The sequence below is a fragment of the Vulpes lagopus genome, chromosome 24, assembly GCF_018345385.1.
Source record: "Vulpes lagopus strain Blue_001 chromosome 24, ASM1834538v1, whole genome shotgun sequence".
NCBI lineage: Eukaryota > Metazoa > Chordata > Mammalia > Carnivora > Canidae > Vulpes > Vulpes lagopus.
The window spans coordinates 54,045,069-54,107,605 of NC_054847.1; the positions used below are offsets into that span (position 1 = coordinate 54,045,069).

The window sequence follows — 62,537 nt, forward strand, 5'->3', positions numbered from 1 at the left end:
TTTTAAACTTTTTGAAGAACCTCCACACTTTTCCAGAGTGACTGCACCAGCTTGCATTCCCACCAACAGTGTAAGAGTTTCCCCTCTCCGCATAAGAAGCAGCTCACTCTTAAATGGAAAAAAAGGAAAGAGAAAGAAAGAAAGAAAGAAAGAAAGAAAGAAAGAAAGAAAGAAAGAAAGAAAGAAAGAAAGAAAGAAAGAAAGAAAGAAAGAAAGAAAGAAAGAAAGAAAGAAAGAAAGAAAGAAAAAAGAAAGAAAGAAAGAAAGAAAGAAAGAAAGAAAGAAAGAAAGAAAGAAAGAAAAAAGGAAGCTATTCATTAACCACTTGCTAAAAAAATAATGTCAAAAATATCTTTTAGATCACCAAATGTCAGCCCACCTACAAAGTAAGAACAAGCAGTTTGCACCCTCAGGCACTTCAGGAAATCCTAGAAGGAGAAGGCCTGGCCTGTGCCTGGGTGAGAAAGAAGAGAGACAGGAGGTGAGGTCAAGAGCAACGAGCATCATGGGCAGACCTGTACAGGGCAGGGGTGCCTAGTTCCTGAGGGGCGGCTCCAAGAAACACAGGCAGCAGACACGGTGAGCACAGCCCCACCCACACTGCACTGCCTGGGGCTCATGATTGTTATTTCACCCCCCTACTCCGTGCTCCCCCATACTTTTCGGCAAGAAAATACTAAAACAGGGATCCCTGGGTGGCGCAGCAGTTTGGCGCCTGCCTTTGGCCCAGGGCGCGATCCTGGAGACCCGGGATCGAGTCCCACGTCGGGCTCCCGGTGCATGGAGCCTGCTTCTCTCTCTGCCTGTGTCTCTGCCTTTCTCTCTCTCTCTCTGTGTCTATGATGAATAAATAAAATCTTTTAAAAAAATTAAAAATAAAATAAAAGTTTATCAAGGGACAACTGAGTGGCTCAGTGGTTGAGCATCTGCCTTCGGCTCAGGGCATGATCTTGGGGTCGTGAGATGGAGCCCCGGTGTTGGGCTTTGAGCTCAGCAGAGTCTGCTTGAGGATTCTCTCTCTCACTCTCTCTCTCTCTGCCCATCCTCCCACTCTCTCTCTCAAATAAATAAATGAATCCTTTAAAAAAGTTGTATTATAAGAAATATCCACTTTCAGGTATGACCCAGGGAACCAATGGAACCGAATAATTGCCAACTACCCAGTTGCATCCAAATCAATTAGTACAATGTGAGATGCTTCCTTCCTACTTATCCTCTGTTCCTGGACTTTCCAGGAAAGTTGACTGTAAGGTGAGTTGGTCTCGAATCTGCCCCCAAATAACCTACCTCTGAACTATTATTTAAAATAGTTTTGTTGGGATCCCTGGGTGGCGCAGCGGTTTGGCGCCTGCCTTTGGCCCGGGGCGCGATCCTGGAGACCCGGGATCGAATCCCACATCAGGCTCCCGGTGCATGGAGCCTGCTTCTCCCTCTGCCTGTGTCTCTGCCTCTCTCTCTCTCTCTCTGTGACTATCATAAATAAATAAAAAATTAAATTAAAAAAAAATAAATAAAATAAAATAGTTTTGTTATCTATTAGTTGTTTTATTACTGTATGTTTTATTATATTAGTGACTCATGGTGTTTAGGAAATTAGTTTTCAGTTGGCTATTCTAGCCTGCGTGATCTCAGAAACGGTTTGCGGAAGGGCTCCTTGGCAGGCTTCCTCAGAAGAGAGCTCAGTTATTTCCTGAAAGTAAAAGCTGAGAGGTTTAAATCACGTGAAATTATAATAATAATTCGATGGTATCACATGCAAAAGTAGAATATAAATCTTGTCATTTCATTGTTTGGCTGAACTTAAGACCGATACTCAAAGGCAGGCAGAGGTATTAAATTTACCTTATTCCTTTTCTCCTGCCCACACAAGAGTTAAAGGTGCTTGAAGAAGCTTTTACAATGAGAATATACCTTCCTCACCCAAATAGCAAGCCCTGCACCGTTATGAAGTCAAATCCCCACATCATAAAGGCAAATGCCAAGCGGTGTTTGGAATCTGGCCCTCATTTTATGCCCCTTAGAAAGAAGGTGTAGGGATTTTAAAAGCCCTGGCTGTGGACGTGATGACCTTGCTGGCTGGATCAGTTGGGCCACCCTGCACACACTGAGGCTCAGGAAGGAGCACGTACGTCCCCTTCTCTCTGGGGACAGGGTTTGAAACTGACCCAGGCAGGTTGTGTTGCATCAGCCTGGCCTTCTTTGGTGGATGAAGCAGGTGTTGTCCCCCCTGGGGACTAGCTCCTACCCCAGCAGGGGCCGGCCAAGGGGCTGGGAGGGCACATGACCCCACCCCAAGCACAGCCCCCACCTGCCCAGCAGCTCCTGTGGCTCAGAGGAGGCTGAATGTGATACATGAGCAAGCACACACATTTTCTAGAGGGCGAGCACACATGCAACCCGACTTTATATTTCTCTTCCCCCACATGAGCAAATGTCTATCACTTGATGAAACACGATGACTCAGGACTAGTGACTCATGGCTCCTGCTTTAGCCTGCAGTTCGTTAGAGCAATGTTAGCATTCGCAGGAGGGCTCAGTGGTCCACAGAGTACATGTCCTAAGCTAGAAAACCTCCCATAGCCTGCAAACCAATGGGGGGCTGATGTACCCCACCACACACAAATCCCTCTGTTAGTCCCAAATATTCACTCAAAGTTTAAAACAAAAAAAAAACCTCAAACATTTGTGTGCACCATGAGGGATCCTGGGTGCATTCTCAGGATTTAGGAGAAGGCTCCTGTTTGGGCCCATGCTAATGTTTGCAGGAATATGCATGACAGAGATGGGGGTACCCCCTTGACTGCTGATGGTTCCCACCTGAGGGGGGCTCCCAAACACTAACCTGCTCCCTTTTGCTTACCTGAGCTGGGATTTGCTCTGAGTCCTAAGTCTTTCAGGCTGGGGCTGATGGACACAGTGGTCAGTGAAGCCAAGGGTGCCCATACCTGTATCCCGTGGACTGGCCACAGGAGCGTGTCTTTTGAGTAGCAAGTGATAGAAAACTCACCTAAAACTCAGATAATCAAGAGGATTTATGAATTTCAGCTCTCAGGTGGAACTGAAAGAAACTGCCATTCTTATAGGTCAGCAAATTGTCGGCAGTGGTCTATGCTTCCAACTTTATAAAAAGCCCCATGATAGATCAAGCTAGCTTCAGGAGAGACGTGATCCAGCAACTTAGCAAGTGTCTCCAAGGACTCAGATTTCCCCATCTTCCCAGTCTGCCTTCCATGGGGACAGGCTCATCTCAGACATGAGTCCTCATCCCAAGGTATCTCATGATGTCAACATGGCTGCAACACGCCAAAACATACATCTGTACGCCCTATCCTCCAGGAAAGGAGAATCAGTCTCTTCAGAGGCACAGAGGGAAGGAGCTCCACCTCCCCACAAACACTGGCCAACAGCTCGACCTCCTCGGTTCTGACTGAGTGAAATATTTTCTCGCTATGGTCAGGAGGTGGCAAGGTGGCATTTTTTTTTTAGCTCAAGCTAATAAGGGCTCGTGCTGGAGTCAGGATTCGGGTCAATCCCACCCATCACATAGCTGAGTAAGGAAGGCTGGGATCCTGCAGTCAAATCTGGGTACTGCAACCAGATGGGAATGGACACTTGCAGGGGGGTGGGGGGTGGGGGGGAGACGGGGCTGGCACTTCAGTGCTCGTGACCAGAACAAGCCTGTGCTCTCAGTAAGCGCCCTGAGTGTTCACAGCCACCTGAGGGGAGGAGGCCATGTGGGGCCATGTGGGGCCTCCGGGGTCTTTGAGAGGACCTGGATAGTGGCCTATGTGCCTCGCTGGGAACACCAAACCCAGCTGGCGTCCCTGGAGTGCCAGACACCTCCCCTTCCTTTCTCCACACATGCCACATTCTCTCCACCACCTCCCCTCGTGGCTGACGAGAGGCATGGATTCGTTCCCCTTTCACCTCTTCTCTCCAATTCCTCTGGAACATTCTGGCCTCTTTGGCCCTTCCAGCCCAGGGCCCTGCAGCCCGCAGGCAGCCCCCTTGTCCCACAGCCCCTGGGGGCCACCCCACCCGCTGCCCCCATGCCAGCCGGTGTTCTGACGAGGCAGCCTCCCCTGGGAAGGCCACCAGGACTGCTCTGCCACCAGCCCAGGGCAAGTTTTCAGGCTCGAGGCTAGCACAGGGGTGCCGAGCCAGCCCTGCAGGAGCTGGGGCCCGGGTGACACTTGTGGGTGACCTCGGGTGAGTTGTCTGTGCCCCTCTGTGCCTCCGCTACCTCCCCCTCCACACCGTGATTAGAGCAGCTTCCCGCCTCAGCATGTGGTGGGGAGGAGGCGGCCGTGCCACCCTTCCAGGAGGCTGCCGGGGCGAGCCTGCTGTGACCCGCTGCAGGGACACCTCTGGGGCAGCGTCTTCTCCCTCTGGCTCTGAGCCTGCACGCCCCTGGCCTCCCACTGCCTCGGTGTTCAGCCTCCTCCCAGGCCACCCAGGCCCCTCGATCTAGAGCTCACGCCTCTGAGCCTGGTCTCCAACCTGGACTAAAGGGCACGCCAACTCCCAGATACCCACGCCGGTCCCCCAAAACCTTCTCCAACTTGCTCAGCTTCCTGACTGTAGGTCAAGGGCTTTCTGTAAACACAGACGTATGAAAACTTCCCCCTGTGTTGAATGGTGGCTGGAAGGTGTCCGACTGGGGGATTCGGAAGGAGAGTAGGGAGTCACAGGGTCACACCTGAGGTCCTTCCTGCAGGTGGTATGATAGAGGGCAGCCCTAGGTAACAACCCATTCCGGGCTGGAGGGCTGTTCCTCCAAAGGCCTCCTGATTAACACCGCTGAGCTCACTGCTTCTCCATCTTTCTGGTGGGGCCCCAGATGCTTCACTGAACGAACTCACTGAGGCAGCTGGTGTGCAGAATGTTCGTGGAGGAGCCAGGGTGGAAGCCTTGCTAATTTCCTTTAAAAGCGATGGCGTGACTATTTTACTACGATGAAAACAGTAACAGTGCATAATGGACTACATTCAGCCATGACACAGCCTTTTGCTTTTCAATCTGGACAGATTTCTATTTATTGTACAGTGAAAAACAATCTTGCCAACATGATTACACATTTCTAAAGGAATACGGGAAGTAATTCTGGAAGAATATTTATTTATTTATTTATTTATTTATTTATTTATTTATTTATGTGTGTATATATATATAAATGCTAATTGTAAGTTATTTTTATGTGGCCACCAATTTAAATTTTATTTTCATGTATTTATGATTTATATCCCTTGGTTTTCTTTCTATAAATCTGTACAAAAGTAATAACAGTAATTTAAAAATTCCCACTTTGAAAAATCTAAATACAGAAAAACATATTTACAAATAAATATATTTATTCCTAGGTTTGGGTACTTGCTCTTGGCCATCCATAGTCTATAATCTGCAGGTAGCTTCCTCAAAATGCAAATTGGATGATGGCCGTTGAAGGCAGACTGACCTCCTTGTTCCTCTTCAAATATGCAGGTGCACCACTGCCACAGGTCCTTTGCACTTGCTGTACCCACTCAGGGAATGCTTTCCAACACACCTGCATGACTCATTCCCCCACCTCATGCTGACCTGCACTCTGAGGTCCTCAATTCAGATTTCCTAATTCCCCTAGAATCACACCCCATTCCCTTTCTGCTGCCTCCCCCACTTCATAACACTGTTCACTAGTGTTCCATGCATGTATCTTTTATTTTCCCATGGGTTGCAGGTCCCGTGGATGCAGGATCCTGGGGGTAGGGACTATGATATCCTGTTCAGACCTGTGTCTCAGGCCAAGATGGTTCCAGACTCCACGCATAGTTGAGGGGTAAATTTTAGGGACAGTTATGACCTGAAGAGAGATGATTTTTCCTTCATTTTTACACTTAACAACTAGTGGTTCTTGATCTTTGGGGAATAACAGGCCCCCTAAGAATTTAAGGAAAGTTACTAATACCTGTCTCGGAAAACCATGCATACGAACAAAATGTTTCATGTATTTTGTGGGGCTCTAATGACCTCCTGGGGCTGCTTCATGAAGCTTAAATCTGCCTCCCTAACTATAGATGCCACTCTTTTAAGTCTAATTTGTTATTCAGCTGCACCAGAAGTTACCAGAAAGATCTTTCCTCCGGGTTTCTCTGAGAGGTAAGCACTGCTGTCAGAGAGGCAGTTGTTTATGAGAGAACGCACGAACATTAACACAAAGCATAAGTTTCCATTTACAACATGAGCTTGAGATGGGTGAGAACAAATAAGTCAGCAGTATAAATTAAATTACAGTAGGAGCTCAATCGTCCATCTCTAATCTCATCATGGGATTAGCTGTCTCTCTCCAGGGCCTCTGAAATACGTGACACCCAATGCCCGCAACACACTGATACACTCTGTTATCACTCCGTGATATGCCCTCATACACTCCGTGTATGCCCTCCTGAGTGCCTACACACCCCACTCTATCTAGTGGGGTGTTTATCAGCTCTATCTGTTCCTACTCGGCTTATTTATATTAGCTGTATCTGTAGGTGCAATTACACTGTTTAAGTGAATATGAAGTAATCTGGAAAAAAACACGGTGCAAAAGAAGAGAGGTTCCTATAAAGACTGCAGAGACTAAGTTGAATGCGCTTGAAAGCTTTGGTCAAAGGGTTGTTTTCAAAAGGCTGGTTAGAAGCAGACAAGATACTGTAAAGACCAGGTAGGAAATTCTAAAACTCCAGAAATAGGGGATCCCTGGGTGGCGCAGCGGTTTGGCGCCTGCCTTTGGCCCAGGGCGCGATCCTGGAGACCCGGGATCGAATCCCACGTCGGGCTCCCGGTGCATGGAGCCTGCTTCTCCCTCTGCCTGTGTCTCTGGCTCTGTCTCTGCCTGTGTCTCTGGCTCTGTCTCTCCTTCTATCTCTCAAGAATAAATAAATAAAATCTTTAAAAAAAAATTAACGATATTAAAAAAAAAAAAAAAAACTCCAGAAATACTGTGGCCATAAGAGCAAGGGAGATCTAAATGATGCGTTACTGATGCAATCGGTGGACCCACACTTAAAAGCTCTGAACAAAATAAATGAACACTTGAGTAAACTTAAAATAAGTTAAAATGATTTCCCAGTTTACCTGACTTTGAGGAATCAACCGTCCACACATAGTTAAAGGGGCTTCAACCACAATCTGAAGATAAGGAGGCAGCCAACCTGAAATCTAAACCAATCCTGTAAGCATTATGGAATCAATTTCTACACAGACGGAATGCACTAGAACAGTTTTTCTTCTCCCGGCCTTAATCAAGCTGACCTGGAATCCTTGAGGAGAGTAAGCCGGGCACTGCAGAGGGCACAGAAGACAGCCACAAGCTAAGAAGCATTTGTTCTGGTGAGAAGAGCCTTAAAAAGAGAATTGGTGAGAAGAGAATTGAAAGGGCTATGGAATCCGGTTTGGATCTGAAAAACACAGGGAACCAGCCAAGAATAGGCATAATGCTCAGCACAGATGATCCTGAAAGACAATCAACAGTCAAGAGTTCTGGAGACTAGAGCAAAGACCTACTCCATGATTTCCCTGAAAGGATTTTCTCTAATATATGAAAACTTCAACCAAAAACACAGAGTTGCTTTAAGTCGTATTCAGTGTCTGGGGGCAAATCAGTGACCAAGATCACACCAAGAGGAAAGAGAAAAAATGTTTTCTCTAGTTACTGCTAAGCCACAGTAGTAGGTCTTGAATGCTGAAATAATCAGTTTTCTGAGAAGATCGTCACTTGGGGCCCTCCAAACCAGTAGGTTTTAGTTAAAAGGAAGGCTTTTGGGTCCTGGGCTTGCTGTCAAGTAAACTTTACTAGCCTGTTAGACTGCAGACTCAGGTTGGGGGCAGGTTTTGCTGAAGTCATGAGATACCACAGCTTGGCAGAGATAAAGGGGACTTTAGCATAAGCTAATCAAGAGCACAGAACTTCCCTGACCCTCAGATACGCGGCCAGCCTGGCCCTCCCTTGTGTTTGCTACTGATAACCTTCTACCCTCCCTCATCCTTCATCTTTTGGACAGGCTCCAAGATCGAGGCACTAACGTGGCCTTTCCTAGGGTTTAATCAGCCAACAGGATCCAGCGAGTTAATAACATCAGAGCTCTGTCAACTAACATCTTTCTCCACCTCATGCTATGCTGAAGGAGTGCTGGAGTCTAAATGTGCCTGTGCTCCAACCTACAACACTCAGCCTTCTGGCCGCAGTTCTTGAAAATCACTATCTTTAAAGGCTGAGGAGGAGTTTGTCAAGTGCCTTCAGCACTACCAGACTTGGTGATATTGCCAAGGCTTTTGGGCAAGGGTGACATCAAAGTGGTATCTTTGGACGAATCATCTGATGGTGATGGGGATTGGAGGTTAGAAGTAGAGATGGTGAGTGGGGGAGCAGCTAAGGGACTTCACCTTAGTTTAGTTCTTCAGTCAACAAATACCTCTGTTCCAGGAATTGGAAAAGACTCTGAGGACACAGCATGAAACAAAATAATAGCATGACCAGATCCAGGTGGGAGGAGCCAGGGAGCACTTGCAGCAACAATTCAGGAGAGAAGACCTGAAGGTGTAAACTCAGCGGTGGCATGGGAGGTGCAGAAAGAAAATGGGTATTAGAGTCATCAATCATTCCAGCTATTTCTTACTATCAATTGCAGAAGTCAAACATTTTCATTCAAACTATATAACAGGGCAAAAAATAAAGAGCCCCTCCTCTAGTTTTGCATCCCACACCTTACGGGACACCACATTTAGCAGATGGCTGATTTTAGGAGGCGATCCTGAGGGGAGGCAGGACGTCACCCCCATTCCTGGCATGACCTGGGTAGATGTTTCTGAGATAGGCAACCAGAGGAGAACAATTTCTTAGAGGATGAGTTTACTTGGATCATGTTGAATTTCTTAACAGCTGTACTGAAACGTAATTCCCACTCTATACAGCTCACCCACTTAAACTGTACAATACCATGGCTTTTTAGTACATTCACAGATACATGCAACCATCACCACAAGCCAACTTTAGGACAGTTTCATCACTCCATAAAGAAACCCAGCACACATTAGCCACCACTCTCCATTTCCCCAGACCTAACCAACCACTTGTCTCTATAGATTTCTATTCTGAATACTTCATATAAATGGAATCATAACGATATCTGGCCTTTCGTGGCTCGTTTCTCTCACTTACCATCCCATTTTCAGGGTTCAGCCATGCTGTAACCCTATCATATAGCACTTTTTGCTGTTAAATAGTATTCCACTACAAAAATCAATCAATCAATCAATACTTCTTGTTAATCCATTCGTTTGTTAATGGATGTTTGGGTTGTTTCTACTTTTTGGCAATTATAATGCCATGAACATCCATGCACACATTTTTGAACATCTGTTTTCAATTTTCTTAAGCATATATCTGTCAGTGGAATTGTTGGGTCACATGTTTAACTTTTGAAGGAACTGTGATACTGTTTTCTGTAAAATGGTGGCTACACCATTTTACTTTCCCACCAAGAATACATAGGAGTTCCAATTTCTCCACCTCTTTGTCAACACTTATCATCTGAATTTTTGATTACAGCCTTCCAAGTGGGTATGAAGTGGCATCTTGTGATTTTAACTTGCATTTCCCTAATGATAGTAAACTTCAATTCACCTGCTCATTGGCCATTTGTATATCTTCTTTGGAGAAGCGTATAATCAGATATTTTGCCCATTTTTTAATTGAGTTATGTTAGATTGAGTCGTAAGAGTTCTTTACAGGTCCCTTATTAAATACCAGATTTGCAAATGTTTTCTCCCATTCTGTGTGTTGTCTTTGCACTTACTTGCTGGTGTCTTTTTTTTTTTTTTTTTAAGAGTTTATTTACTTATTCATGAGAGACACAGAGAGAGGCAGAGACATAGGCAGAGGGAGAAGCAGGCTCCATGCAGGGATCCTGATGCGGGACTCGATCCTGGGTCTCCAGGATCACGCCCAGGGCCGAAGGCAGGTGCCAAACCACTGAGCCACCTAGCAGGCGCCCCTGCTGGTGTCTTTTGAAGTACAAAAGTTGTTAATTTTGGTGAAGTTCAATTTATTTATTCTTTTGTAGCTTGGGCTTCTGGTATTATCAAGAAACCATTGCTTAAATCCGAATCATAAAGATTTAGACCTGTTTTCTTCCAAGATAATTATAGATCTTTTACCGTGTTCTTGAACTGGTAAACTAAGAAATGAATGTGAAGGTAATTCCACTCCTCTTTGTAACAATATTAATTTTTTCCATGACCATTCTCAACTGATTCCTTCCTAAAGAGCTATTGACATGACAAGTATAATCATGAAGTGGAAATTCAGTTCAGAAAAATATTAGGATAATAAAACAAGAGTTTTAAAAAATTATTGAGTGTTCACCACAGGATACACATCACTTAAAATTATGGGAATTTCAAATTCTTTCTACTAGAACTTCTCATTGTTCAGTTATTTCCAGAATTCCCCATGGCTCCAAGAATATTAAATCAAATTTCTCATCTAAAGTGACAACATACCATTTCAATGATTCCTTACATTACATGGACTGGATATGAAATGTTTGAAGTTGCATATTCTGCATTTTTTTTTCCTGAGGGACCTAAGCTGTCCACACAAGAAAATTTGTTTCACTTGCTTCTTTCTTCTTTAAAGGCAATATGATGATGGAGTACACAACGGCCTCATGCCAGGAGCTACGGGTGCTTCTAGTAAACTCAGCCTGGCCCTAGAGAGACTCCAAATATCATCAGATGCAGAAACCACGTGTGGGATTGAGAAGACCTGCTGCCCACTTACCCTCCTTAAAACAACTCCCCTTGATATGTCAGAAATTTTACTTTCACAGTGTAGGCTTTGGTTCATAGTGAATTTCATGACTCACTGGATTCTTTGCAGTTACTAACTAGCCTCAGTAGGAAAAGGGTTGTGAGCAGGCTGAGGCAAGAGTAGAGAGAAGCAGGAAAACAAACACTGCTCATTTCCTCATTTTTAGGACTTTCCCTGACAGATGCATTGTTCCCACCACCTACAATTTGGGATTTGTTTTCAATCTTGATGGAAATGTTCACATGACAATCAAAAAACAAGTGATAATGACTTAGGTTTCAGATTTTATGTAATGATTTCACCACTCTCAAATTCTCAAACGTGTGTGTATTGCAGAATATGCCTCCTGACAGAACCATCCCCCTCCTCATCCATCATGATGGAAACACCGTACACCTCCTATCCTTTCCTATTGTTTCTGAGATGGACATCCAGGTTTCCTGCAGGAACATCCTCACCTGTTGTTGCCCCTCCCCGTTTGCCCAGAGAGCGTGGACCGTCTCATTCCCCTTCACCTCATATGCAAGCCCATGTTGCAAATGCTGATGGCACAGGAGTGGACCCTGATCTCTCAAGGGGGCCTCTGTACTATTCTGAGTATGAGTGTTCCCCACCCTGGGGCCAAACCAAAATGTACCTCCAGATGAGGTGAACACAAATACAGTCAGAGAGGAGCAGAAAGAGTTTACACTGGGTCAGTCCAGCCTCACAGATTCTGTACATGGACCTGATGTCGCTGTTCATTGTAAATAATTTGTTTTGCTCAAATTTCACATACCAAATACCTTATTCTATATTAAAACAGTATTTTCTCTAAAGCAATCCAAAGGCAAAAACAAAGCACTGGATGTTCTGGCTATAAAAGTCAGAGTCTGTGGCTTCTAAGGAGCGGGGGGCGGGGGTGGGGTGGGGAATCAACTGTAGTTTATGGTGACATTGGGAATAGAAGAGAAATTGATCCAGGGAAGACCAGGGGGCTCCAGGATCATGGAGAGATCAGAGTTTTTGATGACAAATCCAGAGTCTCCTGCACTCTGTCTTAGCAATGGCCTGAGAGATACACAGTGGTGTCATCTTTCCAGGCCAATGCTGGAGTGAAGGGAAGAGAGAGGAGAGGGTTTCGTTTAGGTAAAGTATGAAGTCTTGATCTGGCATCTTGTGTGGAAGCAGTCTACTTTGATGTTGACTATTTCTTTTGTCAATTTGATTTTGAAGTCTCTGGAGTTTGCACAGGACCAGATGTCTGGTGGGGCCTTCTTCAGTTGTGACATATGCAACCACATATTGACACTCTGTAATTTGGCAGCAGTGTCAGTGATCAAGAGTTCTTAGTAGGGTCCTTTCCATCAGTCTCACTTTTGTAAAAGCATCAGTGTAAAATTGTAACTAAATGACAAAAGATTGTACAATGTCCAGCGTTAAATCTGATGAGAGTTCATTTAAAAAGAAAATATAGTTATTTCTGTGATACACATTTTAAGATAACTGAAATTATGACTAATAACATTATAGCAGGACATATCAAATTTCTAGGATTTTATGCAATTTCTGGAATACTTATTATATCTATACAACACAAAAAAGGCTTGGTATGACTTATTTGACAATACTTCTCATGTAACCTATTGATAAGACTAATTACTTTAACATCTTCCTAAAAAGATAAGGAGAGATAACAAATCTTCTGGGATGCGACAAGGACTTTTTGGAAAATCCCAAAGTTATCTCCAGCTCAGAAAGACATCAATTAGAATCTGGTTTGGGGAAAGTTTATCAAAAATATCAAAAGGTTTTAAAACACTTGGTCAAGGGACACCTGGGTGGCTCAGCAGTGGAGATCTGCCTTCAGCTCAGGGCATGATCCCAGAGTCCTGGTATTGAGTCCTGTGGGGAGACTGCTTCTCCCTCTGCCTATGTCTCTGCCTCTCTTTATCTCTCATAAATAAATAAAATCTTTTAAAATAAATAAATAAAACACTTGGTCAAATAGGATTATGGGCCACTGTGAAACAATACTTAGTTATCCATTCAATCATAATGACAAAGACTTTAGGTAAATACAAAAAGTTAAATAGTTATGTAAAAAACCTTAGCTTTTTCAACAGAGAAGACTCCGTTTTCTTTAGTAATCAAAGACCTGATAAACCTATCATGGAACACAGTAAATTATTTTGATAAACCATATAATCTTTGTTTTCTAGATTACTTAAAAAGTAAAGTCCTTTTACAACCTATCAAAAGCAGACCAAAAGTTCAAGAACACTTTGCCCTTTTAACAGAACACCCAATTCCAATTTTGCAGATTATGTTTTTTTGTTTTGTTTTCAGAGATCATACATGCATGGCAGGAGGAGAGGCAGAGGCAGAGAATCTTTTTTTAAAAGATTTATCTATTTATTTTGAGAGATGGAGGGAGAATCTCAAATAGACTCCATGCTAAGCATGGATCCCAATGCAGGGCTGGATTTCACAACTCTGAGACCATAACCTGAGCCATTGGATGCTCAACTGACTGAATCACCCAGGTGCCCTAGCAGATTACTTTTGACATTAAATTAAAAAAAAAATCATTAAAAAAATCATTTTTAAAGATTTTTAAAAAATCTTAATTTTGTTCCAATCTTAGCCAGCTTGATCACGCATAAAAACCTTTTGTAAAGGTTTCTTTTCCACAAATTTTGACTTTTTAAATATCCCCTCAAATTTTGTCTTATTTTTCCTGTTTCTCATTCTGAAATAACCACTCACTTAAGTGCAAAATCACTCTTTTCCCTCAACAAAAGTGGATCTTCATTCCTCACATCATCTCTTACCAAAAGCACACATTTTCCTTTCCTTGCATACAGAAATACGTCGTCCCTTATTATTTCTAGTACCTTACATATGTTACAATTTTTAATGCTTAAAAAAACCTTAATTTCTGATGAAAACCAGGAAGTTAACAATTGTGAGCTTTTACTTTAGCCTGCTCTGGCTTGGCAAATTCATAAATACATTTTATATTTTCTAGAAACACATGCTTTCTCACTGTGGCACAAAACATATTTACTCATAGATTCAAATAGCTTTAGTTGTTTTTAGAAGCCAAAAAGTAGAAAAGGGTATCCATATTCAGTAAATTAATTTCAATATTTTATTTAAGTAATGATCTAGGCATTCAATGACTAATTTAACTTAACAAAACTTCAAGGTTTCAGGTTACCAAAAAGATTTGGGGAAACTATTTAAAAAGTTCAACTAAAAACTTCTGACCCACTTAACAGTTATTCTATTTAGTTCTATTTGGTTCACTTGTTCTCTCAACAATTATGTTTACTTATGAAAATTTAAATATCATACCCAGTCATTTTTCCTGATGAAAGATTTTATAAACTGAGATAACATGAACTTAATTAATAAATCCAGATAGAAGAAAAAATGTGTGTGTTATTTTAATGTTGATAATTCTACAGACATGTCTATTTCAATTAAACTAATTAATTTTAATCAGCTTTAATACTGAGTGTTTTCCTAGATCACATGATCTCAAAAAGCATTTAGGTCTCTATATTTTTGAGAATTTTATGAATACTTTATTCATATAACCATCTAATTTTCTTTATGTCAATTGAATAGAGCTTTTTTTACAAATTAATTTTGGCAATATCATATGGAGGTGGAAAATACCACACATGTACAATACGTGTATATATAAACATATGTATACATATAGACAGAAGAAAACAGAGACCTAATAGCTTTTGTTTTACGACTTTAGCCATGAGATAGGTAGGATAATGCAGAACTCACTAGATGGATCCAAATCGCGTGTCTGGAAGATGAAAAAGTAAAGGTTACGTGTTCAGGAGACTAAAGCTCTTTATAGAGAAGACACTTATTCATTTGCCTACGTTTCCAATCACCTTCCCTCCCCCCACCCCCACCCCTTTTGCTTTTCTTCTGGTAAGAATTACCTCCCTGAAGTTTGTATTTCAAAGACATGGCCTAATTAGGATTGCCAGGAGAAGACCCGTTAGAACATTTACATCCCAAAGGCACAGGGGAAAAAAAAAGCAGGTTCCTCCCAGAAGAAACTTTGTTTCTTAAGGTCAGAATTTTTTACAATACTTACAAGCCTTTTGAGAGCAATCAAAGCAGTTTCAGGACTGGTAACAATAGATGAAATTTCAATTGTTCCCAGAGCTGCATTTCTAGCTTTACTAAGATTTGTAAGATAAGGACAGTTGTTTTTAATTCCTCTAAGAATTGGATTACTGCCTAATTCTACCGAAGGGTTGATGTGTCCATCTAACCACACTATCTTCAATTTGTTTCATATCAGGAAGAGGATTTCCAACTAAGATGAAAATCAAAGATGTTTATGTTCTGTATTTAGACCTGTTTGTCTTTGGGATGTTTTAGTAAATCTTTTACAAAGCCTTCAGAAGGTTTTTCTTTCCTTCTGGATGCATAGTTTTATTTTAGCTTAGGGGAGAAGGCCTAAAATAAAATTCTATCAGACACTGAATATCAGCTTCCAGTTTGGCCATCTTTTGACCACAGAGGTACTTTACAAAAATCCTTCAAATATTTTATTAGTTTTCAGCTAGGACAAACAAGAAGTATTTTTGGCAGTATTGAACATCCCCTCTCAGATTAAGAGGGGTCCCCCCAAAAAGCATGAAAAGATGACTAACTTCCCTAGATCCAGAGAGTCACTCCCAAAGACAGCCCAAAGGAAGAAATGACAACTGTTGTGTCCAAGGCAGGTTGAAACCAAAGCCAGGTAGGTTCTTAGGACGCAAAATGAGGCAAGGGAGAAGGGAAGACCTATCACTGGGGGAGAGAGAGAGAAGGAGAGGGAGTCAATAACCAGTGGGTTGGACTTGGAAAGACAACTCAAGGACTTTATTTTCCCCTCTCAACTAGGTACTGCAGACAGAGATCCAGGAGAGCTGACTCTGGTAAGGACCCTCACCCTTAGCCAGCCTCTGCCAGTTTTCCCAAGACCTCATCCACAGGATCCAAGTGGTCTTAGAGTGTAGCTTCAGTTATCCACCAGAATCTGGCAAGGTTTTCCGTTCATTTTCAGTTTTCCTTGGCTGTTTAAGGGAGTAACAGCCATTTACCAAAAAAATCTCCCAGAGTCCTGTCAACTCTGGGGGGACCCATATGGGAACTCTCTTTTGAGAGTAGATGAGGGATCCATAAGGCCACTAATGGCCAACTTTGTTTATGGTCTTGTTTCCAAATCCCATTCAAAATACTCAGCTGCAGTCATAAGTTCTGTCAGACTTATGGGAGCTCAGTTCCACCCTGGTTATTATTATTTTTAATCAGTCTCCTAGTCTCAAGAACAGATCCATTTACAAATAGGGCAGCAGAGCATGTTGGGTGACCTTGTTTACAGTATGTAATGGGAATGCCATAGGAAGAGTGCTTCCAGACAGGCTTTAAAGTCTGCCACAGATTCACCTTTTATCTTTGAATAATAAACCAAATAAGGCAGGCAGGGAAAATTCCTTCTGAGAATGGCTTTTAAAAGGTCAATCACCATTTTATAAACTTTTTCTGGTCCATGAGGTAAGTGTGTTTAAGAGCGAGGATCCTTAATATCTTCAGGTTTACACCAATCTGCTTCCTAAATATCTTCGGGTTTATGCCAATCTGCTTCCTGCATCCATTTTTGGGCTTCCTCAGCGTTGACCAGCATGTGCCTAAGCTCACAGAGATCTGGAAGCCTGGGCTCACTGGCCCTGGTAATGACTAAATTCTTCAGGAAACTTTTGGGGGATCCTCCCTGGGTATAGGAAATTCTTCGACTATGGCCCCTTAGTTCACACTTTGACCAAGGAGTTTAAGACATCTGAGGAGGATATCCCATAACCTGAAGTAACCCATTCTGTTTGGTTTGTGAGCCCTTGTTTTCAGAATCTTGTCTACTGGGAATGTTCTTCATAATGGCCATTATAATTCCAGATCCTATTTAGTAAAACTTTGTTGTAAATATCTACAGCTTCCAGGACAGCAGTTCTTAGACATCAAATAAGCAATTGTATCAAAAGGTGGCGTGCTCAACTCTGAACTAAGGCTTTGTGTCTTTTGGAGCCAAACTAATATATAAGGGGATGTGTCCGTGGATTGCAGATTGTGTGGGTTTTACAGTGTACCTTACTGCATGGAGACTTTCTTGTGGTTGGCGGGTGACCTAATGTCAATCTGACCTGTTGTGTGACCAACTTATGGATAAAGCTGGGTGGCAAGCATTCTAACAGCTTTTAAATGTTCAACCTATACTCAATAATCAAGCAGCTTTTGGCTTCCAAGACTCCCAGTAGCAATAGCCTTTAACTACACAAAACACGCTGGATCCAGGCCAGCTTAAGTCACACCCAGTTTGACCCCAGGTGGCGACCACCAGCAATTCCCAGCATGGGACTGGGGACAGAACTAAACCAAACAAATGGAGAACTGTGGACTAAACCAGGGGCAACATGGAATTGGAGACTTAACCAACAGCTAAGCATTCCGATCAGATGGAAAACTGCAGACTAGACTGCCAGCAGTTCTCAATATGAAATCAGGGACTGAAATCAAATGAGTCCTTGTAAAGCCAATTAGGTCAGGAGCTTGACACAAAGAAAGCAGAGCTCAGAGCTGAGAGGAACTTGCCCATGGCCCTCGGAAACGTGAGAAACACAGAGAATGCAGTTAGTGGGGTACCATGCCTGTGTTTCTCGTTACCCCCCAAGGCTGTCAGAAGCTTCCTTCAGATCTCATCACTGCCACCCAATCTGTTAAAGTCCAAAATTCATCTGAATAAAATTTAAAGATCTTATCAGTTTTATTCAACAATTCATAGATCGGGCAATATCCTATCTGGCAAAGAGAAAGAAGTTCCAAAGAGCTGTACAAAATGGAAAACTTCTATGGGCAGAAAGAAGCGGGACAAGGAAATTATTTTAGCAGAGCTGATTGTTACAGGCAGAATCACCTTCCTTTGAGGGGTCATGGGTTGGGGAGGATGTCTCCTGCTGATTATTCCACTAGTGCTAGATCATTCGAGACTGACTGGCTTAAGATTCCACTCCTGGGAGAGACTGAAACTGTAATCAGTCTTGGTTTGGTGACATGGGCTTAGCACAAGTGACTCAATTTTGAGTTTGTTGCCTCTTTTTAAACAATACTCTGTAATTTAAAAATTCCTTTCCAATGTGTTTTAGTTATTTCTGAAGAACTCTATTGCTTATCAGGTGGTTAGAAGGCCAATGGAAACTTGCATAGTCATACAGTAACTGCAAAGTACTTAGAATCTAATTCATCCTTTAAGTTTCCACATTTAGAAGAAAAAAAAGCATGGGGCAGAGAATAACAAACAAAAACGACAGAATTAACCTACTGGAACTCCAAAGAAAAAATGAGCAGAGTCATACTAGAATTCCTCATGGTTCATTACCAGCTAAATTTCTTCAAAAATCAGATTCCAAATGTCCTGTTATCTCTCTCAAATTTTGTTTTTGCAAAATAGGAAATCAACATTTCCTTAATGAGTATATAAACAGTTTTTGCCTCTGAATGAGGAATCTTTTTTAGACTTTAAGCACCTCTTCAGTAAATCTTTAGTCTGTGAGAAGGGACAGCTAAAATGTCCTCTCACAGTTGTGAGGTTTTCTTTTGACTATATTTTTTAATCAAAAAAGAGATCTTTTTCATAGGTCCTACAACCACCTTTTCTTTTTGTCATCTATTTCACGTAGAACAATTAGAAATCTTTCATTTCTGAGCTTTTCTTAATTCCCTGGGAAAGGAAACTATGCTGGGGCAAGCAGGTACTAAATTGCTCAGGGAGATATGAAGGAGGGATCTAAGGACATTCCCCTCCTCACGTCATATAGACTACTTGGGTCTGAATGATTAGCAAACTAAATGACTCTGCTAAATAATCAGATTCTAAATGTTTAGGACAATTATATGCTAAATAGACGGGCAAACAGGGTGGTGTATTTTAAAAGCCAGATATATTTTTAAAATATCACGCCTATAATAAGTAAATTATGTAGTGATGGAACATCGAAAAAAGTTGATGAACAAAAGGCACAGTCTAAGAGTTCAGGAGTAGAAAGAACAGAAGAGTTCTCTTTTGGTTTGATTCAAAGTAGGAGAAAGGGAAACTGGTGTATTAAAATTATTTTTTGGGTGAAAGTTTCTGTCAGTTGAAGCAGTTAACATTGGCTTCTTTCTCCCCGGTCCAAAGCAGTCTTTTCTTTGATTGGCTTCTGAGAATGTGTTTAATCTTCCGCTGTGTAGAAGTGATACATCAGGGCTACCACGAGTGCTGAGATGGCTGGGATCACCCAGTTGGTCCACCAGCTGGAAAGAAACAGCAATGATGTTTGTACCGCTGTTTGACACACAGAACTCAAAACCTTGGCTACTTCTAATTACCGAAAATCAATATGGCAGGTTTTTATTATCTTTGTAATCTACCTAGATGAAAAGTCAACTCTGAGTTGTTAAAAGCAATGTGAGTGCAACACAAGCTCTACTATACCAGCAACTGTTCTAGCTTTATAAGAAAATTAATGACCCCCAACCTCAATCCACGTAAATCTATATCTATAAATAGACTTATACAAAGAGCTATGAATCACTCCCCCAACAGATGCTACCTATGAATAGTGACTTATCTAAGGACATAAACTCTGGGTTACAACGTATATAAGTTCACAAAAGCAAATATTCCTTACAGTTTCTATTCTATTTACAGACATTAAGAATTTAAAATAGCACTAAACTGAGAACAAGGAAATCAAGGTTCTTATTTTGGGATAGCCATCAGCAGGCTCTATAACCAAGAGAAAAGCACATCTCAGAGACTATGAAGTTAAGGAATTTGAGCCATAGGATTATTAAGGTTGCTATGAGCACCACAGCTCTATGTTCTATGATTCTGTTTTGAAAATCTAATCGTTACACATGCACAGTAGATTTAACAAATCAAGAAAGAGCATGCCCAAACTACTTAATCTGTGGCTCAAAGGTATAAACTCAGAAAAATGCCTAATTTGCACACTTTCAGGCCTGGTGCATAGTTTTTTAATTCACTATAAATGACAGATCACAGATCAAACCAGGGACAAAGCCAGAATATCTTCAATTTAGCTATGAATCTATAATTTCTTAGAAAACAAAATATACAGGTTGTAGAATATGAATTAGACCAGGTAATACCTATAAAGACAATTATGTTCTGTCATAAACTTTCTATCTTTTAATACTTTTCATTACAATACATATCAACTCATACAAAAATTAAGTTCAATAAAAAGATTTAAACTGCAAATGTAACTTTCATCTTGGTGAGGTTCTGATAGGTCAGAAAACTGACCTGTCAATGAAACATACAGCAAAGTACTACTGCCTGAAGGCAGGGAATGTACCAGAACACCAAGAGACTGGGCAGTTATATTTGACAGGGTAAAATAAAACAGGCATAAACGTGTGGTTTTGAGCTTGGGGCCAAGTATCTTTATCTACTAGACAGATAAATGCCAATTATACAAGTCAATATGGTAGAGCTGACACAAATGTAATAGATCTTGGACTGTAACACAGAAATCCAGTCCCAGAATGAGAGATTCACGTTACACCTAGAGGAACACTGAGCCATGCTTAGGAAGAGATGATCACTACAAGATTAGAAATGGATCATATACTGAATAGAAAGAATGTTTGCCTAGACAATCAAAGATTGTGCAGGCCACAGGACTACCCTGGAGAAAGGGAGACCCAATTTATTCTGTGTATTCTATAGGGTGGATGCAGCTGGAGGGCGAGATTTGGGGTTGTTCTGAAGAGTGTCCAGAGTCTGAGCTGACAGTTGAGGAGGGGGCGTCCTGAGTCACCTGGGCACCAAGTGGAGATGTCCCTGGGATGTCCACTGAGGGGGGCAGTGGAAGCCTGAGCCTCAGATGGGTCAGATGGGGGAGGGGCCCTAATCCCTCCCTGATTCATCGGGCTTTCTGATCATAGTTACTTTAAGCGAAAACTACCACATACCTGGAATTAGAATCAACAGTAGTAATGAGAGTTTCCTGAAATACAAGAGAAAAAGTAAATTTAAAGGGAACATCTGAACATTTATTCAATTGACTAAGAACATTTTAAAATAAGACCACAATATTTTTTTCACTATTCTTCAAAACACATTGAAAGGGAAAATTACATCATAAACTTTTCACTAAAATGTCTAATTTCACCATTTTTTCAGAAAAAAATATTTTAAGAATCCTGTATTTAAATTGCTTACAAACATAACCTAGATAATTTGAAAAAAGTTAAAAATAGGCTACATAAAATATCCTCAACACAGTACACATCTGAATAATGTAGAAACTAAAGACAAAGATCATGTACATAGACTCATAACCCCAACACTACCTTTAGGAAGAAAAGTTTGATTCTCTAAAAGGATGAATGAAACATTCAATAAAATCAGTTATTTCATTAAATTTTATATGAAGTAAAAGTGTATCCAAATTGTGTTAAAAAGACATGACAATCAAAAAAAGAAAAATAAGAACTGTCATGAAAATTATCACACTCTGGTTCAACACCTTTCCTGGCCTTTTCTAACTCTGACAAGAAGTTCTAAAACCTGGAGGCTTCAGGGACTGACCTCACACAGTCACCAGCCAAGAAACCTCCGAATAAAGATGCCCTGTGTGTGTGCTGGGGTCTTTCACAGTTGGCCTATTGTGTCTTCCAGAACTTTGAGAGAAGTTCTGTCAGTACCATGAAAATGAACTAATTTTGGCTCTAGAAAGATACATAGTTCCCCAAACAGCTGAATGATGAAGGCCTAAGGAAAAATAAACTTTTCTGGGATTGAAAACTTAAGCATTCTTTGAAATTTCACACCCGCGAAAGTATTAGTGCCTCAGAGATAGCAGTAAGTAAGGTAGCTCCATCAGAGAGCTCATCTCTGCAGTTTCCCAAAGCACAGGATAAGCCGTTAGCAAAACAATCCACACTCTGCGATGAGGCAAAGCTACACACACAGTGAGGCAGCACATTAGAGGAACCCCATGAAAAAGCAGAAAACTGTTAGGGAAGAGCAAGCAAATCAGTTAGGAGACCCACAAACCTGGAAACATGGCCTTTAAGATTCCTGACACAGTGGAGGGGAAAATAAATCATTTAAAAAGAAAACACACATTTATTATCTTTTCAAGCAATGTTAAATCTTAGCGACTACAAAAAGTATTCATAACTACTGCAAGATTATCTTTCTAATTTTGTATATATGAATAAAATTAACCAAGATTACCAGAAGTCACTGGACTATGCAAAATGATTATTCAGCTATTAGAAGACATAAGTTCAGCAACTGGAGCACAACAGTTCATTGAAGGTAAAATATTATTGTTACAATAGAAAGTTAAGCCCGGAATAGTAAACAACACAAACACATATCTGTTATTTTGTTATACTAAGCACGTGCATTTTACAAACATACTGACAACTCTAGGGAAACTAGGCTGGCCTGTCCCTCCTCCTCCATCACTGTCCTGTGTGTTAATGCTACAACTCTTAGGGCACCATTGCCACCAGCAATCATGATCTTCTAAAGAGCTGTACTTTAAAAAATTATATACATTTCTGAGTGTTTATTACGTTAGGCTCTTAACCTAAAAGTGCCTGAGAGTTAAGCAAGTTTAAATAACCACTTACCACACTGATGAAAAAGGAAAATGAAACTGTCTCGCCTGTCCAGTGGTCTAAGGGGCCTAAGTTGGGTTTTGTTTAACTAACAAATATGTCAAAAACCAACTGGCAGAGAAAAGACTATGGTTTTTATTACAGGCTCTGCCACCTGTTCACTTCATGACCTTGAAGGGTTCAATTTCACAGAGGAATGATTACTAATTCCATCAGGACATGAGAAGCTGTACATAAAATCATGCAAAGTACATCAAGTTTCTGTAAATCAAAATAATCTCATTTATACATTCATCTACTTTAGCATATTCCCTAATTAGAAGGCTTTCCTAAAAATACTAGGGACACTGATGCCTTTGGGGTATAGAGCCTTCAGGAGAAGCTTAAGAGACTACATCTGCCAAACATGAGATGGGTCCTCGCCATGGCTCTGCAGTGTGACCTGTAACAAGGTCTGAACTTCACTGCTTTTACACCTTCCCTGGAAGGTCTATGGATCCCACAGGGTTTTCGTAAGAACCAAATAAAGTCACTTAAACAGCAATGATTTGAAAACCACAACCAAGAAAAAGTACTGATAAAACTGATACCCTCCATGTAAGCAAATCTGATAGATACAAATTTATTTAAAAATGCATCTTTTCTTGGTCTACAAATACCTTACTTTGGCAACTAAACACCATGTTTTCCTTTGGGCATAATAATCTTTGTTGCTTCATATTTCACAATTCAACTAGATATTTTATGTGGCAATATTAAAAAAATTCAGACCACAGCGTACACTTACCAGCCTGGAGATAGACAGATGGTTATACAGAGACACAACAAAATAAATTATCTAAGGACACTATCTTCTGGCAAAGTAGAAGCATAAGAAAGATAAATTCAAAAAAGTGGTCATATATTTTCTTTCACTGTATTTGCTTACGGCCTCTAAGAAAGAAAGTTTGAGTTCTTGTCCTGCCTTTCTCCACTTCTGCTCACATAAGCAAAGTCATGTATGTTCTAAAAGAGGAAAGGGTCTGTCTTTCAGAAATGTAACAGTATGGTAGGAGACCTGCTTACCATCTCAGCCCTAATTTCTGTTTGTAGGTATCAAAATTCGAGATATGGTTGGACCTACATTATTAAATCTAAGTTAATGTAATGAACCTAACAAAATCTTTATTTTATAACTAAATGATTTGCACCAAAATTATTAACATTCTAAACACCTAATAGGAAAAAATATATACTTTTTCCCTGACTGTGGAGAAAAAGCAAAAACTATATGCATCACAGGATTTCAGTTATCCCAAAAGTACCCTCAACAAAGGTGCTAATGTCTTATGAACCAACAGCAAAGACTGAGCAACTATTACAGAGGCAATTCAAATTCTGGAAGTCCATTTTTTATCTTCCCAAAGTACTCCAATCACCAACACTGAACTTTCTGAATAGGGAGAAGAGAAGATAGAAATGAAATTGCTTTGTAGGAAATAGTATTATGCAAGACTTATTGCACTGTCTGAGGTATGAAGGTAAGCATGGCCTTTATGCGCTATTGGATTTACTGCTTTGATTTTGCTGTGGATTAAAGACAATGTCTTGTCAACAGCAGCTAGTAAATGAGTTCACCAGTTCTTCCTACAAGCCCTATGTAGTCTTACTTTTGGGCTCTAATAAAAGAGCAGAAACCAAAATGGAAAAATTATCCTTCCTTTCTGTGGTTTAAGTAAAACTTTCCTCCTTTAATTATAGGCCAGTAACTATTCTGTCTGCTTGTACTTTCAGGGGCTCTGGTTGTCATCAATTCTTACTAGGGATTTATCTTCAAACATAAGTGATGAACAACTCAGAGGGAAGGGCTAGTGAGCTAGGGCATAAAATAAGTTATTACTAGAATATATTTTCCTTTCCTAATGAAAAATGCATCAAAAAATTATTAGTTAGTTTGATTAACATTACATTCATCCAACAAATATTTATTTAATACCTATTATGTCCCAAGTGGATGAAGACGACATGGGTAGTGTCCTCCAAGGTTCAAGTATTCAGACCTCTGCTCAATCAGATTTTAAGTTCTCTGAAAATAAGGCCTGTGTCAAATCTTTGAGATTAGCAGCACAGTACTACTTATACAAGTAGCTCTTCATAAGGTATCTATTAATAATTATGATGAAAAAATTATGTATTGAGAGTCTTACAAAGAGAACACACAAGCTGTCTGAATGAAACACAATAGGTGGTCTATATACAAAGTATTTTGCTGAGCCAACAGGTTACATATTCATCTTACCTAGAGGGACCTATGCTGGCCTCAAATAGGTAAAAGATTTCTGTCCTCCAGTTTGACAGGTATGAAATACAGTGAAGACAGACACAGCCACTGAGACACTTGAGATGACACACTTACCGAAGGCTTGTTTATCTTTGCTCTGTCATCCTGCAATTAAAAAAAAAAAAGGCACATTACAGAATGAAAGAACATTTCCAAAAGTACACTGTCCAAAGCACTTGCTTTTATTGAGTTTTTTTAAAAATTATATTCAGTAATTAATATTTTGAGTTCATCTATCTAGGTTGTTAATCACAAAGTTTGATCCATCTGACTTGACTGTAAAAATTAATAGCTGATTAAATGATTAATTTTCAATCTAGAGTCCCAAAGTTTAGAATATCATCCACGATAATCATATGTATATGTTGATGTGCATATACATTTATTAGACTTGGATTTTGAACTTTAATTCAGGGATCAGCTGAGATTCTTCCCTCCTATCCTCTAAAATGAGTGTATGTATATGTGTATTGCTATATGTGTGTACTTGGGTGTGATATCCTGAGTGAATTCCTGCAATCTCCCAACTGCAGGGTTGTAATTTTCTTAAAACCTCTGGTTGAAGTAGTCCAAATTAAGGGTCACCTGAAGGTGACCACAGGGGATCCCAGTAGGGAGATGATGCAGAATGCTGTAGTCACAGCCTGAAAACCCACATGCTTTACACCCACAGGTTTGGAAAGGAAAGAATAAGGATACAATCAAACATTTTAAGGGAAGGCCTCCCTGGTTACCATAAAACTACTTCACTTCAGTTAAGTATGAAGAGGAAGATGAAAATATGTGGGTGAATAAACTCTCCAGGTAAGTGAAGCTTATTCTTTCAGAGTATCACCTCCCTACCACCAAACAACCACCACCATTCAATGGAAATTGCTCTGAAACAGGTTTCCTATTTTCAGGCCTTCAATAAAAAGTGTACTTTAAACTTTCCTTCATTCATGGTCATTGTAAAAACCATTAACCAACAAAACTTTTCATACAGGTTTTTGTTTTTCAGTGGTTTCTCAGAGTGCCTACTTGAGCTGAGGGGACATGCCTATGCTAATTCTTGTTAGGCCACTTCTAACAGGATCGCTATCCACTCTGGCTTGCTCCCAGTGAAGCAACAGGAGCTGGGAGGCAGACAGAAGACTGAGATGGTGCAACCCTGCTGAGAGGCCCAGGTGCTCTCTAGAGGTGAGAAAAGCTGAATGCATGGCATAGGATTCACTGTGTGGAGCACACCACTACCTCTTCCCAAGTGTTCAGCTACATTCCTGATAACTTCCCACTGACAGATTAGCAAAGGTTTATATGGTCAGTCAGAATTGCCACAGAAGGGCCTAAATTCACATTACAGCCCCAGGTTAATATAAAAGCTAAATTAGGCCAGCACTTTCCCAAAGTTAGTCTAGAGACTGGCACCAAAGGTGATGTTCTCAACAATCTGGGGTAAAATGAGAAGAGTGAGGAGAATGTGTAGGTTTTACAGAAGGCAGAGTTTATTTATCTGTTCATTTAACAGAAGTGGTTTAAAATTTTTTTTAAATCAGTTTTTTTTTTTAATTAAAATATCCTAAAAAAAAAATAAATAAATAAATAAAATAAAATAAAATATCCTCAAACTAATGACAGTAGAAGGGATTTTCTTAAGTAAAATATTTTAGTCAAAAAATTAAAAAAAAAAACTATCCTGGGTTAAAGAACCCCCTCTTCTAAAATCTGTTGCTTGGTGACACTTCACAGTCTGAGAGGCTGTGTCCCCCTACCATGGCCTTGGGTTACAGAGTCCTTACTCTGAGTGCCAGTGAAAACTGTAACCAGGGAAATACAAAGAAATTTCTGGTTGATTTGTTTATTACAAGAATGGTGCTATAAAATCAGGAGGAATTATTTTTGCTTTACTTCTGCTTCAACTATGTAATATGCAAGTCTACAGTTTTGAGCAAGGTCAACCCACAGCCTTAAAGAGAAGGCCCCCAATGAGATACTCACCGGATGAAGTTCCCCAATAATGAATGTTTTGGACAATTCTCTGGCATCTGTAGAGTGCCCCACGTCCTCGAAGTTTTCAGTAGCATCCCCTCCAGCTTGTTCCCTTAATACTTCTTCCCCACCAGGATGCTGTTTGAAGGACAGATACAAAAAATAAATACTTTTCCAGGCAAATGAGCTAAAAGGAAGTGGCCAGTTTCTTTAACCAAATTGCTACTCTAGAAGTGGCAGATGACAATGTGTGAGTACAACTCATCCATAATACAGATGAAAACAGTATACTCTTTTGTATACTCTTTTGTATTCAATTTCCTTCTTGAAAGTTCATTAGACTCTTTCTCCAATAATCAAGATGTTCATCTCCCTAGATTACTCTTATAGTAGTAAAGCATTAGATAACAGATTTTTAATCTTTGGGGAATGCCTTCTTTGCTTTACCATAAACTCAGCATTGTTTTTCTTGACCTTTACCCTGATCTTTGACTTCTTTGGTCTAAGTGTGGACTTACACAACTATGTCTTCGGTGGAAACTGTGTGATAACTCACCTCTGAAAAGCACCCTGTCTGCCAGCCAAGTACAGACAGCGTATATAGCCTGTTGGACAGGCAAGAGCATCCCCTGCCTCCAACAGAACTCACTTTCCAGAAGGAAGAAAAAGGAAAGCAACCAGGTGCAGCAGTGACTTGCTCAAGCTGCTTGCTATAGGGACAAATTATTGATGTGGACAAGGGAGGCGAGGGAGAAAGAGCAGCACACTCCACTGGGGCTTGGGGGGAAAGCCCTTGTGGAAAGGAAATATTTTAGTGCTCTTAGCTACTTTAATCAGGAAAAAAAACAGATGGTCACAATGCAGGGAGGAGGACTGACAAGAGGGGCCCAGGCACAGACACAGATGAAGTCCAGAGATCCTCAGGCAAGGAACGGAGCCCTCAAGCAAGTGAAAAGAAAGTTAAGTGGTTGGTTATATCACCCTAAATATATGTATGGGGGAGAAAAACCTTCTTAATTGAGCTTCACTATTTCCTTAGATCAAATTTACCCTGCCCTTAAGCAAATCACCTTTAAAAGTACGTGTCCAATAACTAAACAGAACAATTCTCTGCATAACTGACAGCACTCTGTCCTTAAATTTCTCCCAGTGATGAAAAACATAAAGGTACATAAACAGAGAAAGGTGGACAATTATTCTGTTTTGAAATCCGTTTCCCCTCCTACTTTGTTTAAATATATCTACTGCTATAGAAAACTCCTACTTGGTTTTTTTCCCTCTATTATAAATAGTAAAACTGCAAAATACCAGGAAAGAATAAAGCAGAAATCACCTATGGCCCTGCTTCTCAATAGGGCTGGATACACACACGTACATATGTGAACAATTTTTAAAGGAAAACTGAGATCATTACCTTAGACATACGGTTTTGTTAGATTAAAAACAGATTATAATACATGACAGAGACAGTAATGCTAGTGGTTACTTACTTCTACTATGTGAACTTAGGAAAATAATGGTTTTTATCCCATAAAATTTGTAAAGAGTAAAAGCTTTAATATAGGTGTCTGACACAGATTAACGAATAAACACTATTTAGCATTTTCATTAAATATTTTTCAACGTCAAAAAAAATATTTTCAACGTCATCAGGCATCTTTCCTCAAAATGACTTTTTTTTTTTTTCTTAAAGATTTTTATTTATTTATTCAGGAGTGACACAGAGAGATAGAGAGGCAGAGGCAGAAGCAGGCTCCATGCAGGGAGCCAGATGTGGGACTCGATCCCAGGACCCTGGGATCAGGCCCTGAGCCAAAGACAGATGCTTTAACCACTGAGCCACTCAGGCGTCCCTCAAAATGACTTTTTAAATAGCTATGTAATGCTTTATTCTGCAGGAATTTCCAGATTTATTTAAACGTCTTCTACTGGAGGCGCAGAATGTCAGAAATCCACTTTAAACAAACACAAGAGGTCACACCAAGGATAAAGGCAGTTGACTACCTACTCTGAAAGGCAATCTGAAGTTTCCTGATGCACCTTCAAGACTGTGGCAATGGATGGGGATCCCTGGGTGGCTCAGTGGTTTGGCACCTGCCTTTGGCCCAGGGTGCGATCCTGGAGTCCCGGGATCGAGTCCCGCATCGGGCTCCCGGCATGGAGCCTGCTTCTCCCTCTGCCTGTGTCTCTGCCTCTCTCTCTCTCTCTCTCTCTCTCTCTCTCTCTCTCTGTGTGTGTCTATCATAAATAAATAAATAAATCTTTAAAAAAAAAAAAAGATTGTGGCAATGGAAACCATGACTTGTTGATTCTGGAACAGTCTACTTACTGTTGGACATGGACTGAGGAGTACAGAAGCAAAACACAAGAGATATAAAATGACAACTTACTCAGCACCCACAAATTATGTAAGTTCACAGACTGTTTTCCTTCAAAGTGGGTGGCTGAACTCATGAGTTCCTTAACTTTTGGTTCTTATTAAGGATATGTGAACATAGACAAATCTCCCAGAGTGAATCATTAGTTTCCAGTTACAGCCTATCTTCAAAGAAAATTTTCAAATGAGGTTAAAAAACACAGATTGGGCCTCTGATAAGTATTATAAAACAAGACAAGTTTTTAAAATAGAGAATTTTGATTTTTAAAATGCTAAAATGTACAAAGTAAACATTTTATTTCACAGAGAATAACATGACAATCTTAACCTAAAACAAAAGGGCAACTTCTCAACTTAATTTCTGACCAAGCAAGGACAACAGAAGAGTATGTCTCTGCATGTACGTATGTGTGCATCTAGCTATGCTTTAGACTTTACCTAAACCATCTCTGTGACATAGTTATTTCAGGGAAAAACAAGAAAGATATCTTGGGTTCCACTGGTTCCACTGATCACTATTTAAGAAGAATTACAGAATGAATGAATTGACACTAAAATACCTTTGCCCTACTTTTTTTTTTTTAAGATATTATTTATTTATTCATGAGAGATACAGAGAAGGAGAGAGAGAGGCAGAGACACAGGCAGAGGGAGAAGCAGGCTCCATGCAGGGAGCCCAACGTGGGACTCGATCCTGGGTCTCCAGGATCACACCCTGGGCTGAAGGCGGCGCTAAATCGCTGAGCCACCTGGGCTGCCCTGCCCTACTTTTTTAAATAGTAAAAAACACAAACTAACTAAAAGGTGGTTTTGTGTTTTGTTTTATTTTGTTTTGTTTTCCCTGGAACAAAATAACTCGTCTTGATAAGACAGCGAAAGATACAGGACTTGCTTATTGTAATACCAAGTATTTTCCTTGAAATATATTTATGATGTGTGGAGAGAGAGATACACACTTTGTGAAATATATCAAGTCTAATCATGATGGTTTGAAACCTGGTGATTTACCTTGTCTCTCTCTTCACTCTTGTGAGTAGATGCATGCTGCTGCCTTAATATGCACACATCTCATTTTAAGCCTGAAGGAAACTCACTTCCTTACCTGTCAGCACTCTTAAGAGTCAGACCTGGGGACACTGGTGTTGGTACCATCTTGGTTACTCCCAGGGATGACATATGTCTACAACTTTGTGCCCAGAAGCTCTGAGAAAACTTAACTGCTATCGTTGGGCAGTTTCTAGAATTTGAGAGAAACTCAAAGAAAAGGTAAAGCTTCAAAGAAGAAAGCAATAGACAAACTGCTACTAGGTGATGAAAATTATCTGGTGATTTTCTGAAAGATGTACGGAAAAGAACAAGTGCCTAGTCACACACAGGCAAGATCAGAGGTAACAAAAGATGTGAGACTCTCCTCAAGAGTCTGAGCAAACCCTGGTGAAGTTATAATAGAATTCTGCCCTCATAAAGCAGACCTCACTAGAGCCCCATTCATCCCACTATGTGGTGGCAGTCAGCAGCTGTAGGGCCCAAAGAGAGACACGAGAGGGAACATCAGGTTTGATGGTAAGAAGGACCCATGATGAACAGAACTGGGCGCAGCTACGAAAACTAGCTATTTCCATGACAGCTGTACTTCTAACATAAAATCTCCCATTTTTCCAGAGGATGATTTCATTTTCCATTTGCATTATCATGTGCTCAAGTCGATCCACTCAACATACACACACCAAGCGTCTCCATGGCCAGACACCAAGGTGTGCCAGACACAGGGAGCAGAGAAGGCCCCAGATCATGCCCTGGGGGATTTACAAACTAATAGGGATCCCACAGGAATAATATTTAACTGTACAACTAACTGCAAGTGAAAACCAGTGTTCTGCAACAAAAGAGCACAGCGCCATAAAGGCTACAACACAAAGGACTCAGGTGTGGCTTCACTGAGCTGAGATACAAAGCAGGAGTCAAGGTCAAGGAGGGGCAGAGACAGGGGATGAATGTCCCATGACAGGGCCGAGGAGGGAGAAAGGGGAAGCAGCAGAGGCAGGGCAAGCCACACAGGGCTCCAGGCCTCTTCAGTGATGTTGATCATTCTTCTGCAAGCAATGAGAAGCCATTGAGAAGATCTAGGAAGATAAGGTGACAAAAGTAGATTTAGTATTAAAAATATAACCTGGTCTTCAGAGTGAACAACATATATAAGGTCAGGAGAGGATTCAGGAAGACAACTCAGTAAGGCCATTACAATAATCTAGGCAAAGACAGCCAAAAAAAAGACAAAGACAGGCTTGCAGCAGCCATGGAGATGAAATGGCATGAGGGAAGACCCAGAAGGAAAGAGAGGAAGGACTTCTTGGTGGGATGAAGATGGTGGATGAGAGAGAAGATGCAACATGAGAATGCAGGTTTGGGGATTGTACTATCAAATGGATGATGGTGCCAACTGCTGGAAATGGGAATCCTGGCAGCAGACCAGGTTTGGCAGTAGACTGGTTCCAGCAGTGCCTCTACATACTCACTATATCCATATACCTGGTAATCCAATAATTCCCTCTGTCTACCTCTGCAATATCTCTATTCCACAAGTTATCCAAACATACTTGCTCTGACACCATATGAAACCCCCAGGTAGAAACCAAGGAATACCAATGAAATAACTGGAAACAGCTTTTACTCTGGACATCCTTAAAGGGTCTTGTACGGGAAAATATATTTGAAAAGATAAAAGATTGGCAGAGTCCATAATCCAGAAGACATAAACTGCTACAGTCCCGCCCCACTCCTTAGGACACTTTCAGAAGACACAGTAAATTTCTGTGGTATGGACAGTAATGCTGGCAACCAGGGCCTGAAATTATATCTGACTTTCTACTTTTCATGGCATAAAAATCCTCAGCAACCTTGGCACAGTGAAATGATTTATTCTTGAAATGCTGGCTTTTCATGGCTGTTGAGACAGCAGGCCCTTCTGGTTTCCCTTTCACCTGACTGGCCACTACTTTCTAATCTGTTCATCTCCAATCTCAACATAGGAGCACCCTAGGCCCAGTCCTGGCACTCTCCCATTATCTACCTGTACTAGCTCTCTCAGTGATTTCACCTGGTCTCTCATCCAGAAAATCACTGTTCCCTAGTGAGTGCAGTTGAGAAATACCAACTTCCTTTGAGCGTGAGTCCTCCCACCTACAGTAGGCTACCTCACATGTTCAATCAGCATCTGATGCATATCCCAAACACAACCTAACAAAAACAAATGTTTTACTTTCCCTCAAAATCCACTGCTTTTCAGAGGCAGCTGGATGGTACAGCCGGTTGAGTGTCTGACTCTTGGTTCCAGCTCAGGTCATGATCTCAGGGTTGTGAGATCCAGCCCTGTGTTGGGCTCTGTACTCGACACGGAGTGTACTTGAGATTCTTTCTCCTTCTCCATCTGCCCTTTCTGCTCATGCTTTCTCTCTCTCTCTAAAATAAATAGATGGATTAAAAAAAAATGCACTGCTTTCCAGAATTTCCATTCTCAGGAAACAGTGCCACCACATATCCAGTTGCTATGGTCCAAAACTAGAAGTCAAATGTTCTTCCACTTTCTTTCCCATCCCAACACACCAGCAAATCCAGGTGGCTACCTTCAAAACATACTCAGAATTCAACCACCTCTTCCCATTTCTAACACTGCCACCCTAGACCAAGCCATCAACACAAAGCATGGACTGCCGCAATGGTCTCCTAACTGGTCTCCTGCTCCTCCTACAATTAGCTCCCTTACACTGTCACACTATGAGGACTTTTAAAGGTGATTAAGATAATCTAGGGAAGGGCTAATGTTTACCTAGTCCAGGGTGGCTGGTGACAGTAGAGAGGAGGAGAGGTAAAAGGGAAATAGAAAAGGAAAAGACACAGCATCACAGACTGAGGATGGCATCACAGACTGAGGATGGCCAACTTGCTAACATCCAAAGTCTTTCCAGCTTCATATGACGGCAAAGCGAGTCCTCCCTCGCTCAGTTCTTGCCTGTCTTGGGGCAGGCCCTCTGTCTTGCTAAACTTGTTCTCCACATCAGATCCTTCCCATCTGCCTCTGCTTAGAATGCTCCTCTCCCAATGTTTACCTGATTTCATCTATCCTTCATTCATACTCGAGTTGGCCTCTTAGACCCCTTCAAGGATTCTCCAATCTAAAGAGCCCATCCCACATCACGTTCTCTACCAACTTCCTATTTGTTCGCCTTCACAGCACTTATTACAATCTATATTTATATCCATTTGTAAGATTCATGAGGACAGAGACTTTTGTCTCACTACTGCCTCAATACCTAGGTTCAATGCCTGGCACATGGCAGATACAAAGAAATATTTTAAGTAATTGTTGGATAATTAACAGAGATAAGCACAGGTTGTTACACACTGGCTTTGGAATCATTACATATAAAGAGTTATGTGGCTGATGACATTCTCATTTCAACTATTCTAGTTCATACCACTCTTCTTTTCCTGAACTGGTAATAGTTCTTACCATTCAGCAACCATATAATTTTATGTTTAACTGCTAAGTTATTTAATCAAAATATTTACCATCTACTGCGAGCAAGACCTTGTGCGGGACACACAAAAGTTCATGAAAAATCAACATGGCTCAATCCTGAAGAATCATGCAGTTCAGTTGAGGTTTAAAGAAACAACAGAGAAAAATCCCTTGGCCTCCACACAGCCTCACATTTCTGACTAATCATGAATAATGACCCAACAGGCCTTAAACATGTAGCAATATGCAGCACTGCTGAACATGGATTTGAATCACTCTCCCTAAGAGTCAGTAGCAAATGAGGCACTTAGCTACTGCCCAGCATCCACAGCACAGTGCAAATGTGATTCTCAACTTAATTTTAATGCTATAACTTGTGGGATGTGATAAAAGCTTTCTTTGTGACAAACCACTCTAGAAAAAAAGTCACCTGTTAATAATGGTAATAGAAATGAGAAAAATCAAGAAGTATAATAAAACAATGGTTGTGTTAACAGACATCAGAAATTTGGTTTGGAGTAAGATGTGAATTCAGAAATGGCTTTGAATTGTAATACAAATGGTTCCACCAAATATACCATCCACACAAAAACCAAGTGGCTTTCACAAAGCTGCTTTAGTGACTGTTCCAGACCAGTACTGCCCAATAGATTTTTTTGCAATGATGAACATATTCTATATCTAAAGTGTCCCAAGATAGTAGCTGCTAGTCACAGCTACTGAACACTTGAAATGGGGGGTTAGAAATTTAAACTTACATTTAAATGTAAATAAGCCATGTACACCCATTAGCTACCACACTGGATCCTGTAGCCATAGATAGCACAAATCTTTTTTAAGACATACAGACAACCTATGTAAGAACTGAAAAAGCATTTCATTTGCAATGAAAGATTCATATATTTATTAGACAGGTATATGTGAAACCAAGCAACAGAGGCAACCCCACAGCTTTGGTAGTGCACTGCCTCTCAGAGTGAGGAGGCTCATGGGTAAGGGCCACTGGCTAGAATAAGGGCTAAGCATAAACCAAACTGCCTTGGAAGAAAAAACTTTTGTCGACTGATTCATTCAAGGAGAGGCCAAGATAAAAGATATGATGGCCAAGGACCAAATGACTCTTCTCTGTGGTTGTGGCAGGTTGTAGGATCAAGCCTGACTTGTTTTACCAACCCTAGGGTATTACAGGATAAGGATGTTGAAGTTCCTTGTCTGTATAATGACAATGCAATAAAGACTAGTATGACACAAAGCAATTTATTCATATTAATTTAATAAATAATTAGCTTATGGCTGTTGTCCTTTTACAATCACTAGAGGTCTAAAGTGGTCTCTTAAACTTTTTAGTTACACTTAACATGAGAAATATGTTACTTGTGAATTTAACGAACTGGTGAATTTAAGGATTTATTGAAGTCAAGGAACTCACAAATACACACAAAAATGAGAGGAATACCAATAAGGCAGAAAATAAGAAGTGTTAAATGAGTATCAAAATCCAAGGAAAGAATAGGTCATCCCAAATAGAGGATAGGCAACAATGGAGCCCTCCACATGCCAAATGAACGATGGGGATGAGGTCACCCATACCTCATTAATGGCACTTGATCTAATAGGTCTATTACCTGATTTCTAAAAAATGTAAGAGCTCAAAAAGAAAGAAAATATTATAAACTCGATCAGTATTTCTTCCCTGAGCACCAAATATCCATAACAAATTAATCGGTATTTACAATTCTTTGCACAATACTAACAAAAAGAAACAAGCTCAGATTTTCATTTCATCTTAAATTAGTAGTGCCACGCTAGTATTAGCAGGTAAATATTGATATGCTGTGAAAAATCCATACACTTTGGGGCGCCTGGCTGGCTCAGTTTGTAGAGCATACAACTCTTGATCTTGGGGCCGCGAGTTTGAGCTCCATGTGGGTGGGTATAGTTTACTTTAAAAAAAAAAGAAAGAAAAATCTCACACACTTAAAGCAATGACTGATTTGTCACTCTTCACCTACAGAGCCAGCCTAGTCATGACCCCACCCACCTCTCTTTCCAAATATATCCTACTGGTAAGAATTTGTCTGAAAAACACTCAGTGGAACTGGGGCTCAAGTACTCCTGGGATTGCTTTGTTCAGGAGGGGTACCCATGTTATCAGGGTTAACCCCACACTCAACAGCCTCCACTCAGAAACCATATGATAAGCTCTAATCATAACCAAAGTCTAAATAATCTGAGAGAACATGTGGTCTGTTTAATACTAAGTAGCTCAATGGTTTATACCCCAGGTCAATAAAAAAAAAAAAAAAAGGGATGTGACCCAAACCTAATGGCAAGACTCCTATAGTCTACTGATGTCACAGCAGCACCATCAATCCAAGTAGTGAAAGTCAGTCCTAGAGAGCTGCTTCTTACACCTCATCCCCTTACCCCTGGATATTCTCTGCTTCAGTAATAACTAGTAGCAAGAGATACAACATACAACATGCAATGCCACATAAACATGTAACTTTTTTCAAATGAAAATAAGTCCAATTTCCCATGCACAGGGAAAAAAAATGAGTATCAGAGTAATCTATAAGGTGCTTTACCAGAGCCCAAGAGTACAAACATATCAGGGGGCCAGGTACAGTCGGTGAAGGCAAAGTCTTAGATTACTTTTGTGTGTTAAGGAGGCCAAGAATTATAACATCAACATAATGAAAGTGAAGCTACAAATCCTTTTTTAGAATGAGGCCAAAGAGAAATGCTAAGTAAAGGAATAAATGCAAAATTAGGGGATTTTTTTAAACTGCAATACAATTCTATTTAATATTTAGCAGTACACCATATAATAAATAATGGCAATAATATAGAAAAAAAAGCATCTACAAAAACTGGCAAAATAAAAAAGATAAACTTAGATGCCTCTCCTGATACAGATGTTTTCAATAAGTAACAAATTCTTATTAGGAAGGTAATAATCTTTTTTTATTTTAAAGGAATTTCTTTTTCCTTAAGAGTACTTTTTTAAAATTTGAATTTCTACTTTTATCACATGCAATAGAAACATTTTTAGAAATAGCTTAATATTTTCAAATGACTAATTATTAGTCATCCTTTTGTTATAACATTAAGCTAGAGATCCGTTATAGCCTTACTCTGCCATAATGTGATTTGTGAAATTTTTTGTTTTTACTTAAATTCCAATTAGTTAGTATACAGTGTAATACTAGTTTCAGGAATACAATACAGTATTCAACACTCCAGCACAGTACCAGGGCTCATCACAACTGCCCTCCTTAGTCCCAATCACTTATTTAACCCATGCTCCCACCCACCTCCCCAGGAAGGCAATAATCTTAATGAGAAAGAAAATGTAAAATCAATTCAAATATGCAGCCTGTAAATACTATTAATTCCAAAACTAATTACTGAGTGAAAATACATCTCCACCAGTCTTGGAAAGTTCATCAGAACATTTGTTCGCATTTGAACTCATCTTCACCAGGTAGAGGACCATCTACCGAAAGTTGTAGCCAGAGAGACTTTTTAAAAAGGTATTGTATTCCTCGCACTTGTGAAATTAGTGGAGTTCAGATCCACTCTGCATCCCTACAGTTTGTTTCTGCGATTGTTTTTACAGTTCCTTGGCTCCTCCACTCAGAAAATATAGATGGGTACAAATTACACTTTTAGAATAATTTGTGCTAGTTATATTCCCCTTTAAAGGAAGTAATTTGATATAGGAGACTGTCTTTGGCTTGATAGAAAATAACATTTTTGCTTAGTCTTTGACCTTAACTCCTAGAATTCCTACATTTTAGTGACTCTGAAAAAACAAATTGTAAAATTTCAAAGTCAAATGTTAGGTGTTGTTCAACATGACAGGAAAGCCTTGCATTCTTGAAAGTAAGACCAGAGAAAGCTCGTGGGAGTTCATGGCTCCAGCCACCAAACTAATCCTCTTCTCCCCAACTCCTCTCCTATTCTTACTCATCTTCTATATTGCTGCTACAATGTTCATCCTCAAATATTGACTGTTTCATGTATCCCACTCAAATATCTATAGTGGTGAATTTCTGCACGCAAATCAAATGCCTCCTGAATATTTCAACAAGGAAAGCCTCAATATCTACACAGCACAGGGGGTCCCTTCAGCTGCACAAGCAGGTCAGTGGCAGCAAAGGCTGCTCATGGCTCATCATACTCTCTTTGCTTCATCCACAACACTTAAACTTTTAGCTACAAATGGCTACCTAGAACAGAGATTTTTCCAGCTTCTCCTTCAGCTGGGTATGCCATGTGATTAAATTCTGGCTAATGGAATAGAAGTGGAAGTGTTTGAAGAACCTTCTAGAAGTCTTCTCTTTAGAATAGTGTGCCCCTTTGCCCTTTCTCTTCATCCTGCTTTCTGGAATAGAGATGCTGCCTTTGAACAGGAAGATGAGGACCAGACCCTAGGGATGGCCCAGAAGTAAACTAGAAGTATAGTGCCCTGAGGGCTTGATGGAACACAGCCAGCACACTAGGCCTAGACTACAAAGCGTGTTTCTTTATAACAAAAAAACTTCTTATTTAAGCACAGTTATTTGGAGTTCTGAGGTTAATTCTAATCATTGCATCCATCATTTTGTCAATACCATGCATCAGGCACTAAAGTCCTAAAGCATTTAAAAGATGTGAATAAACATTATTCCCCCAGTGTCAAGAAACTTAAAACCATATTAAGACAATGGTCTTCACATATATAAAAAGAACTAGAACAATATTAAAAGATTAAAAATACTGTTGACTGAACTGAGGAGTCTAGAAAGGTACAGACTATATTAAAAGATAATCTAGCCCCTTCAGGAGAGTTAGAATTTGGATAAACAGGGCAGCCTGGGTGGCTCAGCGGTTTAGCGCCGCCTTCAGCCCAGGGCGTGATCCTGGAGACCTGGGATTGAGTCCCACGTCGGGCTCCCTGCATGGAGCCTGCTTCTCCCTCTGCCTGTGTCTCTGCCTCTCTCTTTCTCTCTCTCTCTCTCTCTCTGTCTCTCATGAATAAAATCTTAAAAAAAAAAAAAGAATTTGGATAAACAGCAGATAAAGAGGCTCAAGAAGAGTATGAGTACCAAGGAAGGCTTACTGGCTGAAATGTACATGAATGCTTAGGGTTAGTAAAGAGAAAAGTTTGCATAAAGCAAAATACATAAAGCTGTCTGATGGCTCATTTTATGTTCCAGCCCGACTGGGTCCAGGGATGCCCAGAGGGAACAGTATTTCTGGGGGTGTCTGAGAGGGTGTTTCTAGATGAGATGAGCACTCATATCAGTGGATTCAGTGGAGCAGATTGCCTTCCCTAATGTTAATGGGATTATCCAAAATTAGAAGAAGGAATGTGCCCCCAGCTCCTGCCTCACTGATTGGGCTGGGGCATGTCATCTTACCTTGCACCCTCAGACTAGAGCTTTTCGAGCCCTTCTACTTTCCCTCAATCCATCACAGGCTCCAGCCTTAATAAACCACTCTCAGCTTCCTGAATGTCCTGCTGTCCTCCACCTCATTTGTGAGCTTGGCATCAAAAGCATAAAACTGAGCTAAAGATTTTGACTCAAAAAAGTAGGCTGAAGGTTAAAAATCCCAGGATGTCAGGGTCTGAAAGAACCTTCAGAGACTCAACATCCTCAAGTTCACAGATGGAGAAACTGGAACCCAGAGAAATTAAGCCCAACATCACACTGACAGTCCATGGAGGAGGCAAGACCAGAAGCCTGGTGTCCAACTCATAGTTTAGCCTCCCTTTTCTGAATATGCAAATTAACTGACCATGTTTTTGTCTCTGATCAGTGACTTTAGATAAAATGCCCTAAAAATAAATTTTCTCCATAAATTTGAGGATTTAGGGGGAAATCTCTCTCACTTTTTCTAGGTCCCAAGAGCTTTTGTCATTTGCTCTGACTTCTTGGGTCTTATCAACTAAGCAAGATTCTAAGGAAACAGACACACGCGCATGCACACACACACACATACACACACACACACACCTCACAATTCTGTGAGGTTAATCCCTATGAAAACCTCAGAAGGGTATGAAGAATTACACTACAGAATCACAACATGTCAGGTCAAAGTCATTCCGTTCAAGGGTTTGGTTAAACAAGCAAAACAAAGTATAACAACAAAAAAAATCCCAAAATTAAAGTCCATTTTAATGTTATGTGGACCCAAAGTCTACCAGTTCTAAAGTTTTAAATAGGATTTTTCAATCCCAATACTTAACACCGCCCAAAAAAAAGATCAAATAAACATACTGTCCATAAACAATGACTAAGCAAAAAAATTTATTTAAAGAGATTATCTGCAATAGATAAGCCAAAAATGAAAACAATTCAAAGGCATTTGGACCATAAACAATTTATACAAGATTTAGAAAAAATAAGATAGCTCAACCAAATGTTTTCCATAATTCTGGACACTTTTTCTGCACTGCCTAGGGCTTTACGTGCACCCTCTCACTGAATCAGCAAAGCTCTGGGGCCAGAGGCTCACCAGCATCATCTGAATTACTTCTCCTTGTTTCCCTTGAAAATCATGGGAGGAGAGGTAAGGCTTATCTATAAGCCCATGTAGCATTTTCCCCGCTAGCTTAAGACCCATCCACCACACATCTGCTAAGTGACATGCCAAGCTCTATTGTTTCCAAGATGGGTAAGTATCAGCCCCCATCCTCAGGGAACTAGGCTAGTGAGCAAACAGGCCGGTAGACATATAATAGCTAAGCACTGTAAGTGCCAGGTATAGGAGCTATGGCACAGAAGGTGACAGGATAACCCAGGTGCTGGAGGCCAACGAGGGAGGGGCCAGGGAATGGTACTCAGGAGAGATGCTTGAACGATAGCGTGTAAGGTTCAACAGCTGCTCCCCAGGGTTAACAAGGGAGTGAGGTTCTATGCAAAGGAAATACGAGAGGCAGAAACACAAGGGTATCCTGGACAAACTGCACAGGTAGTATAAATCACCTGATTTCTCATGTATAAAGATGAATTGCTGGAACATTCTTTCACTTGTCTTCATTACTGGATTAGGGGAGGCAATTAGAAAAGAGAATTAAGGACATGTCACCTCCCACTGGCTTTATAATTAACCCTTCCCCATATCACTTACCAAAATGTGAAATTAGACCCCTCATCAGTCACCACAAGCCTCTAAACCTTCATGATACCGCCCTGACCGCCTCAGTGAGCTCTACCATCTACCTACTTACACTCCTCAGTCCCTGTGTCATGGTTAGTATTCTAGAAGTTGTAATTTGTACCCCAGCTGTCACAGCATCTGTGTTCAGGCAATACTGTGTAAGCTGAACAAGCTCTTCCAATCTTAGCGAAGTGACCCAGAAAGGTTCTAGATGTTTCTAAGCTTCCATTTCCACATCACAAATTTCTCCCCAGGAGAGCAAACAGTACAAAGAGCAGAACACCTGGCATGTGACACGTATTCTAGTAATGTTGATCTAACTCTCTTTCCCCAACACCCCCATTTGATGTTTCCACAGAGAACTTTGTCCAGAACCTGAACATTACCCCGTGCCCATGAACTGCTGAAGGCCAAGTCCAGCACCAAATGCAAAAGATCTCCCACTTCTTTCTATCCTGCCCTTCATCTTCAAGAGATTTCTGTGGATTAAATCTCGGATTTATTCGGCTTGATTGTACTAAGCTACAGAAACAAATGATGAGAGTTAACAGAAACTATGATTGCCAGGACAACAAACGTTGCCTACAAGGGAGTATTCCTAAGGGTCACGGGGATGAGAACAGATAAGTGATGCAGCTGTGAACTGGAGATTATTCCACAGAATGCTGTTAAGATTGTCTTTCCTGGAAAAGAGAGAAGCAAAATTCTTCTTGGTTATTTTTAGAGTTGAGATAGTAAATGTTTGGCTGAAAATGTGCCATATATCAAAGATAGTTTTGATGTAGTCAGTATACTTTTAATTCCACCATTTCTAAACTTCTCTCAGTAGGTACAATAAAGCAAGTGTGTTATCTACTGACAGAACTATTCCTCTATCTCCAAAAGGAACATAAGTCTCTGATTCTGCAGAAAGGACCCTGGGTAGAGGAAAGGGACAGAGACATGCCTGCTTCTAGGGGAAAAGAGCAGGGGACACTGAGGCCAGGAGAGGAGTTGGAAGAGCATACCATTTGCCTCATGGCTCATCTCAACCCAACGTTGAGCAAAGCCACCAAACTCGAGGTCCCAGTCAGTGGCGGGCAGGCTGTGATCTATGAGGCACTGTTACTCCATCTACAGTCTGCGATCCACCATGGGTTAGAATAGCCAAATGACGAGATGATAGGACAGTCTACGTTAACTTAACAAAGGGGTAAGGAAAGAAGGGCTGATACTGCACCAATCTGTCTTTTCTCACTTTCTTCCTCAAATCTTAGGCCTATTTTTCCTTTTATATCTACTGTTAAGAACAATAAATTTGGCTCAAACCTGTATCTGGGGGCAAGGCAAATAAAATAAGCTACCAGGAAATCATTCACTTTAGTCCAACAGACATCCTGCATCAATTTTCTAATATTCTACACTTAAAAACTTTTAATCATTCATCCAATAAATACTTGTTGAGTCCTTTCTATGTACCAGCATTGTTCTGGTTGCTAGGAAATACCAGGGAATAAAACAGGAAGTATGTACACCTGCATGTGCTGGAAAAACATATGCTCGTGCATCCATGGAGGGAGACGGGCAAGCAATATGTATAATTGGGTTAGGGCAATGCTGTTGGGGTGCCCGGCGTTGGGGGAACTTCCACTTTTAAATGAGGAGCAGGGGTCAGGACAAGCTTTACTGAGAAGGTAAACAGGTGAGCACTGCAGGTATTTGGGGGAATATTCCATTGCAAAGTACTTAAGGTGGGGGAGGTCCTGGCATGTTCACAGAAGAACAGAGCATCAGTATGCCTGAAGCGAGACATGACAGAAAGGCGGCAGCAGAGTGAACTATCAGAGATGGAATCTGGCTCTGAGCGACATGCGACCTTATAGCCATCAAACACTGGCTTTAACCATGAAAGAGAGAGAGCTGCTGAAGGCATTTTGTTTTAACTATCTTGAAAAAACTCACAAGAAGTTGTAAAAATAGTACAGAGAGGTTCTATGAACCTATCACCCAGACTACCTCAATGGATGACATTTTACAGAAGCACAGAACATTATCAAAACCATGGCTACCTTGGCATAACACAGTTCACCAGACCTTCTCAGGGAGCTGCTGCGGGCACTCACGTGTCTGTCTGGTGTGCTGGTGTGTCCTGGCCTGTAGCACTCTCCCACATGTATTTCACATAATGCAGAATGGTTCTATCATCACAAAGGGCTCTCCCACTGCCCGTTTAGTCACCCTCATGACCTCTTATCTGGTGCTCACTCTGTAATCTCGCCATTTTGAGAATGTCCCATAAATGGAATCACACTGTATGCAATCTTTTGAGATTATCTTTTTTCACTTAGCATAATGCCCTTGAGATCCATTTGGGTTGCTTTGTTCCCTTTGCAGTGAGGAGTCATATTCTACTCTATGCACGTACCAGCCTAACCACTGATGAACACCTGAGTTATTTCCAGTTTTGGGGATATTACACATAAAGCTACTAACCAACAGTTATCAATTTTCTAATAGTTCACAATTATAAACTCTTAATTATTCAGTCAACAAAAACCGAGTCCTCTCTATGCACCATCATTGTTCCAATTGCTGGGACTTGTGTATAGGCTTTCACATGGACACAGTTTTCATTTCTCTAGGATAAATGGCTAGGAGTATGATTTCTGGCGCATATGCTATGTGCATGTGTAACTTTTTAAAAGTAGGATGATTTCCAGAGTGTCTGTACCATTCTGCATTCTCACCAGCAATGCATGCTGGAGTCAGTATTTCCACATCCTTACCAACGTTTGGGTTACCAGCATTTTTTTTATCACAGTCTTTTTTTTTTTTTTTTAAGATTTAATTCAGAGAGTGTGCACAAGTGCACGAGAGCACACCCATACACAAGCAGAAGGAGTGGCAGAGGGAGAAGGAAAGAATCTCTGCTCCTTGTTCAACACAGAGCCCCACTTGGGCCAACATGGCTGATCCCAAGACCCTGTGATCATGACCTGAGCCTAAATCAAGAGCTAGATGCTTAACCGACTGACCCACCCAGGCACCCCATCACAGCTCTTCTAGGAGGTTTGTAGTGGTGACACCAGGCATCTTTCCATGTTTATTTGCTATTCACATATCTTTCTGGAAGAAATGCCTATTCAAGTCTTTTGCCTATTTTCTATTTGGGTTGTTTTCTTATTATTGAATTCAGACAATTCTTTATATATTCTAGATAGAAGTCTTTGATTAGATATGAGATTAGAAAAAATTATCTGCCAGTCAGTGGCTTGTCATTTCATTCTTTTAAAGAACAAATATTTTTCATTTTTATGAAGCCCAATTTATCCATTTCTTCTCAGGGAGACCACATTTGCACTACCATGCCTAAGAACTCTGCCCAAGTCTCTTTAAAATCCTTTACATTTTATATTTACATCTATGATCTATATTTAGTTTTTTTTTCATCAAGTGTGAAGTTTAGGTCAGGATTTTTCAACTACTGATGTCCAATTGATCCTGATCCATTTGTTGAAAAGTCTGTCCTTCCTCCATCAAATTGCTTGTGTCTAAAACCAGTCAGAAGTATTTGCATGGGTCTATCTCTTAGTTTTCTGCTCTGTTCCAGCAATCTATGCATATGTCTCTCTACCAGGACCAACTTTTCTTGATTGTTATAGCCATAGCCTAAGTTTTAAATCAGGTGTTGTAATTAGTCATGAAAAGATTTGTACAAGAAAGTGATGTGTTCTGACTTATATTTTATTTTAAAGATTTTTATTTATTTGAGAGAGAGTGCATGAGGTGAGGGAGAGGCAGGGAGAGACAGAAAAGCAGGCTTCCCTGCTGAGCGGGGAGCCTGATGTAGGACTTGATCCCAGGACCCCAGAATCATGACCTGAGCCAAAGGCAGATACTCAATCATCTGAGACACCCAGGCACTGCTGACTTACATTTTACTTTGTTTGTTTATTTATTTTCTGACTTACACTTTAAAAGGTCACTCTATGATAGTGAGAGTATGCTGTCCCAGGCAAGGGACACTAAGCATGGACCAATGGTGCTCAGACTAGAGAGACAGCAGGGAGAAGTCGGAAAAATTAGTCAGAATCTGACTATATTATAAAAATAGAGAACACAAAATGTCTTACTGGATTCATGTGTGGTGTGAGGTAAGAGAAGGGTCAGATAGGACCTCAAGGTTCTTGACCTGAGCCAATGGACAGAACTATCATCAACCGAAGTGTCACAATGGGGCCAGATTTACAAGGGAAGGTCAGTTCATTTTTTAATATATTAGGTGTAAGGGGCCTAGTAGACATTGGAGCAGAGACATGAAGCAGACTGTGCACACAATAAGCCCAAGGCTAGGGAAAAAGTCTTTTTGCCCTGGAGATAACACTTCAGAAGCTGCCAGCACATTTAAAGTCATGACACTAAATGAGATGGCCAATGGAAAGGGCAAAATGCTGGCCTGGAGGGCACTCCCATCCTGAGGTCAGAAGGGAGACAGAGAGCAGACCAGGGAGGCAAGAGGAAAACCAGGAGAGAAGAGCACTGGCAGCAACATGCAAACAGCATCTCTGAGAGGGGAACGTCTGGTCACGGAGTGCAGGTAAGTCAGGCAGAGGAGAGCTGTGAACAGACCAGCAGCATCACTGGAGACCTCAGCAGGAACAGTGTTGGTAAATTGTTTTAAGAGAACAGTGAAGGCAAATTGAAGACAACAGGCTCAAAAACCTTCTCAGAGGGTTTTACTGTCCAGGGAGCAGAAAACAAGGAGCCCCAGGAAGGGGAAGTAAAGAGAGGCTGTGTGTGAGTGTGTTTTAGGACAGCAGCAATAGAGCATGCTTGAACACCAGGAGAACCACCCAGTGGGGTGAGAGGAGGAGAAGCCTGTTTATGCAGAGGAGCATCAGGGAGCTGAAGAAGGGGCTGTGGGCAGGCAGGGTCCTTGGCTGTTGGCAGATTATACAGGAAACCTCAGCCTCTGACTCTCCATGTTCTTCTCCTTACTTCCCAGGAGCCCTGTTGGTATCACTCTTACGCATTCCACACTCTGGGGCTATGCCATCATCTGAGCTGTCCCAGTAATGTCTCACCAGTTTCTACGTTGTTAAATCTCTGGGACAGAATCCAAGCAAACATCTATGAACCAAGAAAGGATCATGTCATGACAAAACCAGTAGGTATCACTGGTGTGGAAAGAGAAAAAAAGAGAGAGAGAGAGAGAGAGAGTACAGAGGATGTATCTGTGTCCCTCCATCAGAAGCTCTCCTCCTCCACCCACGAGCACTATATGCCAGGATATGGAGCAGTGAGTAAGACGGACAGGGGCCCGGCTGTCTGGTGGGGACGGCTGCAAGCCAGCAAACAAGGAACAGAGTGAAGTATTAACAGAGAAGCAAATCAGTATGATGGGACTGAAGATTCCCAGTCCTGGGAAAACATACTGACATGTGACCTCACGAGCACAGTGATCAAGGGAATATACATCACACAGAGGGGGAACAAGTACAAAGGTTTATGGCAGAAACAAGCCTGACTTGTCTGAGAAACAGAGAGGGCCTGAGCGAGGGGTGGAGGGCAGGGGGATATAGTATTACTAGCTGAGGTAGGGGCCAGATCAGGCAGATCTTATTAAACCAGGACACAGAGATGGGATTTTTATTATCAATGCAACAGAAAGCCATTGAAAAGAATTAAGCAGAGAAATGGCAATCTGTTTCCACAAGACAAAGTTTTTCAGTTTCGGTTTTCTTCTAGAAGTTACATTCTCTAATACAATAACATACACTCCCCAAACTGAAAACCCAAAGCAACCACAATTTGGTGGAACCAGTGAAATCCTGAAGACTGGGTGAGGATGTGCTCTGAGGAACACAGGACAAGGAAGAGTCTGGCCGATAACTGTAAGCAACGATAGTACGACAACAGAAGGGAAGGATCAAGAAGGGAGAGACCTTATGGGGGGGGGGGGAGGGCCAACACCAAGAATCCCGAGCCCGCAACATTAAGTGGAATGGTGACACGGGTAGACAAGGTAGGGCAGGGGATTGCCTACAGTCCCCAGGATAAGGACCCGCAAAGGGGCAGGCAGGGATTAGCTGAACCCATGCAGGGATTTTATCAGAGCAGTAACCTCATCAGATTTCCATTCAGAACAAGTCCTCCCAGGACACTTAAGAAGCCTTTCCAAAACAACATTTAACTCTTCAGGCATGCCTAACATATATATAAACAACCTCTTCCTTAAACAAAAAGACACTGATTCTTAAGACCATCCAGGTGCTACTTGTGTTAGAAAAAGAGTCCTTGAAGCCTCCACCAAGACCCTCTACCTGTAGAAACCTCCTGTGAGAAGCTAACGAGCTAGTACCTTCACCTTCTAAAAAGCAACATAGTAAAATGACAATAGATGGGGGGAGGGGCACATTTTTGCCCCTTGACCTCCCAAGAGTTATCTTATTGTTCAAATATTACCATTCCCAACTTCCCTTTGCTTTATCTCTGGTTCCTGCAATGATCTCCAGACATGGGATGGAAATCCCAAAGTAAGTAATAGTAACTAGGTACTAAATGGATGGCTCCTGTCTTCTAAAGCTCTCCTCCTAGTTATCTCAGGTCTCTTGCCCTCCTTATGGAGTTAGCTGAGTAAGATGGGCTGCAGAGTCCTGCAACCTAGACTTAAATCCTGGTTTTGTCCTTAATGGCCGTGGACTGGAACAAGTCACTGACTTCCCCAGCCACATGTCTCTTACCTTTAAGGAGAATACCACCACCAACCTGGGAGAATCATTCTGAAGATTAAAAGTACAAATGTGAAGGAGGGCTTTGTGCACAAAAAGCATTCAGCATACTATCTAGCACATACTCCATGCCAATCAACGTACAAGGAGAGTCCCCTGTTATTACTTTTACCATTAGCCTACTGGGGATCTCTCCTGAGGGAGGAAGTGCACGTGACATTTAGTTAACACTTTCTGAAGACGGAAAGAGGAGAAAGCAAGCTGGGTATATTTTGGGTCCTGGCTAATTTTTAACACAGCTGTGCAAAACTCAGGGAACATCCTGCCCATGATAAGCAAGAGCACGCACTGCAAGAAACAGGTGGAAAATAACACACTCTAGTTTTCACTGCCAAAGAGCAACAGCCTGCCACCCTTAGAAAGCCAGTACAAAAGACCCTTGACTGAGCCTGGGCCGTTCATGCCACCTCCTTCTCTCACATTCACTCAGCATCCTGCTCCTTCCCAGCAGCAATGCTGGGTCAGTGCAATCCTTCTGGACGTGGTGACCTCAGGAATCTGAGTAGAGAAACAAGTCTGTGCATGCAAGAACATGACTTACACTGTCATCCACGAGATGTCAGCTCCCACTAACCACAGATCACTTACCAACAGGCTGCTCAGACCAAATTCTACTCACCCAGAGTGAACTGAGTTCCACATCTTCAATTCAGTTTCCTGGTCCCCACATAGGACTTAGTCTAAGACACCAGCAGTCAGTTAGTAAATATGCACACGCAACAGGTGTTCCCAAGAAAACCAAGTTGAAGGGTAACAAGGAAAAGCAGCACAGAAGGGTAGTGAGCCACTGAGATTTACATCCTTATTATTCCGCTATCTCAGGCCACTTTCCTGAGTGCTCCAAACTGGCTAGCGCTGGTAATTTTACAATAAACAAGGTGTTACGGTACAGGTGCATTTTTAAGAAAATGTATATGCTACAGGAGAAAAAAAAAGTTTCCGTACATTGCCCCTGAGAAAAATACACGCCCAAATAATTCAGGAAAAGAGAAATCAACTAAGTTTCTCAATTATTAAAACAAAACCCTGGGGAAAGTCAAGTCCACCTCCGTGTAAGCCCTGGTTGTGGCCACCAGTAGTATAATCACCTTGGACACTTTGGGAGTGAAAGGCATGTAACTTTTCACCTAGCAGTCACACTTACAAAGATTTACCTAAGGAGACAATCACAGGTGGCAAACTGAACAATGAGAGAGGATTTGGTTACATTTATGATGACACATCTACATAACAAGGAAGATGTTAAGCCTCAATAACCATGATTTACCGGAAACAGACTGGTGCCCTCCACATATAGGGTAATAAGCACAGATTATAAAACAGCATGCAGAGTATTTTCTCATTTATGTAAAACAAACCCATGTGCATAAAGCTATCAGGGGAGAATGTGCATCAAGACATTCATGGTGGTCACTTCAGGCAGTGGAACTCTGGTCAGTTTTGATTTTTCCCTTTTTTCTCATGTATTCTTGTCCCCCAAAACTATAAAGTTATATTATTAAAAGTGTCAGAAAAAGATGATACTCATCATGCACAGCACATATTCCTCAAAAATTGTATTTCAAGGGAATATTTGCATTTTGAAACTTTTTTGCTTTTAACATTGTAATTGGTATGTGTTCCTACTAAATAAATATGAAACCTTCCACACAATATTTTAATATATAAGAAAGCTTCATCTTAATCAAAATTTGTATACACTTTTCCAAGTGTTTTCACAATATTCTAATGTTCACAAACCTGATACAGGAGACAGAATATTCCCCACTTAAGAATGAAGAAAAAGGGGGATCCCTGGGTGGCGCAGCGGTTTGGCGCCTGCCTTTGGCCCAGGGCGCGATCCTGGAGACCCGGGATCGAATCCCACGTCGGGCTCCCGGTGCATGGAGCCTGCTTGTTCCTCTGCCTGTGTCTCTGCCTCTCTCTCTCTCTCTCTCTCTATGTCTATCATAAATAAATAAATAAATATTTAAAAAAAAAAAAAAAGAATGAAGAAAAAGATTTAGAAAATTTCCCTGAGTCATCTCAAAATAGGTCTAAGATGAGACCTAGTTTTCTTAACTCCCCTCCAACACTTCTCCTCAAACATCTAGTGGGGGACCTGGGTTGCTTAAACTCCATTATATTAAAAGGTACCCATTGCAGGGCACCTGGGTGGCTCATTCTGTAAAGCATTCAACTTTTGATTTCCACTCAGGTCAGGATCTCAGGGTCATGGGATGGAAACCACCACCACCACCCCTCACTGGGCTCTGTGCTCAGCAGAATCTGCTTATCCCTCTCCCTCTGTTTCTCTCACAGCTTGGGCACACATGTGCATGTGCGTGCTCTCTCTCAAATAAATAAATAAAATCTTAAAAAATAATAGGTACCCATTACTTGTGTTCTATGGATCTGGAGGAGTTTTGGAATGACAGACAGCTGCATTCAGTAGAAACGAGCATTATTTACTCCTCGATTTAGCCATGCTGCCCTGTATAATCTATTCTCGCTTTCTTTGGAATTTCCATCCATCTTAAACAAAAAGCAAAAGTTTATCTCAAGTGTTTTTTGTTAAGTTTTTACTGTTCAAAACAAAGTAGCTCACAAGCACTCCTGAAACCTCTTCTCAAAAGTAGCAAGAAGTTACCAAGGGAAAAAAATTGCAGGAATATAAAAGAGGCCTTTGCCCACGGGCTCACATTCCCCAAGTAGCCTTGTGGCTCTGCCACTTGTTGCCAAGGACCCCTTTACATTTTCCTCATATGGATTTCATATTTTCTAAGTTTTATTTACCAAACTATATAAGTGAAATAGTAACATTCCCATTTTATATTAATCAAAGACATATTTGCAACCACATCTCTTTAGGAGTATCAGATTCAGAGTATTATCAAACTTCCTTGAAAAAACTCAAAGGCATTTATGATTTTAACCCTAAATATGTCACCCTATATCAGGGTAAAGATATACTGTCCTCTTTCAGAATTAAGAGCATGAGTTTCAAGCACCCACACACTCTTCCTGAGTCCAGGGGAACTGAGTCTCCCAGAATTGGAACCACTGTTTTCTGCAGAAAACCACTGTTTTCTGCAAAGCAGGCAGCCATGTTCAAGGAAAATAAGAAAAAGTAAGTCCCTCTATCAAAACTACTAGCGTTTGTAAAGTAGCGTTAACTAGCGTTTGTAAAGTAGAACGCTATTAAAGAATATCCACAATACAGATACACAACATCAGAATCCCAGGATGACCATAAAATGTTCTACAAAAAACAAGTTCTCATTTTCTTCCTGCAAAGGAGGGAGCAACCTGACACAAAAGCATTCTCTTCTACCACATTTTTTAAGGAAGATACCAATTTCATAAATTAAACATCTATTGACCAGAATTGAAAGCAGGTTAATATAACTTCATCAATCTAAGATGTGTTCTTCTCACCTCCCACAGCTCTTAAAAACTGAATACACACTTCTGCCCAAATCACAGAGAGAGAAAAGAAAACCGTTTTTTTCTCCCAGGCCCAAATGCCTACGTTCTCCTTTCAAATAACTGTTCTTCAAAGTTCTATAATCATTAGCCCTGCTAATAATCACCTAAGACAAAACCCAACTTCACAAATATAAATTAAAAAACTAGAACTCAGGACTGAAAAACAAAAACCTCATCCAAAATTCACAGGCAACAAAGCTCATAATGCTGCAGGTCAACATTAGATAGTAACTAAACACCTGCAGTACTTAGCCCACCATTAATAATGAGCCAGCCTGCCCTCTCAGGTGTCTACCTTCCTCTTGAACAACAAACCAGTTTTCTAAGGCCATTATTTCAAGAGATAGAGCTTGTTGCACAACTTAGAAACTTCACCTGTCTCTTGACTGGAAGGAAATAATTTTTATAATCCTTTCTCATTTCAACATCACTTGCCTGATTTACACCTTTACCTAAAATCTCCTATTAACACTCAGCTACATAGGATACTACAGAAAACAAGCCACCAGCCTACCCTGCCCCAAATTAGAAAACAGAAGTTTATATTTACCCATGCACAGTCCATATGTCTGGTAGTGTGTTATGTGGTATAAAAACTTTAATTTTTGTAACAATCCTGTCAAGTAAACACTATTAACATCCTCTCATTTTATCTTCAAACAAGGTATCTGAGGCATAGAGTGTAGGTAGTAGACAAATACCCTCTTCCATCACAGGATATTTTCTCAACATCAATACGAACATGCATATAAATGTATGATATTCTTATAGGAGAAAATACTCAGCCATGAACAGTCTTGTTGTCCATACGAACGGGTAAATTCATAGTAGAAAGAAACCCAGAATGTAGTAGGAGAGCCCATAAAGTTCAAAGATTCAAAGTTCACTTTAGAAGAGGGAAGCCTTCCATTCCAAAAGAAAAAAGAAAAATCTTTCAAACCTAGGTAAATTAGGGAAAGCAGAACATTCTTTAGTTAACATACAAAAGCTTCATGAAATCCTGCAGTTTTTTTTTTAAAGATTTATTTATTTATTTATGATAGACAGAGAGAGAGAGAGAGGCAGAGACACAGGAGGAGGGAGAAGCAGGCTCCATGCCAGGAGTCTGATGTGGGACTCGATCCTGGGACTCCAGGATTGTGCCCTGGGCCAAAGGCAGGTGCTAAACCGCTGAGCCACCCAGGGATCCCCAAAATCCTGCAGTTTTTAAAATGATGGAAGAAAGGGGCAAGACAGGAAGGAAGATACAGATCTCTTGGACTCCTTTCTCTGTCTCTAAAGAAGGTATGAGATAAACAGCATTGGCCAAACAAAGTAATGCAAATAAGAGGGATCCAGAAGAATGACACCTGGCAGAGTGTCCTGCAGAAGCTGATGGGATGTGTGTTTAAGATGCAGGAAGCCATAGGCAGGGATCCTAGGAGGGGGTATCACCCTGGAAATGCCCAGCATCCTGCCAGTGGGTCCAACTTCAAAATGTCAGTCACCTTGCTCTTCTACCTTAATCAAGATCCCACTCTGTGCACCTGGGTTGTCCTTTCCATCCCACCACTGGGGACTTCAGGTGATCTTTACAGAGCGGAGGCCTGAGGCCTCACACTGCCCTCCAGAGTCTGCTCCCAACTGAGTTAGATGCAGCAGACCCAAGCACTGCACTCTCTCCTGTCCTATTTCTGCTTCTTCCAATGGAAGGTTTTGGGAACAGAAATCATGTGTCTTCCTCTTGGGTTGTAGTCTACTGAGGGAGACATACCCAATGGAGTACATAAGATACGGAACTTACTGATCAAAGTAAGGATCAAAAGAAAGGGCATAACTCCTAGAAGGCTGAATACACAGCCTTCTGTGCCCCAAACTCAAATCACAGGAGGCTACCACAGGGAGCATCTCACCAAGTACCAATTAGAAAAGGAAACAGAACTACTATAAACTTTTGACTTATTTCACTATAGTTTTAGTTATCTCACTACATTATCAAACATTAGTGACAAACTCATTTCACCGATTATCTAACAGATTCTCCTGAAGCTACTTCCATACAGAATACTGAAAACAATACGATAAAGGAATTGGTTGTCAGCTAATTTATCCAACAGCTTGTTCACATATCTTACAATTTCACTCACAAAAATTCTGTGCAATTCCCTCTTTCCTGCCTCATAAGAATGAAGAGTGGTTTAAAATTTAGCAATCTTCTCTTTATTATCTCCTTCTGAGAAATTTACCCTTAAAAGTTATGCAAAATACATTTTTAGGACAGTGATTCTCTACTAGGAGTGATTTTTGGCCACTTGGCAGTATCTGGAGACATTCTGGCTGTCACAATTGGGGAGTGAGTGGTGACATCTGGTGGGGAAAAGGCCAGGCAAGCTGCCTGTAAAACACAATATACAAAACAAAACCCACAAAGAAAGAAAAAAGAAAAAATAGTTCACAAAAATATCCTTTTATTTTTTTCATAAATGCTGTTCTTTTTTACAGATAGAAACAAAGAAAGCACACACTGAGTCTTAAAGTTCTAGAATTACACATACGGAGAGAGAGGGAGAAGGAACTGGTTGAAAGTAGATCTTTGGCATCAACTAGCCCTGATATTACCAGGCAGGGTTGCTAACTCCACCCTCTCTAATGCCGGTGGCTCAGAAGGGACAGATCAGGTGTGCCTCCTTACTATAAACCATTCCTAAATCAGAACACTATTTTATCTTCTGGCACACCACCAAATGACAACTTAGGAGTAAAATATCTTATTTAACATCAGCTTCAACTTTTAAAAAAAGAGTTAAAAAATCAATCAATAAATTCTCTACAAAAGTCCCTTGATGTACATTTTTATTCAGCTAAGACAGGCCTCTATTTTCATTTCTCCTTCAACTATGTAAAAAAATTCCCATCACTAAACATTCTTATTTGTCTGGGAGGTGGGTAAGTGCTACATTCAGATTTCTCACTCACACTCAGTGATAAAACAAATCCAGAGGTAGCGAAGAAAAGCCCCTTAGGATGTGTTGCAAAAATTATATCCTAATGCAAAGAATCTTATCAAGGAATGTGTTCCTTTAAGTGAAGCAAAGTGATTTCACAACTCCCAAAGGTAGGGTCCAGCGCCCCCCGCAGCCTCAGGGCCTATATTCCGCCTTCCTCAGAGCTTCACCCGCGGCGGGGCTGATTCCTGGCCTCCAGAGTCGGCGCTGTGAAGTCCCCATTGGATGCTGTTAACAATCACGGCGCTCCTTCCAGACAGGGCGCGCGTCCAAGTTGGGGGTGGGCCTGTGGACCACACCCCGACCTCCGAGCTCAGGGTTCTCTCAGGGAGGACCCCCCATTCAGAGGGTGGTCTCCCCCGCAGGAACGGAAGCGGGCCTATCCCGGGCTTCCAGGGAGCCCCCTTATGCAAATTCCGGACGGGATCTTTCAAAATCCTTCCGCAGCGCCAGACGCGGCTGTGCTTCCCACCAAGTGCCCGGCGCCGCCGTCCTGCACGCCCGGAGGTGCGGGCCCGTCGCGGGCTGCTCCGGGCTCGCCTAGTAGCCCCCGCTCCCGAGCGTGCAGCACAGCGCGCAAAGCTGGGCGCGTGCACCGGCCCGTGTGAGTGCAGGGGCGCCCCGGGGCCGGCGGCGCACGTACACACACACACCCAGGACCGTCTCGGGCAGAGCTGGGTGCAGGGGCGCTCCGAGGGCTGGAGGCGCACCTACGCACACACCAGGAAGGCGCTCGGGGGCAGAGCCGGGGGCGCACGCACCGGGAAGCACATCCCACCCTGCGCGCACGTCAGCCCCACGGCGCTGTGGACGACAGACAGCTCGCGTTTCTCCAACTCACCTCCTCCAAAAACTTGGTCAAATCGTACACCTTGTGGTGCAGGATCAACCAGGTGCTCTTGCTGTGGTTGTGCTTCTGGATCTCTTCCAGGGTGTAGTACTTGACGGTCTGGTCCGACTGCTCGGCCATTTCGGAAAGCGGCGGGCCTCAGGCCGTGCAGACAGCAGCCGAGCCGGGCGGAGCTGAGCGCGTCTCAGCGAGCTCGACCCGGGACATTCCCCGCGCCCCAGCCCCGAGCGGACAGCAGGGCGGCCCGCGCCACGGAGGGGGCGGTGGCTCACGGCCCCCGGTGACTGGACAGAACCCGTGTCAGTCAGGGGGCCCGCCCTCGGCCGACAGCCTCCGCCAATCTCAGCGCGCCCCCGCCCAGCGCGCGGGTGCCGACTGGCTGCAAGAAGTGCCCTTCAGGGGCGGGGCGGGAGCGCGGAGGGCGTGGCGAGCCGGGGAGGGGGCGGGGCTTCGCTCGCGTCTGCGCAGAAGGCGCGGGGCGGCGGGGCGGCGGGGCGGCGGGGCGGCGGGGCGGCGGGGCGGCGGGGCGGCGGGGCGGCGGGGCGGCGGGGCGGCGGGGCGGCGGGGCGGCGGGGCGGCTCCTTCGCGGTGATTTCGCGGTCAGGTCAGACACGCCAGCCCGGGATATCACTGCGTAAGTCACTGTGCCACGAGTCTGTTAATATCAAACTGTTAACGTGACGGGACAGCCCTGCTTCGGAGAAACAGTGTGCCTTCAGGGAAAAGACCCAGGGAAGGCCTGGTTCTGTACAAAGCAGAAGCCTAAGGATTCCTGACGCTCTGCGGACACTGCCCGGCGAATACGGTCTCGTCTCCGCAGTGTGATGTTGACATAAATCCTAAAGACCAACAGCACTTGGGCTCCGAACAGCAACTGCTCAGCGAGCACTCAGGAAGACTTGCAAATGTTTGAGGAAAAAAGGGGGAAATCCCAGCACATTATCCAGTCACCTGTTAAGGCCCTTTTCAGCAATGGTAGTGAATGCCAGAAGGACCTACACAACAGGGTACAGGGAAGGCCATCCTCCTAGAGACTCAACACAGCTCCCCCACATCAGGAGCCTCCGTAAAGGTTCGTTCCCCACACCTGACCTCCTCCATAGGAATGCATGCCCATGGGGAAGAAAGATTTTCCCAAGCATTCCAACAGCCCTTACATATGATTGGATACACTGCTTTTCAAATACCGAAACAGCCTTGCATCTGAGTACAGCCCACCTGTTTATTGCTAAATTATATTTTGTTAGACTTTTATGGGGAATACTTGTGTGCAGTTTTCTTTCATGCATGGTATTTGCTGGCTTCTTAGAATGAGTTGGAAAGTATTCCCTTTTTTCTACTTTTCTGGAAGAGATTGTATAGAATTGGTTTTATTCTCTAGAGGTAGAACTGATAGACTTATCCAGTGAAACCATATGGGCTTGCACATTTCTTTTTCAGGTTTTAAACCGTGAAATTTAATTTCCATGACACTATCAAATTACTGGTTTCACATCGGCTGAGTCACGGTGCTATATACTTTTGGAGGAATTTATCCATTTCATCTAAATTGTCAAATCTATGTGTGATGTCATTCATAATACTCCCTTATTATCCTTTTGATGTTTGCAGGGTTTATAATGATATCCTCAGTTTAATTCCTGATACTAATAATTTGTGACTTCTCTCATTTTTTTGTTGTCAGCCTTGCTGGAGGTTTCTCAGTTTTACTGATCTTTTCAAAAAGCCAACTTTCCAACTCTTTGATTTTCTTTTTTTTTTTTTTTCAATTTCATTAATTTCTGTGTAATTTTTGTATAAGTTCTTTCTGTGTGCTTTACATTTATTTTTTTCTTTTTTCTAGTTGCTCCAGGCAGGACTTTAAATTACTGATTTGATCCTCTTTTCAAATGTTTGTATTTAGTGTTATAATTTTCCCATACATTTTAAAAATAGTAAACCAGATTATACTTCTTCCCTAAACAGTTCTCAACTGCTGAATCTTCTCAAGACTTCTAGCAGTTGAGCAATGAGTCTCTCGAGGTCATGGGTACAGTACATCTATAACCACATCAATACCATTCTAGATTTCAGTCCCAGTTCCAACTCCAGATGTGGTTAAAAACAAAACTTTGGCACTAGTGACCTGAATCTCACCCCTGGTTTAATGACTTATCAGATGCATAACTATGAACTAGTCAATTGCCTGTTCTAGGCCACTACTTATAAAATGCTTAGCACAAGGTCTGGAACAGAGACAGCATCAATAGATTTTAGTTAGTGCAGTTATTATTATTCACCAAGGCCTCCTTGTTCTAAAACACAGAAATGAGGAAACATCCTATCTGGTAAGTGCTCTAAGGCAATCTGTAGTAAATCTAAGCAAATTTGGAAACCTACAAATTAAAGAACACAAATATTTACAAACTCCTCCTGACCTCCCCTCCAGAAAAGACATTTTTATAAACATTTAGAAAGCCAACTACACTCCTAAAATTCCTCAGGTAAAAAATATATTGTAAAAACTGCTCAGTTTCTTTTCCACTATAAGGCAAAAGTAAGCAAACATAATTATATTTTTTATTCATTTTCTAATTCTATCATTTGTGCACAAGATGTATTTGGACAGCCTTTTCCTGCCCATTGATAGTTATATTTGCCATAGTATGGGTATAACCACAGAGAACTGGCTCCCTCAAACAAATGGGCACTTCTACAAAGATGGGACTCTCAATTCAAATATCTACACAGATAATTTGCATTATATCCAGGTCTTTTAAATACTGTATTAGCATAGGTCAACTTTTTCCTTCAAAAAAACCTTAATCTATCATCTATATAGTCTACTTGGTTGATCTCTAAATAATTTCCTATTAGCAATAATTTCCAAGATTTTCTAAATGTTTTACATATTTATTCATCTTCAAATAAAGCATGTTTGGCTTGAGGTTATTTTTATCCATGTATAACACCAAACGTCAGTTGAGAATCTCTGGTCAATGGACTGCAGAAGCAGAAATGAGTAGAGAACAATGGGTACACTCTGACCACAAAGCTCACACAAAGTCTTAAAGTTCATCGCTAAGGTAGGGCAGTTTTCCTCACTAACTTCAAACAATGACAAATTAATTATATATCTTTTTGTAAATACATCCTGATGCACATTTTCCTTATATGTCCATCTTTAGGAACAGGTAAATAAGGAGAATGTTTGATAGTAGACATGGCTGCATTATTTATTTTTTTAAAAATCTTCTTGTCTCCAGCACAAGTAAATAGAACAAGATCAAAATAGTATATATAAAGAAAAGTCTAGATATCCTAATTAACTTTGTAAAGCATTCCAGACAGTTCTATGAAATAGCTGCTGGTGTAGTTCCCAAGTCAGAAGCTTGGAGATCATCCAAGTCATCCTCAAAATTGATTCCATCACCAAGTCCCAGAGATTTTTCCTCTTAAGTATCTAACAAGCACTGTCCTCGTTTATCCCTAGTACCGTTCTGCTAGATCTGCTTTCACAATTACCTCCCTACTTGTTCCCCATAACAGGTGGTTCTTCTGGTCTTCAAGTCCTTGGGTCCCTCTTCCATACAAGAATGAACCTAAGACTTCTCAATGTCTCCCAATAACTACAGTTCCAATCTCAACAGAGCATCTGAGATCATTCAAAATCTTCTGCTCTCCAGCTTGTCATTCCCACCTCAAACCTGCAGCCTGGCAACAGTGAGCTATTTTTAGATCTCTGGAGGCACAGCATCCTTTCCTCACTTCCATGCCCTATTCAAGTGCCCTTCTCTGCCAGAGTTCTCTCCTCACTCTTTTCTCCCTTTTATTTTTCTTGATTTAGGACTCAGGACTGTTTTTGACTTAGCATCACTGGAGGAGGGACATGCTGATCACATTCTTCCCTTCCCACAAATGCCCACTCAGTATTCCTTGACTCTCTGATCACCTCTATCACACAGCCAACAAAGTCATCAGTCTATATGTCTGCCCTCACTGGGCCAAGAGCTCCTAAAGGGCAGAGACAGTTGGTCACAGCTGTCTTCGGCACAGTGCCTAGCACTCAGTGTGTGCTCAGTAAATGTTTTTGAACAAATAAGGGTATAGATGTGATCTAGAATATGGTGCGTAAATACGTGGAAGTATCATAATTTTCCTATAACTGTACCAAAAAATGTGGATTAATTTATCTGTCACTAGTAAGAGTACTAGCCAAGTTTTCTAACTTTTCCCAAGACATCTTCTAAAGATAAAAATGTTTTCTTTCCCAGCTTAGGAAACAGAAAGAGAGGCTAATTGCAGCAGCAACATGAAAATAGTTTAAAATGAACAATGTGCACACCTAGGACCAATCCAAATGCTCCACACATTCACGTAAGTGTACATGTGAATGATGAAGAGGGCATTGGAGTTCTTGCAAGCTGGAAACCCCATGTCAAGAATAGTTACCTACCTGAATAAAAATAATCACTTAGGACCTCTAAGGTTGATGCTGGAAAGTAGTGAATATTATTAGTCTCTTGATATCCTCCTTTCTGATTCTCCTACTGATTACTGATATCACTCCCCACCACAATACCACCACCCTATTCTCCTCCTTGGCACTCTGGCTGAAGTATGAAGAAACAGTTCTCTTTAGCTTTCTTACAACAGGGCCAGAGTATTCAAATGAACTTTGCTAAGGAAGCAAAAAATGACTTTCCTCCACATACAATGATCCTAGAGCCTAACAGACTCTATTCATCTTTAATAAATGAAGCAGTAACATCAACTGAATCAGTTCATCAGATTTCTTAATTCTTCTTAAGTGACTGTGAGGCACCAACCCAGTGAGAACCCTTTTTTAGGGACACATCATGCTGAGTCCCAGGCTCCCTCCGCATGTTTGAGAACAGTTGATTACACTCTACCCACAGATCCAATCTTAAGCATCCAACTGTTCAAATTCCAGGTCAAAGTGCATGCTGAACACAGCCCCAACCCCCACCTGGGGCTTATCATCATAGTTCTAAGCTTCCTTAATAAAGATTTGACTCTTCCCCAGGTAATCTTTACCTCCTAACCACAAAATATGGCCTAATCTTTGTGTGTCCAGACAGTTTAAACATGATTTAACACAATGCAACAACCTTAATCTTCATGAAAGAAATACAGTCAAACCGGTGGGTGGAATCTTTGAGAGGATTCTTTCCCATCTTGAATGCCTGTGAATGAGATAAAGAGAAACAAACAGAAGTAACTCATGCCTGGTAAATTGAATAAGCCTGCCCACAAACTTGTCATCAAAATGTATCCTATTGGTAAAGTTTTTCCCTGGGTAAAAAGTTTGAGTGGCCCTATAACATCTTGTATTTTTTTTATTAACTAAAAATAATGATGTAATGCTTCATATAAGTGGATGCACAAACATGTTTTGAAGAAGAATGATAACAAATAAGCACCAATAAACCTTTCACTCGACTTAGGGTGTGGGCTCCTCCTACATCCCAACTTTCTGCCAACCAAAATTAATCAGTATTATCCTGAATCGTGCTTATAAATTTATCCTTGCTTATAAAAAAAGTTCTGCACATATAAAAATATAATTTTTATATTCAACTGTTTCAGCTCAACAATTCATTCAGCTTTTCTTGGGGAACTATTGAGCTGTATAAAAAAGAACTTATACAAGTATGTAGCTTTCTAGGACTTTCTTCTGAACAAGAATGTTCTTTGCAGCATTCTTTATAATAATCCCAAACTGGCAGCAATCTAATTGTCCATTTAACCTCAGAAAAGATAAAGTGAAGTATATATACACAATAGAACACTACCCAGTCATGAAAATGAATAAGATACTACTACCCTCACAATATGGATCTAATGGACATAACACAATAGAAGCTAGACACAAAAGAATTCATGGTGTATGCTTCCATTGATACAAATTTTCAAAAAAGCAATATTATGTTAGCAGCCAAGACAGTGATTACCATTGGAGGAAGTAAGTGGTTGGGAAAGGGCATGAAGAGAAATGTTGGAGATCCCCATAATTTCCTACTTTTAGATCTGACTGGTGGGTAAACAAGGATGGTCCTTTTCAAAAAACCACAAAACTGACTGCATAGAATTCTTTCACATTTTAATTTTAATAGATCTATGCTGTTCCGTAAGGCAACATTTCACTTTAATGGAATAAAACTGGACATTTAGTACTTGGGTGATTTGATGATGTGAGCACAATTGAAAACTTCAAATATCTTTAATTCTGCCTTGTTAAAACTGTTGAAGCCAAAAACCAAAAGTTCAATACCAGAGGTATTAAGAACACAAAGTACTGACAGATGTGCTTTTCAGAATGCAAAACCCTAGACTACCAGTATTTAAATAGATACGCTATTAAATATATGCATTTATAAGATTCAAACTGAATCTACATTTTTGACCTTGTCTTCATGCAGTTTTTTCCCCTATGTGTGTATATACCAGGTAAGATAAAGAACTTTTCTGTAAATCTTAAAAGGTTTGTTTTCATAATTCCAGTGATTGCTGACATATAACCAGACTGTAAAAGTTTAGGACAGGGCGCCTGGGTGGCTCAGTCGGTTAGGAAGGAACTCTTGATTTGGGCTCAGGTCATGATCTCCGGGTCAAGAAATCTAGCCCCACCTTGGGCTCCACATTCAGTGGGAAGTTGTCTTCCCCTTTTCTGGGACTTGGGTTGGTGGGAGCCCTGCCCACTCTCACAAATAAATCTTTATAGAAATAAGACAAAAAGTTTATTTGTTGGTATGCTTGTTTCAGAAGATTGTATTTTGTTCACTTAATATTGCAAAGTGTGTCACAGGAGGCTCAATTTGCTCATCAATCCTGTGATAATTAATCACTCACCATAATCTCCCAGGTGACCAAACAAGTATTTAGCACCTTCCAACCGAGTCACGAAGACACCAGAAAGTACTCCCCTTTACCAAAGTTTATCATGCAAATACAAAGTAATCACTCTAATGGATCCAACGTTAAGTTAAACACAATAAAAAATCTCATCCTTTCACAATATAGCTTTTCGAACCTGGTAAAATGAGGTTGAAAATGGCTCTTCATAATAAAAATAATAAAGATACTACAAATATAATAAAATATTTATTATTTTATTTAAATAATAAAATATCCTGGCGCCCCACTACGAGGTTGCTTCTATCTGCAGGAATTTATGTTGGAGTCTTCTATTCTATTCTTCCTACACTCACTCACTCGGCTTTAAATACCGTCCATTACATGCAAGATCCTCTTCACTGTCCAGTATGGACGTGTCTGAAACCGCACCCCTCCAGACCTGCGTCCCCAAACGCACCCCTCCCACGGCCTCCCCTCCTCCCAAGTCCTCCGCGCAAACACCTCGGAATTACACTCGCTCGTCTGAGACCCCCTGTCCATCCGTGTCCCAAACGTGTTAGATTTAACTAGTTACATTTAATTAATAAAGTTAATTCAGTTAATTAATTAAATTTAATAAAGTTAATTTAACTAAAGTGTCCCAGCCCAAGCCCACCCGCGCAGCCCTGCCCTGATCATCCCATCCGTCCATCCTCAGCACAGCGACCCAGGTGCCCCCCTGCCGCCCGCCGCAC

At 41.3% G+C, this 62,537-nt stretch overlaps 1 protein-coding gene across 2 annotated transcripts; it reads right to left on the minus strand.

Annotated features, from left to right (window-relative positions):
• Positions 1-17,638: 17,638 nt before the first annotated feature.
• Positions 17,639-55,186, minus strand: LOC121481868 (cytochrome b5). 2 transcript variants are annotated; one of them, XM_041739466.1, is made up of 5 exons: positions 54,937-55,186; positions 26,832-26,960; positions 24,930-24,959; positions 20,873-20,907; positions 17,639-19,183 (listed from the first exon to the last, which is right to left on the minus strand). In XM_041739466.1, exons 1-5 carry the CDS (start codon positions 55,063-55,065, stop codon positions 19,102-19,104), a joined length of 405 nt encoding a protein of 134 aa, XP_041595400.1. In that variant the 5' UTR covers positions 55,066-55,186; the 3' UTR covers positions 17,639-19,101. The 2 variants fall into 2 exon arrangements, with proteins under 2 accessions (XP_041595400.1, XP_041595401.1); XM_041739467.1 differs by lacking the exon at positions 54,937-55,186 and adding an exon at positions 47,596-47,760.
• Between the last annotated feature and the right edge of the window lie 7,351 nt (positions 55,187-62,537).

Excerpts from the sequence above, each read along its gene's own strand:
- LOC121481868 (XM_041739466.1), bottom strand. The coding sequence starts at position 55,065 with ATGGCCGAGCAGTCGGACCAGACCGTCAAGTACTACACCCTGGAAGAG. Across the intron at positions 20,908-24,929 it reads CAAAGATAAACAAGCCTTCG|GAAACTCTCATTACTACTGT; the intron begins GTAAGTGTGTCA and ends CTTGTATTTCAG. Across the intron at positions 19,184-20,872 it reads ACTGTTGATTCTAATTCCAG|CTGGTGGACCAACTGGGTGA; the intron begins GTATGTGGTAGT and ends GTTTCTTTCCAG.